Here is a 67864-nt window from a genome sequence, read left to right as displayed (position 1 = left end):
GAGAACACCATACCATACCATACCATCAGTTAAGACCTGTACAGAAATGATTGCAGAAGGGCACTGCCACTGTTTCAGCCCTCCCAGTCTTTCTGCACAACGTTTTTTCTCTTCTAAGTAGTGAAGCAAGGGAAGAAAAATTCACCTCAATAAGAACAAAATAATTCACAGTGGTGGCTGCTGTATCTCAAGTCTCACTCCCTATAGGCACCAATCCTCCCTGAGGTCTACATACACTACAATGAATTCAAGAGGTGGTAAGGCTGGACTGTATGCATACACAAAGGTCTCCATTTAAGAAAATACATAGATCTCCATTTTAGAGAAAATAACTTTACTGCCTGTGAATGTAGCTATGGTTATAAACTCAGAACAGATGCTAGGTGAACTGGGGCAGACCTGCATCTAACCTGAGACTAACATACATTTTCCCACACTGCTTTTTCCACCCAATTCCTTTCAGCTCCGGCAATGGTGGTCAGAGTAGAAATCCCACGGGAAACTGTTCCCATTAGCTCAGAGAGTTCCACAGCCAAGCTAAAACAAATCCCTAACATTTTTCCACGTCAGTCTTGCATTTCACACATAATCACAGAATGGCAGGGGTTGGAAGGGACCTCTAGAGATCATCTCGTCCAACCCCCCCGCTTGAGCAGGTACACCCAGAGCAGGGTATATCAAAGATGAGATTTTGTTCTTTATTTCGCACGCATAGACAAAAAGACAGAGGAGTAAGAAACTTATTCCACGTGTCACAGTGTGGCAGCAATCATTTTTAGTTTCACACCCTAGGAGGAGAGGATACATCTTCATGAACAGAGTTTTTATCGTGCAGAAATTTTGTATCAGAGAAAACCATGTGATCTCCCCACTCTCTCTGCAAGAAAGCTCCTGGGCACACAGAACTTACCTGTTACATTCACTCTAATAAAGTATGCCACAGCAGTTAGGACAGTTATTCTTTATTTTGGCCCTGCATTAACAGTGGCCACTGTCTGAGTGGTTGACTCTCTGAATTTTCAGAAGCAGAGAGGACGTAACTTCAGCCTTGGGGTCTGAGTTTCATGAGAGGTGCAAACTTTCCATCTCCTTTCCAAACCCAGTCTCATTTTGCTGCTTTGCTTTTTTATACCAGTGAACCTCCATTTGCAACGGCTGATCCTGTCGACATCTGATGAGACACTTCAAATTCACGGTCTCTCCTTCTTCCAGGTATTTCATGGTAGATGCATAAGTGATTTCCAGCATACTGTGTTCTGTGATGGAAGAGAGCAGGCATTAACTGAACTGACCTTTGTGCCAGGCCAGCTCCCCCTTCCCTCACCATACCTCTCCATTTGTTTATGCACCTTGAAAGCAGGGGTTATCTTATGCTCCAGATGTGCACAGAGCACCCAGGGTAACAGGTACCACAAGAAAAACAATACTTTTTCCCTCATGTGAGGGTGAAAAAAAAAAACACTGTTTCCTGTTGTAGAACTTGCAGCAAAGGCATTTTGCAAACAGAATATTCTCTATAAGCTTTGCTGTTTTCATAAAAATGGAAGATAAGAGCATCCTTTCTTCAAAAAAGAAAGCAAAAGCATCAGGAGAGAGGGATATTTGGAGGGGTTGTTTGGGTTTTTCTCTTCAACTGAAAGGTTTCTGCTTTCACCAAATATTGAATTGGTGGATATGGAAAGATAATATAAAAATACTGATTGGCTCAAGATACTGCTCTTTTGGGATGAGATTTCACCTCCTAGCTCCCTGGGCAAAATTTAGCCTGGACTAAACAGAAGGCTGAAAAAACATCATGCAGAGCATGCCCCGCTGGAAGCTTACTGCAATACTTTCTTTCCCATTACCCAAGCAGCATTTCTCAGCCACACCAAGTAACTCCTACACATGATTTAAAATTTGCCAACAGCATGCTTTTCCTTGCCAGGGCTCCTCCTTACCTGATACTGGCATTGACAGAGCTGCCGTTTAGAACACCAGAATGGGGCTGCTGCCTCCAGCCCTAGCGAGGAACTCTGCAATCAGGGTCATTTTTTGCACTAAGAAAATGAAAAAGGAAAAAAAAAAATCATAGGCAGTTATCTGTGAGTTCTCCTCATGGTACAGAAGAGAACTAGTATCATTTAGCCTGGTACTGCAAGCCTGTCCTGCCACTTACAGAGCAGTCAAAAGTACACAGACCTTCTCCTGAAGCAATGAGCTTGTAAATGACAAAGTAACCCTCTGCATTTAAATAAGACAGAGACTTAAAAGTGCATATCTCCTTTAAAAAAAACAACCACCCACAAACCAACAAGGCAACAGATACCACAAACCAGAACACCCGCACACACGTACTATCTGTAAACTCAAGTCGCAGGCAACAGGCGTATTGAGGCTCAGAGGGCACTAGCTAAAACCGCTGAAAGCTAGGACTGCAATCACATAATTATTGCTGCAGTCTACAGTGAATTGGACAACTGTCAACAAATTCCTAAAAGCTAGCAAAATTCCTTTGTAATTGTTTCTCCTCCTCAAGAGGGCACCTGCATCAAATTATTTGGCTAGCACAGCCAAGAGCCTGGCTCCCAGCAGACTGTCTCAGGCCATTAAAATGAATGTACAGAACAACAGGCAGGAGAGCTGCTTTCTTTACCATATAATATAGATTTCCCTTTCCCCTAGAAAAACAAGGCTGTCTTTTAGAAATGCCTCTAAGTGCCAGACCAGCAGGTGGAGCTTGGCATGCTGCTAGTAAGGAGAAAAGCAAGAGAGGTTTGCTTGGCCTCCATTTTTCAAATGGGTAGGTGCCTTGAAAGATTCTGAGGTTAAGTAAATAACCAAAAACTCAAAAGCTTTGGTTTTGTTTTCTTGGGGTTTGGTTTTTCCCCCCTCACCTACCACCTTAGACCAAGACATGAAAGAAAGCCGTGGCAGGACTTCTGGTCGTTCCACATCATCCAGTGCTTGTGTGAGTTAAATGAGTTCTTCTGGGTATGCTCTGATTTTCTTGTTGGTATGGCAAGGCAGCAAAACGGTGGGAGTGAAAATGACAACCAAGCATTTATCTGCACTTTTCTATACTGCAAAGGAATTCCTGTGTAGGCTGTACTTGCAAAAAAGTTGAATGTTTGGTTGGTTTCTGTGTTATTTTACCTAAAATATCTATTCTTCACTTATCTTTCTGCTCTTTACTGGCTTTCTAAAAGGGACCCCCATACACTTTCTGGTGTCAAGCTTTCAGTTATGGGTCAGCTACCCAGGACCAGGAGATTTTATTGGCTTTTACCAGCTAAGGCCAGCTTAGCTAACATTTCCTCTCTCAGATGACCCAGTAATTTTTGGACACTTAAAAGACTAGAAGAAGTTCTGGTTCTACTTGCTGAGTAAATCTGAATAGGTGCCTATTTGTTTTAAGGCAAGTGAGATTTCCTCAGATGTCTCAGTGTTAGTAAATCCATCAGATTCAACACAATGGTCAACAAATTTTCATTACAAGATTGCAAGGCAAGGATGCATCAGGGCTAGGAAAAAAATAGATCACAAGTTCACTGGACCTGTTGAAATGCATCTGCAGGTCCTGAGGGAAGCAGCAGATGAAGTTGCTAAGCCACCATCCATTAGGAGAAGTCGTGGCAGTCTGGTGAAGTTCCCACTGACAGGAAAACAGGAAACACAAACCCCATTTTTAAAAAGGGAAAAAAGGAAGACCCAGGAAACTACAGGTCAGTCAGTCTCACCTCTGTGCCCAGCAAGATCATGGAACAGATCCTCCTGGAAACTGTGCTAAGGAACATGGAAAATAAGGAGGTGATTGGTGACAGCCAACATGGCTTCACTAAGGGCAAATCACGTGTAACAAATTTGGTGGTCTTCTACAATGTTGTTACAGCTTTGCTGAATGAGGGAAGAGCAACTAATCTCATCTGCCTGGACTTGTGCAAAGCATTTGACGTTGTACCCACAACAACCTTGTCTCTAAATTGGAGAGACATGGATCTGGCAGACAGACCATTTGGTGGGTAAGGAATTGGCTGCATGGTCACACTCAGAGTTGCTCAAATGTCCAAGCAGGGACCAGTGACGACTGGCATTCCTTAGGGGTCAGTATTGGAACCAGCGCTGTTTAACTTCTTTATCAGTGACATGGACAGTGGGACTGAGGACACTCTTAGCAAGTTTGCCAATGACACCAAGCTGTGTGGTGCAGTCAACACACTGGAGAGAAGGGATGCCATCCAGAGGGACCTTGACAGGCTTGAGAGGTGGGCCCATGTGAACTTAATGAAGTTCGACAAGGCCAAGTGCAAGGTCCTACACGCAATCCCAAACACAAATACAGGATGGGTGGAGAATGGATTGAGAGCAGCCCCGAGAAGGACTTTGGGGTGCTGGTTGATAAGAAGCTCAAAATGACGCAGCAATGTGCACCTGAAGCCAGAAAGCCAGCCATATCCTGAGCTGCATCAAAAGAAGCATGACCAGCAGCTCAAGGGAGATGATTCACCCACTCTACTCACTCTCATGAGACCCCACCTGGAGTGCTGCGTTGAGCTCTGGGATCCCCAGCATAAGGACATGGAGCTGTTGGAGTGAGTGCAGAAGAGAGCCATGAAGATGATCCGAGGGCTGGAGCACCTTTCCTGTGAAGACAGGCTGAGAGCGTTGGGGTTGTTCAGCCTGGAGAAGGCTCGGGGAGACCTTATAGCAGCCTTCCAGTACCTGAAAGGGCCTACAAGGAAGCTGGAGAGGGACTTTTATAAGGGCATGTAGTGATAGGACATGGGGTAATGGCTTTAAACTGAAAGAAGGTAGATTTAGACTAGATATAAGGAAGAAATTCTTCACTATGAGGGTGGTGAGACACTGGAACAAATTGCCCAGAGAAGCTGTGGATGCCCCATCCCTGGAAGTGTCCAAGGCCAGGTTGGATGGGGCTTTGAGCAACCCGGTCTAGTGGAAGGTGTCCCTGCCCATGGCAGGGGTGGTCCCTTCCAACCCAAACCATTCTATGATTCTATATTTTTACCCTACTTTGTTTACCTAAAAAAAAAAAAAGACAACATGGGAGAAATACATACCCTAAAAAAATATGTCCTAAGGCTGCTTTGGACTATCACCGTCATGTATACATACCCATGATAATGAAATAAAAATTTCAAATAAGGCAAATTACACGATTTGTCTTAGAGGTATGCTAATCATATTCAGATAGCAGGAGAGAAAGTAGAGTTCAGTTTCACCTAAATTATCTGTTACAAAAGAAACACAGCATAGTCATAAGGAAAAACATATACAGAAGATAAAGTCAGATTAAGCAATTCACAACAACTGATCTGTAACTAGATAACACCATATTCCATATTTGCAACAGACATTCTAAAAATGCATTTCAGAGGACCTATCAAGTTTTCCTAGAACCAGGTCCTGACAGCTCTAGCTTTCAGCTCTGTAAATGAGATGGTGGGAAACCCTGGTCCTCATCAAATCTGTGAAAAAGGATGTATCCTCTAGGTGCTCCGGAACTGCTCTTTCATCACTTTGGACACAAGTGCACCAGGAAGAGGCATGACACAGCTGTGCACCAGACGCTCTAGATTTCTAATAGTCCTGCTTGTAATCTGTACTAGATACTTGTCTTTGCCCTGATCATGCAGCAGGACTGCATTTTGGATGCATTGGCCTACAGCTCAATGATGACCAAAAGGCACCCTCTTACCCTCCCACTTTACCTCAGTTTAAGACCTCATTTGCTGGGTTTACTTTTGTAGAATACCACTTCATCATTAATACATCTTATACATCATCTCTTATAAATGACAAATGGGCTGTCATTTCTACTTTCTTATATCTAGAAAAAAATAAAAAACCCAAAACATTAAACCCCAAGAGTTCTATACTGAATTAAAACATAAGGCTTTTTTCCTTAGTGATCATTTTTATTAATCATGCTGCAAAGCAATTTAGAACTAATTTTGAAGTGAACACGAAGAGCTTACAAATTCTGTACCTCAAGATGTATGTATTCTGTAACTGTAAAGAGAACCGGTCCAGACACCATTAGTGAAAAGATGCACCTTCTTTTTTCAATTTTTAAAAAAATCAAAATAATAAAATCAATGTCATACAAATAACGTAAAAGCAAGCAAACCTTGAGAAATCAATGCTTATCTAAGGTGATTAGATATGTAACTTCACAGTATCACAGTGAATCGACAGCTTAACATAGTCCAGTGATCAAACCCTCAAACTAATATTACAGATTATCACCACTCGCAAAATTAACCCTAGGAAAACTTAAGACAATGACATCCTTCAGTTTCAATTCCCTTACTAAACATAAATGCCTACCTGATTTAAGTGTTCATTAGCTACTTATTCCTTACACCCTACTGTCACTAAACATAACTACAGAGGGTTCTTATTCCATCATCCTTTTCTTCAAAAGGACACAATGGGCTTTAAAGAAGGTATGACAGTTAAATCACATAACAGCACCTTAAAAAACAACCATTAACACAAGAGAACCTGACTCAGTGACAAGTTGTGGTTTAAGTTTAGGAAATCATTAAAGGACTCTGTTGGGAATCTCTCCTGTGCACAGCCAAATGAAAACCAAGAGATAACAGTATAACTTCCCCCTGCAAAGGCAAAACAAAACCACAAGACAGGAGAATAAACTACTTCTGGTTAACTTCTTGGGATCTTGTCATTGGCTATGTGGACTTAAATAGTGGGGAGCTTACTGCCATACACATGAGTTTCATTCAGGGTTATGCTGGCTTCCCCAGTGACGTTGATCTTTAAATTCTCCCTCCTCTGGATGAACTGCCCAAGAAAACAGCTTAATGTAACTTCAGCTACATCTGTGCATAACAGAATTTTTCTTTTTCCTTCTCTGATCTTTACTTCTTGAGAAGGCATGTCCTGCTTGCTCCAGCTCTGAACCCAGTTCAGCATTTCAGGATCACTTAGTTTTTTAGGCCCGGATATAGTCATGTCACTCAAGATGATCTTCAAGACAGGCAATAAGCTAAGATGTAGGTGGGTATTTCCTAGAAAGTTTGAGTGTAATCTTCCAGCTGAAATCAGGGATAAAAGTTCTGCTGCCACCAAAACCAGTTTTACTCTTACAGCCAAGCCAACCTTTTTTCCATATATGCATTTCATGGAGAGTTAGTCTGTCCTTAGTATTTAGGCATGGATTTCTGGTAGGATCTGTTGCTTGTTTGGAGGGGATTTTAAACAAATAAAAGTAAGCTCATAAGCAATTCTGCTGGCTTTTACACCATATTAAAATAATTTATTTTTATACCAATTTTTTTTCCCCTCTTATTAAAGTAATCTTGGGTCCAAATAGTGTCTAGAGTTATATTCCTCCCAAAGCTTATAATAACTGTCTTCAATAGTTGCACAGGAAAAGGGCTGCATTCTGCATTTCTGCAGTGCCGTGCATAGCAGTAGCCATTTCCTTTTTGTGACAACAGATAAGAAGCCTTTCAAAGCCACAAAGTGACAAGAACTAATAAAGAGCAGGCATTATCCACCCACCCCACCATTTCTATTAACAGTTCTATAAGCATCGTATAAGCCTCATCAGAGCAGAATACAATAGTTCCCCCAACACAAAAGCAAATATACAGTGACCAAGAAGATGGAACTTCTACAAGGAGTTTGTATTTCTCCTTCCCTTCAAAGCTACATTTCAGACTTCCCATTATCATCACTGATGTCAGAAAGAGAGGTAAATGAACGCTATTCCAATTTAAATCCTTCTTGTAGCAAATCTGAAGCAGAAGTTGGTTCCTTGGCATACAGAAGAGAGTCAAAATAGTTCTGGATTCCATGAAGGAACATCATTTGTATTTGCTGAGGCTAATGCACCTAACCCCTCCAGACATCAGTTCAGCCTGAACTTAGGGTAATGAAAGGTCAGAATACTATGTTTACTGACAAAGCAAAATTAAATACTCAAGAATATAAAGGTTAATACAGCGATTAGGGACATTTCCTGGATGGCTTACAGACTTGGGGGAGGAGGGATGGGACAAAATTGGACACAGGCAGCAGGAAAAGGAAGTGAAGACGGGAAGAGAAAGATATTCATGCTTGCTGCTGTCAAAGCCTTCGGCCTGGACACTTCCTGCCTCACAGAGCTGTATTTTTGGAGGGGAGTATATGCTTTCTGTAGTGACTGTATCTCTTCCTCATGCGCCTTGAAGAAAACGGTGAAGTAGGCATAGTACTTATTATTTATACATTTCAAAACCTTAAGAGAAAAGGAACACAGTCTACTGTCCAATTCAGGAATCCATCTCCAGAGGGCAAGAAATGCATATGCAACTGAGATCTAAGTAACTCATTCTGTTCTTTCCTAATTTAGAAAAAAAAAATGTTTTATAAGGGTGCATACCCTAAGAAAAAGAAAGCTCCATGTGCTGAATAGAAAAAGCCAGACTAGCAGATTTATAACGTTATTTATGTCTCAGCATCTTGCATGTCCAAAGACTACTGAATGGTACAGCAATTAGAAGGCCAAACTGAAGAAATACATGTCCAGAAAACACCCAACAAAAGGAGCTAGAGAGAAAAGTCTTCTCACGTGTTACGACTGCCAGAGGGAAGACAAGAATTCCAAAGACATTGCCACTTGAGCAGCATTAATCAAACCAACTTCATTTGCTGTCATCCAAACACTCCTGCAGACAAGCCTGATTGCTGTCTGTGCATATGAATATACATGCATACAGCTATTCACTATGAACAAACCACATAGCTCCACCAAAAAGTCTACTTTAGTGAGCTCACGTAATTCCTCATTTTTAAGACCTTAGAATTTTTTCTTCAACAGAAATTTCCAGTTTTTAGCACTGATTTCAGCCTGACATGACCAAAAGAAGTTGCACAGACACACCTCACAGTTAACCCTGTAAAAAATTCTACATCTAAAAGCCCAAGTTCATGATCAATACAAAATATTTGATGAATAGTGAAAAAAGAAAGCATTGTTTATAGTTTATATTCTCCAGTAAAAAGGTTGTTAGAGAAGACAATTCAATATTTAAAGCACAAAGAGCAAAGCCGGGGGGAAGAGGACTACCTCTATAATTCCTTGCTGACAGGTCCAGTGCATAACAGAATACCTTTCTTTGCTGCGGAGAGAGGGACAACAAATGATTTTTTTTTTTTTCCTCCCCCATTTTTTGGGAAGACATAAACCCAAAACACTAGAAGGGATATTCTCCCCTCCCTCTGCAAGCCTGCAAACCGGCAAGATTGCAATGTCGTTCCTGTTTGCTTCCCCTTTTTTCCCCCCAGACTCTCTTTACCATATCAGGAGCGTGTGGTCACCAGAAGAGAAAGAATTAATTACCACTTGGCTATGTTCAGGATGACTGATGAATATTCATTTGGTAGCTCAAATGGACTTTGCCTCATGATTAAGGAGGACTTCAGTGAACCAAATATTCCTATTACCGAATCACATGGTGTTTTATACAATACTTGCCAAACTGGAATGGAAAAACCATCACTGGCAAAATAAGGGGCAAAGGGAAAGGGCTGTACTGATTTTGAACAGCTTAAATACAAGAACAAATAAATTATTCCTTCGTATTACTCTATTGAAGGAGACCTTAAAACAGTCCAAGGGTCTGATGCACAATCCCTGTCAGACTTAGCTGTGGAAGGAAAGACTTAGCTGAAGAGGCTGCTGCCCCCTTGGATGGGAGCTGCAACTTTTTCAGGGAACATATCTCCACCTGACAGAGGTTGCAAATCACAGCCTTCAGTCAACACAGTTCATGGCCTTGCATATTAATATAAATTGAAAGTTATGTTGCCTCTTGTTAATACATGGGTTTGCAGTGGCTTAGACCGGGCATACCACCTTTCTGAAGCTGAGCGGCAGGGGCATCATTTTCTGCAGGGAGAAGGGGGCAGCTTTACAATTGTCCCAGCTGGAGTCAGCAGAGGATACAAATAAGCCTATATTCTCCCAACATGCTGCATTTGAAAATGAATTTTCATTAACTAGTTTGTTACAAATCCAATAGAAGAATGGCGCTGCAAGGAGACTAGTGAACTCGTGTCAGCAAGTATACAGTAAGCAATAGGTAAGCAAGCACTATTAAAAATTGATGTAATGAGGATTTCTAAAGGGATGTACATGCTCCCAGGCAAGGAAGTTCAGCTGAGACTGGCAGAGTCAACATCATAAAGATTTAAGAGAGGGAATATTTTTACAGCAAAATATCCACATGAACTTTTTGTCAATAGAGCAATGCTGGCAGTGATAGATATCATTTGAGCACAACTTGGTTTTCAGAATTAAACATATGAATTACATTAATTCAAATTTAGGGTTGGACTGCTTGTACAACTGTGTTAATAACAAAAGGCACCTTTTAGTCGACTGACCTTTGTAACTGTACACTTTTATTATAAACATTAAAGATCTACTTCACCATTCTTGCATTAACAGCTGTTTTCTACTCTTCCATCCAGTGGAACAGCCAAGAAAGTGGTTTCTTCACTATCTCTTAACACCACCTCTTAACTCACAATTTAAAAAAACAAACCAAAACTGCTTATAAAAAAAGAGAAGTGATCCAAAGGCTAGCTACATTTTTTCCCTTTTTTTTAAATAAAAACCAAACAAAATAAACATTCAGACATAGATCGGTATAAACTCTTTGGATGTGAGTAAGTTAAATAAGGGCCATCATCCTGGCACCAACAGGCACACACTTTCCTCATTATCTGTGCCCAAAACAGGGCTAGAAAAGTGGCCTGGGCCACACACTTACTGGCAAAGAGCAAGACTTTAGTAAATACCACTTACTGAAACTACACCCTGGCACAATACCAGCTGCACCAGGTTTGGCTCTCTCCACTCTGCATCACTCCACCCAGCACTGAGAGGCTCTGGAACACGCCACATGTACCCCCAGTGTCAGGCTACTAGAACATGAGCAGCACAGCTCTCATCATATTTCAAATGATAAGCACGAAAAATACCATTACTTTTACTGTCACCGCTGCCCATTTGCCAGCAGAGGACACATTCACTCTTCCTTGAAGTTAGGCAGCTCTTCAGGCTGTTATGAAGAATATGTGGACAAGGATGCTGAGGCACCTTTGTTACTGCTACATGCTCAAGTCTACTTCTTTGAAAGCCTTCCAGAGGATCAAAATAAGGTGCCTGACACAGACAATACCAAAACATCTCCACAGCCATTGTTTTATTCCAGGTGGCCTGCTGGAAGCACTAGGAAGTGAGAAGCTTTTGCTTTGGGGGAAGGAGGCTAGACTTACCAAAAGCTGGGAATTTATTAAAGTCACAGATCCTAGCAAGTACCAAAGTTAAGAACACAGCTGCTTCTCCCCATTTACCAATGTGCTGAGGAAACCATGTGATCACTTACAACTACTAGAAAATGCTTATTTCTGATAATTTTTGGTAACAGAGGTAAGTATCACAGAATTTCTTCTAACCAAAGGAAGCTTTGGCAAAAAGAATGATTGAAAATATTTTGTAAATGTTGACCCACAGGAGAATGCAATGAGGATGGAACAAAGGTCCTTATATTGCTACAACCAGGCTATAGATGAAAAGGGACATACCTGAGAAAGCAGACCCCCACTAAGTCTAGTCCCTGTGCTAACACAACCATATGACCTAAGTCACTGTGGCCAACTCCTGCAATATAAGAATACTGTGAATTCAGAGGTGTTCCAAGGTTTTATCACTTTTCCTGTAATATTAAAAGGCAAAACCTGTCTCTGTTTTTTCTTCCAGTTTGGTTCCTCATTTTCATAGCTGTATGAATATGCTTGAGAATACTCTTCCAAAAGGCTCAAGAACCAGAAGAAGAGATATTGCAAGCTGCTTTTACTCTGGTCCAGTCTTAAATAATTTTCATTCTACTGGTGGAAGGACAGAATTTCTGAATTTTTAGCCTCAAGGGCTTGTCAGCATTGGATGCATTAGTACACCTTCTCCATACAATTTACACCTCAGCCCCACAGATGCAAAGGTCAGCTCTAAGACATGCAGGGTCCCATTCTTGAGCACACATGGAGATATATGTGCCCTTGCACCTAGTCATCAGCATCGCATTCAACCTCCTGTCTTGGCCTTAGGGCTAACTACCAGCCTCAACTTAAAGAGCCTTCCCCTTGCCATTTGTATTTACTAACATTTCATAATTCACCACACCAGAAGCTTAAGTAGCCTGTTGTCTGCTAGGCCTTTCTCCCTCAACTTTCTTTTCAAAGCCTTTTGAAACAACTGCACAGCCTCCACCTCCTTCCCATTTGGAACATGACCATGCTTTCCCTTCTAAAAAACACAGAAGGTTTCTATGTTTCACTAACATTTTGCATTTGTTTAGCACCTTATTCTTGAAAAAAATCTTGTCCAGACCCAAAATGTCCTCAAGCGACTATCACAGTGGCACTACAATAAAAGAAATATACCTTGCTTCAAATACTGTGCTGTTTCCTTGTGTGCTGACCCGAGATCCTTGTACGTGTTCCCATCTGCACTGTGCTTAGCTGCAAACTATGAGCCACTGATTCCCTTTCCCTATGTCCCTCCTCATCCAGTCTTTGTCTGAAGGATTGTAAGCAGAGGACAGGGCAGGGTCCGACTTCTCTGGTGCTTACAACACTGGAGATCACTTACTTCAGTTTTTAGATTGTATGTTATACAAAGAGGAACAACTAGTCACAACAGGCTTGCAAATCCACTTACAGTAAGTGGATTACAGTAAGGCTTTTATAACATTGATGACTGTTCTACTGCAGCACATTTAGGTTATGCTTATTTCTACTACCTTTCTTTTGAATTAAAACAGTTGGAGCAGACAGCCAAGGAAAACACAGGTATTAATTCTAATAATCCAATTCCACAGTAAGTTAATGAGGGAAATAAGAAATTTTAAAGCTTTCTAAAACTGAATGAGATTTTTTTTAACAAGAACTTCACACAGTCAATTCATTAAGTGCCTTGGTAAACCAAGATCTCAACTTTAGGATCTTCCCTCCTCATTAGAAACACTATCAGTTCAGTCCATATCTATAAGCATATCATCCACTGGTCATAAGCATGTGCAGAAGATATACCCTTGGAGTAGGTTGACCCCAAGCAACAGCCGAACACCCACCCTGACTCCCTCTCACTCTTCTCCTGCAGATGGGGAAAAAATAAAAGGCAGGCAAGAAGATTTGTGGATTGAGATAATGACAGTTTGATAGGGAAAGGAAACCTGTACATGCAAGGAAAGAAAAACAGGAATTAATTCACTACTTCCCATCAGCAGGCAGATCTTTAGCTACTTCATGGGAAGGAGGAACTCAACATGCACAACAGTTGCTTGGGAAGACCGTCATAACCACAAACATCTGCCCTTCCTCCTCTTTTCACTGAGCTTTTAATGCTGAGCACAACATCAAATGGTATGGAATATCCCTTTAGTCAGTTGGGGTCAGCTGTCTTAGCTCTGTCCCCTCCCAGCCTGCTCTCTTAGGAGGACATGGGGGAGAGAAAGCAAACACTGTTCAACAATATTAAAAAAAAAGTAGTGGTGTGTTATCAACACTCTTAGCCACAAATGCAAAACGCAGCACCATGCAGGCTGCCATGAAGAAAGTTAACTCCATCCCAGCCAGACCCAGTACAATCTTAACCCCTTAATTTTGTATCATTCACATCATGCTCAGGTCACAAATTATCAAGTATCCTCTGTCCCAGTCATACATTGCTTAATTTCTACATCCTACCTCATCAAGCCTTTTCATTCTATTTCTTATTCCTGAAATCCCTTCTTACCAACACTTACAACTTATACTACATACTTAAACCATTTTTACATCCAACAGTCAGGTTTATACATCCTCATTAACCACTATACCTTGTCCCTTGACATATATACAGGTATCCCCCTAGTCCATGCTCCCCCTCCCCAAAATGTCCATAAGAACAGTGGATGACTTTGGCCCTATCTGTCAAGGGGGTAACTCAGGCCAGAAGCAGCGTGGCGCTCAGCAATCCAACAAGACCGCTTGGGCTGGGTCAGCGCTGCACTCACATGGTTCCTTGTAAGGCCCATTCTCCATTGCTTCAGGTGATCCTGCTGTATTACTTCCTATATCATACAAGTCAAATTATGGATTATATTCCCCCAGGGATAAATCTCCTTGAGGTACACAACAGATTTCTACTTTCTGCGCTATCCACCAAATGCACCTGGGTCCTTGAGCAAAGACAATCCCACAAATGGGCTTTCCTTTTCCCAAGGCAGAGAAACCCACGCTGCCTTCCCCAGACACTTACCTATATGTACTACAGGGACCTCATCTCCTCTCACAAAGTATGTAGGGGCTTTGTCTGGGCACAACCAGGGCAGTTAGTAGATCATCTGGTGTTAACCACCCAAGAGGCTTCTGCTAAATTTAGGTCCCACTGCTTCCGTTCCCCAGCACCTCATGCTCTCAGCATAGTCTTTAACAGTCCATTGTATCATCCAGTCTTTCCAGAGGCTTGTGGGTGGTAGGTACATGACGCACCAAATCAGTGCCATGTTTCTTGGCCCAGGAGTGTATGAAGTTATTTCAGAAATGAGTTGCACTGACTTGCTTCTTTCTGGGGTACTGTGACACAGAACTTGACTTTCAAGGACCAGAATGGCATTTCAAGCAATAGCATCGTTTACAGGGTATGTCTCCAGTCACCCAGGAGACACTTCCACCATGGTAAACACATAGCACTTGCCTTGGCAGGTTCAGAGCAGCAGTCCAGTATATCCAGTTTGCCAGGCCTCACCGTATTGATATCCCAGCCACCTCCCTCCCTCTATTCCAGGGAGACTTTACTCACTTGATTGCAGTGCATATTTCACAAGCATGATGGCCTCAACAGTCAGGGCCACCCCTCGATTATGAGCCCATTGTTTCATTGTATTTCTCCCAGTTACTGTCCTTACCTTGGATTCTTCAAGCTTTTTCATCCTATTTTCACCCCTTGTACTGTAGAGGAGGGGAGTGAGAGCACCTTGGTGGGCATCTGGCTGCTGGCCAAGGCTAACCCATCACAGTCTTTTTTTTTTTTTTTTGGCATCCAGCATGGGCCACACAGATTCAAACTGGTAACATCTTGATCTGCAGTCAAATGCTGCTCGCCCAGGCCAAACCACCACAATCCAAACCTGTTCCCTTTAAGACATTTCTTATAGCTAGAGAAGGCTTTTGCCCAGAGCAAAGATCAGGCTTGCCTCCGATGACCTCCTTGACTGAGTTTTTGAGTATAATTATCGGTAGAACAAAATTCAAAGCTGCTGAGAAGTGCATGTGATTATCACTTCTGCAGACAAAGACAAGGCTGCTTATCGAGGTGTTGAACATATTCAGTGAAACTTGGTTAAATAAATCATCTTTTAAATCAACCTTTGCCCAATCAAAGTCCAGCCTTACTTATAGGTACAGCCACAGGAGGGACAGCAAAAAAGAATTCCTGTGAAGGCTGCTCCACACAGACATACAGGTAAGAAATTCCTTTTATTGCTAATCCCTTTTCCCTTAGAAAACTCCTTTTTACGATCTCAATAATTTTGCATGTAAAGCTTTCATGGATTAAAAGGAATGGTATCCAATGCACTGTAACCTTCCCTCTAAATACGAAGAGAGAATCTTTCCTATAAAAGCCCATTGTTTCTTCAGCTTTGTGTACCACGCGTTTTGCATGTTAACTTCAGGAATTAGTACAGATTCCCAATGTTTGTCAAGAAAAATGGCTTTAAGTTGTAGTTGCGAACAATGCACTCTGATGTGTTCCAAACAATGTCCAAATAATAGGGCAGTCCATCCCTGTATGGAGTTAGTCCCAGTGCAACTACACAGTCACTCAGAAAAGCACAAGGCACCTGACCAAGGGGAACAAGTAAATCATGATCTGCAGGCTTCCTATCCCTGCATGCTGAAATTCCCCATATTCTTTACCTTAATTGACACCTGTGCCAAGCCCCCACCACACATCCATGTTGTTCTATATGCTGCCCAACTAACCTCAACAATGTACTTTCAGCTTCAATAGCAAACTGTAGCATGGGTAGCCACAGAGGTAGTTCTGCAGTAGGCTGCTATCATGGAAGGAACTGACTGCCAGCTAGTTCTAAAAAAAGGAAAAAGGAAAGAAGGCCAGTCCCCACATACATTAGCCACATAGATGATAGAAAGAGAAGAAAAAAACATGGAGTTGCAAAAAAAAATCTTTACATGCAAACAGATGAATTTTTTTAGTATTTATTAGGCTGTGATAAATGGCTAATCTCTGCAACACAACTTTGGCCTTTTGACAGACTTCTGTCAGTAGAGAGAGGAAGAAAAAAAAAGATCTTTCCAGTATAATACAAATCAAGTTTGGTAATTACCTGGAGTTTCCAACTGGAAGAAGTTGTCTTCATTCATCTTGTTCCCCTATCATCGTGGATCTTTGGTAGGAGTTCCTAAGACAACTACTTTTGGAGTTGTTCCCTGGTCACAATTATTGCTTCCTGCTAATGATACACATTACCCAAACCAGTTTCATTACCTCAAAGAATAGAAGAGTTTAGGATGGAAGGGACTTTGGGAGGTTGCCTGGTCCAATGCCCCATACAAAACATGCTTAACTTTGATCAGGTTGCTCAGGGCCCTGTCCAGGTAAAGTATCTTCAAGGACAGAGATTCCACAGCCCCTCTCTGCGCACCTGTTCTGGTATCTGGCAGCCCCCAAGATGAAAAGCTGTTCTTACAGCTGTCTAATTGGAATTTCCCTTGCTGCAGCCTGTGTCTGTTGCTGCTCATTCTACCACTGTTAACTTCCAAGAAGAGACTGGCTCTGTGTTCTCTACACAATCCGGTTAGGCAGTTGAAGACATGAATAAGATACTCCCTTTACTTTCTCTTCCCGAGACTGAACCAACCCAGCGCTCTCAGCCTCCTTAAACATTACGTGCTCCAAAATCTAAATCATCTCAGTGGACTAGCTCCAATATGTCAATTACTCGGGGAGCTCAAAACTGAAGACAGTACTCACATGCGGTCCCACAAGTGCCAAAGAGAGTGGAAAATCCCTTCCATTGACCTGCTGGCTACATTATGATACTACCCAGTATACAGTTGACCTTCACCACAAAGGTACACCACTAACTCACGTTCATCTTGGACACCTGAGTGGTGCCCAACAAAGCTGCCTTCTGGCCAACCAGCAGTCAGCCTGTATTGTTGTGCATGGTCTAGATAGATATTTCACACACACACACACACACACACACTTTTCTTTGTTGAACTTCATGAGGTCCCTGTCAATCCACTTCTCTAGCCTGCTAAGGTCCCTCTAAATAGCAACCCTAACCTCTAGCCTATTGACTGCTCCCCCTCAATTTGGTATCATCTGTCAGCTTATTGAGGATGTCTCACTGTCCTTATCATAAATTAACAGAATGAATTATAATTATTTTAATATTAATATGATTAATAAATGAATCATAAATAAAGATGTTAAACAGTATCAGCCCCACTACCAACTCTGAAGAATACCACTAATAACCAGCCAACAGCTGGATTACATACCACTGATCAAAGCCCTCTGAACCTAGTGGCCCAGCCAATTTTCTGCATCATCTGGTAGCCTGCTTCTCCAGTACGTATATCACCATAGCAGCTACACTGGCTGTACTAGAGACTGTATCAAAGTCACTGCAAAAATTAAGGTGAACAGCATCCACTGCTCTCTGCCTGTCACAGAGCCAGCATACTCATCATGTAAAGTTATCAGGTTCGTGAGGTATCATAAAAATCAGTAAATCCATACTGTCTGATCCCAAACCCCTTCCTGCCCTTGGCACAGGTTCTAGGAAGATTTGCTTGAAAACCTCCAGAGGACAAAGATCACTGCCTAACAGCAATCTGGTAGCAATCCCCAGCATCAAGTATACCCTTTAACCACCTGACCTCAAATTATCTGGGGAAGTAACACAGCACCCTGGAGACCCTGACAGGAAATTCTGCTCCAGTTGTCACAAATTCATTGAGAAATCATTTTAATCAAACTACTACTGTTACGTTAGCAGCCTGTCATTTCTAAACCAAATTTAATTTCTTTCTCACACAACATCACATTTTTATTTTGATTACATCTCATGTCATTGTTAAAGTCAGAGTTGGAGTCAAAGTTTCAGTCAGGCAGCAGACTGAGGCTTTATGGTCATTTCAGGATTCATGTGAGAATTGCAAGATAAGCACACTGTCCCAACTCCTCCATTTTGTTCCAGACAGACCAGGTAGTATTACGTTACCTCTCCTGCAAACGATTACCTGATGGCACATTCAGATTGTTAGTAGGTATATGCCTGAATATTCTGCACTTTTGTTAGACCTCATAATACTTGCATTCATATCTTATCCATGTCTCGCATATAATGATATACCAAAGTGAAATAGCTCTGTTAGCTCCTCTTCATATCAGAATCACAGTGTTTAATTAGGATTCAGCAGCAGAGGAAAACATGGACAGCTCCAAGAACTTTGACTCTACCAGTAACTTCTAAAGGACACAGAAATAAAGCAGGTGCACCATTTTGTATGAAAATTGAGATGTAGAGATATCGAATCCAGCTAGAAGAAAAAAAAAGCTTTGTAAGTGGAGACAGTGGTCTTCCTAGTTCCTTTATAGTCCTTGCTTTCCACCCTCCAATGCAAACCTTGTACTCATTAACAATAACATTCCAGTTATAATGTCTTTTCCTGAAACTTAATTTTGTTTAGCTAAAATAACAGAACAGGAAATCCTGGTTAGGACAATGAGGTCCTTCCTTGATCCCACCTGTTGGTCCATCTGCACAGGTTGCCCAGAAAAGTTGTAGAGTCTCCATCCTTGGAGATATTCAAAAGGCTGAGAGAGCTGGGACTGTTCAGCCAGGAGAAGCAAAGGCTCAGGGGAAACTTATCAATGTATAAAAATATCTGAAGGGAGGATGCAAAGAAGATGAAGCCAGGCTCTCTTCAGTGGTGCCCACTGACAGGACAAGAGGCACTGGGCACAACTAAAACACAGGAAGCTCCATCTGAATGTAAGGACACTTTTTTACTATGAGAATGACTGAGCACTGGCACAGGTTTCCCAGACAGGTAACGGAGCCTCCCTCCTTGGAGATACTCAAAAGCTGTCTGGACTTGGTCCTGGGGAGCTGGCTCTAGGTGACGCTGCTTGAGCTGGGAAGTTGGACCACATGAGGCCCAACTCCAGAATTCCCTGCCAACCTCGACCATTCTGCAGTTCTGTGAAATCCCATTTTGTCACATAGCTTTTCTATAAAATTGCAGTATTTTTGTGCTGCTGTTATTTTTCCTCTGTAAGAATTACTTCTGGTATTAAATCCTCACCTCTACTTTCACTGTGTCATCACAGAAGACAACTTCTTTCTTCCAGTTCTGCATCTTGCTTAACTTCATTTGAGACAGGGAGAAAAGAAAAGCAAGGAGGGAAAGGGAAAAGGGATTGGTTCTTTCTCCCTAGCCTTGTTAACTAGCTTCAACTAAGCATAAAGAAGGGAAACCAAAACTGAAGAATGCTGAAGCAAACTGTCTCCATAAGTATTTAAAGGGAACATATCTAGGTAAGCTTACTGGTTTTACTCACACATCTTTTCCATCCCGTCTGGTAGAGATGACTTCTGTTCTCCAGCCCCGAGAATGTAAAGTGACCAAAAAGCCCCAAAAGAGCTACGGATTCTACCTGCGTATTGAGAAAGACACAGCAGGGCATCTCATCCGGAACGTGGAAAAGAACAGCCCAGCTGAAAAGGCTGGCTTGAAGGATGGAGACAGAGTCCTCAGGGTTAATGGTGTGTTTGTAGACAAGGAGGAACATGCACAGGTACATCTCTGTTTAGTCTGGGATCCACACCACTCCCCCTTACCCAGACCCACTGCCACTATGCAAAGCTTTCTCTTCCAGTTTTGATGGTATCTTCTGCTAGGAAATCCAAGAGCAGTCAACTGCTGATTATCTCCCTGCATCATTCATTACCCACCATGGGTATTAAGTATCTTTGAGGTGCCTCCATAGTGCATAAGCAGAGGGATGAGACAAGAAAAACAGCAGACAGCGCAACCCTTCCTGGGGAGTGCTTTTAGGTCAATCCCTCTAGTACCTGTTTGCCATTTCACCTTGTCCACTGCAGGTGGTGGAGATTGTCAAAAGCAGTGGGAATTCCGTTGTACTTCTTGTTCTGGATGATGCATCTTATCAAAAGGCAAAAAAGGAGGGAGTGAACTTGGAAGAGCTGAGTCAAAAGGTGTCAACAGGACAGCAGCAGGAGCAGCAGTCCCCACCACCCACAGCAAATGGAGTTTCACAACCCCGGCTCTGCTACCTAGTGAAGGAAGAGAAAGGCTATGGCTTCTCTCTGAAAACCACAGAAGGTGAGAGCCTGGGGAGAAGAAAGGGAGCATGTGCGTGGGTGCAGCTGCAGGGACAGAGACAACTACAGTTAACATGTGGGGGCCAACAGGGACATACAAACTGCTCTTGCTAACAGAAAGAAAGTGAGAAGCAGTAAGATGAGCCCAGATCTATCTCTAGTCCATTTCAGTATAGCACATGCAGTGCATGGTTTTCAGAGAACCACATTTCTTATGGGGTGGAGAAAAGATGGGGGAAAAAAGGGTAAAAAGGATATGCTATTTTCTGCTTGTTATTTAAGCCCACTTACCAAAACCAAATTTGCAGTCCATGCTCAAATACCAGATATACACTCAATATGCTATATAAAGTCCTGTTCCATTCTTCCATATCACCTCAGGTAACAGCACACAACATTCTGGACAGCTGTCAAACACTTTTCCTCATTTGTACATTATTTCATTTAGAAAGCAAGGGATTTTGATCCTCTTCGAAAGGCACATGCCTTTCTTCCAAGGCCAGACACAGAATAGGGAAGTCTTCTGGAAAGCATCACCTCTAAAGAAGGTGTTTTGGAATGCAATATAACTGAAAGACCAAATATGGAAGCTGTCCAAACACAGGACATTATGACATATATAAAACAACAATAAAAGCAGCTCCTTACTTCAAACTGGGGGGTGTGTGGGTGTGGGTGGGTGTGTGTGTGTGGGTGTGTGTGTGCACGCCTCAGGGCAGGAATCAAATCGTTCTCAGCTATCTTAATCAGCCCCTTTGGCACTCTTGGTTGTTGAAAAATAAAAGATTGTTTGAGCTGCAGATAGTAAACAAATGCTTCCCTCCCCAACAGAAGTGATTTTTCAGGACAGAATAAGAGATAGAGGTGTGTCTATGTGGAAGGTTTGTGGTGTCACTGTAATCTGCACGTAAGAAGAGACCAAGAGTCTCTAAGGACATCAGTGCTGAGTTTCCTTAACCATTAAATTCAGGCATATTTCAGTGACTTATCCTGTGTAATGAGTTCTCATTTATTTTAGGACAGAAGGGGTTGTTCATAGTAGAGCTTTCATCACAAGGAGCAGCTGCAAAGGCTGGTGTCCAAAATAACGATCGCCTAATTGAAATCAATGGAAAAAATGTGGAAAATTACACACATGAGGAAGTGGTGGAAGAGGTATTTGTTTGTATACTGATTCATCTTCTGTTCTGGCCCACTTTCACAGCAACCTATCAAGGTTACTGAGGAGGCAGGTCTGACTGATTTGAATGCTTCACAGTAAATCTTGGAAGCTACTATTCGTGTATCATCAACAAGGCAGAGTACCCCTCTGCTTTGGCTCTGCTGTCAAGTAGCCTCTTAAAATGACTCTGAATGAATACTACCATCAAGACAGGCCAAAGAATTTTAAATAACAGAAGTATAGTGCTGCCAGAAACCCTATGAAATAAATCATACTCTGTTCCTAGAAGTACTGGAAATACTCCTCATGGTGAGAGGGCAAGTCATCAAATGTGGTTTCCAGGGCAGGAAGAGGGGGAACTCTCTGGTGATACAGTTAGCATGGAACAGGGAAAATTCATTATTTTTAGACAGTAGTTCCTTTCTCCTGTTAAGAAGTCCAAAACTAATGAAAGTTACTGTGCAAGTAATTTCACTACCTGGCCTCAGCTGCAAAGAACATTGCTAATGAGGCTTCCAGCTTTCCACTATTGGCACTGCTAAAACGCAGCTGGAGCTGAAGAGATTTCAGAGCCATGACACAGGCAGCACATGCTCTGGCATTCCAGCCTCACAATTTACTGCACACTACTAACTATGGAACTGTGCAACACCTGCGTTTTGCTGAGCTGCCATAACATCAGCACCGGAGTGACACTGGTTAAGACGAGTAAAGACAACACCCATTAGACTAGAAAAGAATAAGAGAAGGATGGACTTGGAGAGGCTGAACAGACAAAAAACACCTCCAAAACTTCAGAATCAGTAATAGAGTGAGATGAAAGAGGACCAAGAGTGACAGAAACTTGACTCTTGTCACTGTAATCTAGAATAGTGGTATAGATGGCATGATATGTCTATGTTGTAGAGTTCCACATCTAGATAAGCCAAGCACTGAGGCTTACTGGATTCTACTGGCACTGTATGCCACCCTCATGGCACGCTAGAGCTAATTCCAGAGAAGTCAGGAACACAGTATGAAATACAGAAAACTTCCTCACATATGCACTGGATCTTTCATGCCCAAGACCTCGTCATGGTCCAAATTTCTGACAGCGGGAGGGAGGGGGGAGGGGATCAACTTACAGTAGCATGACCTACACCATATGGCTCATTCATCAACAGCACCCACCCACCATTAAATATCAGTACACCGTCTACCAAAGTATCTACCACTCCCACATGTTGTTGAAGGGGTGACATATGAGACTGTACATGTACTATTACAGGTAAAGAAGTCTGAAAATCATGTTATGTTTCTGCTTTCAAATGAAGAAACAGACCGCTATTACACAAGCAAGAAGATGGTGCTGAGCAAAGAGAATGCCAACCTAAGATTGCTTCCCCTCAAACCACGACTTAGTGAGATCCACAAAGGAGAAAATGGTTATGGCTTTTATCTACGGATGGAACAAAATACGGGTGGTGAGAACTAAGTTAACACACAGACCATGATATTTGCTATACAATTTCTTCCTCTACAAAGTTTGCAGACCTCATTCTCTTTGGCTTCTTACTGGTCATCTAGGAAAAGTCTTCTACAGAAGTGTTACAGAAGTGCTACAGAAGTGCTAGATCAGGGAGATGATCTCAACCCAAAGTGCAATTCTGACAATTAGCCTTTGCCATGCATTTTTGTGTCTTTAAACTTACCAAGCATACACCTTCACGTCAATCTCTTTTCATTTCTGATCCTAGATCATGTAATCAAGGATGTCGATTCTGGGAGCCCAGCAGCCAAGGCAGGTCTCAAAGACAATGACATCTTGGTAGCTGTCAATGGCGAGCAAGTGGATGGTCTGGATCATGAAAGCGTAGTGGGTAAAATTAAACAGTCTGAGGCAAAAACCACACTGTTGGTAGTGGATAAGGAGACTGATGCCATGTATAAACTGGTAAGAAAATGCAAACTACTGCTAAGAATTTATAATTTATCATTATGAAGAGACATATGCAGCAATGAAACAGACAGTCTGCTCTGACAGACACTTCTTTGACTTGCAGGGAATGTCTAAGATGCATCCATATTTCAGCAACTCCCCTTGCACAGCCAGTCTCTAAACAGCCAAATTTTTGGCCTCTTCCATGTTTTTATAGGCACTATTGGAACAACTCAAAGTTTAAACACACCACAAGAAAGGTTAGAAGTTTAAGAATACAAATTCAGAGCTACGCAGCTATGTAACCATTTATGAACAAATAACAAAATTTCCTTCTCACATAGATCACTGTAGTTTTCCACTCAGCAGAAATTAATAGCAAAGAGTTCTTCATTGCAGCTCAAGTGTCAGTCTTTATAAAAGTTTCAAACAAAACAAGTTGAGCATGAAAGCCTAATACAGGCTTCACAACAGAAGTTTTTATGTCAACAAAGTTTTATTTGTCACTTCTTTTCAGGCTCAAATTTCCCCCTTCTCTTACTACTACAAAGCACAAGATCCAACTCCAGCGAAAATGGAGGAAAGAGTGGAGTTGCACACTGAGCAGAAAGCTAACCACAAGCCAAAAGTCTGCAAGATGGTGAAAGGGCCTAGTGGATTTGGCTTCAGCTTAAACATGATCAAGAACAAGCCTGGACTGTTCATCAGTGAGGTACTAATGTAGAATGAGGAACAAGGAAAAGCTCAGGTAGTCTGTTGGACAGCCTCCTCCCTTCCATCTTGCAAAAACATTCAAGAAAAGCCACAAAAGACAAGCCTCTTCTCCCGCACTCTCAGATAAAGAGCTGTAACTGTTAAAGTCAGACTAACATTGTAGGACCAAGATAAAAAATAAGCACCAGAAAACATTCCTCCTTCTGCTAGACATTTACAGGGAAGGGGAATCCAGCTTTTGCCTCATTTTTGCTTTTATTCATGCTGACATGCTAAAATTAGTATTTTAAATAGATGTTTTTCACTTTAGAACATCCTAAACATAAGAAAGAAACCTCCGCCCCCTCGACCCTCTTTCTCTGAATTCCACAGCTGGCAAAAGTCAAACCTCTACTGTTTCAAATTACGTCTATGCCTTCAGCTTTCTTAAGAGGAGGGGTTCTGCACATTACTAAGGAATCTGTGAAACACAGTATCGTTAACTTTAAAGTTACTGGAGAGGGACCTGCAAATAGTAAGAAACCTGGGTTTCCACCTGTCTTCATGAGTCTACCATGCCACATTTCTATTCTACCATGCTGAAGTCCAGCAAAATCAAGATGCATCTTAAATCTCGAACTGATGGGTTCCACGTTTATTATGGCTAGGCCTATTGCCTCTCCCAATTCATTCTGGCCCCACAAATCTCCCCTTCTCCATGCTTATTTTGCCATCTTTTAAGCAAAGCAGTAACACAATAGTCTAGCTAACCATCAGTTGTGAATGCATCTTTAAGTTTTATGCTAATATCACAGTTTAAACTTGCCTTTGCAGGTACAAAACTGCGGGCCAGCTGACACAGCAGGTGTAGAAAATAATGACTTTTTGGTGGAAGTGAACGGGTTGAATGTGATGAATGAATCCTATGACAAAGTGGTGGCAAGAATCCAAGATAGTGGCGACAGACTAACACTACTGGTGTGCAGCAAAGATGCTTACAAATACTTCCAGAGCCAGAACATTCCCATCACAGCCTCTATGGCAGATCCAGTCCGTGACACTTCCGAACTTCCTGCTAATACAGAAAACCATCTGACAGATCCAGAGAGAAACTCACCTGAACCAAGAGAAAGGGTGAGTAATACTGCATTAAGTAGATGTTGAAGGATCATCTAGGGGATAGGAAGAGAATTTTTTCAGCTAGTATGTATTCCTAAGCTAGAATTTTTACTTGAGCCTGGATTTTTACAAGTCAGTCTATGTTATTAAAAGGAAACCTGTGGTCTGATTACTACAAACAATTCTTCCCTTTCCCCACACATAATACAGATGAGTATCTTTAATGCAACATTAAATGACAGAAATGATGCTCATACAAGAGATTTTATGGAGCAAAATAATCCAAATACGGTAATCCTTAACGAAGATGGGAAACAGGCAATACAATCCTAAAAGTGCAGGGAAAGTAGTGCTTAAATACATCAAAAAGCATAAACCACTTTTGGGGAAATCAGGTGAAATATTTTGAAACAGATCATTTTGTAGAAGGAAGAGCAACTGATAGGTTATGATGACATTTTGTAGGAAATATGCTAATTTGAAATTATTCACTTCATGCCATTGAAAAGAAGCATGAAGAAGTCAGAAAAGCAGGAAGGTATTTCTTCTTGAAACAGCCATTTTGAACCCTCTGTGTGGTCAGCCTTAAATATTTAAATGCTTCTTTTCTGATCACGCAAAAGTGACAGACAAGGAAAAATAAGACTAATACTGTCTCCTATTCATTTTTCTTCATTAGCCTTGTCTGCAAATGTCCAGCTACAAGTTTTTTCATAAGTTTCTTCGTCACTAAGCTGCATTTTGCAGATCTGAAGGTAGCACCACTTGTGTGCAAATTCAGCAGGTATGGGAATTAAATAATAGGAAACCTCTATAGAACAAACTTCTCTCTAAATGTACTTAACCAAAAAGCGCTTCAACAACAAAAATCACATTTGTTGATTCATTCTGCCATCCAGACAAGTACATGATTAGTGCAGATGAAAACAGCAGTCCTTCGTAACACAGCAGACTATCAAGCATGTTTACAAACTAAAAATAATCAGAACATATTTGTTACTCCTCTGCAGGCAAGCTCATCAGCCTCTTCACAATCAGCTGCCTCTACAAGAGCAGACAGTGACAACAACGATGACACAAAGTTGTGAGGAGACAAACTATGCCAAGAACAAAAAAACCACCAACCTTCCAAATCCTCTTTCTTCAGTCATTCTTTGCTACTATACCTCCCAGAGCTCAACTATTCCTTGGATTGCCATACCTGTAAAGGACTGTAATCTCTTGCTGAAATGCAGCTCTCCAGAACAAACACTTCAGTGTAACACTTGCATTCATTTAACACATTGCAATTGTACTTCATTGTCTTTCCGCCTTGTAAAGTGGGCAGTTAGTCACTTACTTCTGTAAAGGCTTAAATAACTAAAAGTACATAATTAAGTATACTGCAGCAGAATGCAGAAATATTTTATAGATTTGTAAGCATCTTAGCCTTTTAAGAATAAGCTCTTAATAAAGAGCAACTGATTTCTCCCTATCTCCCAGGAGAGGCATTCTCCTAATCAAAGTTCATCAACTCAATCTCTGTGGCGACTCTTCTGTTATACTTACAGCAGTACGACTGCTGTGAAATGGCATACGCCAATGTACTCTGTGCATTACGCTCCTTTCTCCTGCTAATATTGTAAAAATGTCTTTCAAACATTAAGCTAACTTCATAATTCATAACTCAAGGCGTTTAAGCACTATTCTCTCTCCTCTGCAAACAGTTGTGGATCATGGTCGTTTGAATAGCCTACATAATTCAGTCACACAGGTTGTCTAATTCCAAGTCAAAACCACACTGTCTTGAATGTGACAGAAATGGCTCTATAATACTGCTGCTGTATACTTCGCCTCCTTGCTGTACACCAAAGGAAAGACAGAAATAAGTTGTTTAGAGTGGCTATTTCCCACCCCCTCCCAGGTCTTACTCGTACCACCTATGATTTACATTCCAGAACAATTTTAAAACAAAGCCTACGAGGGTGGCTATGGGAAGCTACAAGTTTAAGTCACACAGAAAAGGTTTACTTTTATGCCTTGAATTGCATCAAGAAGGGGAAATGGGCTACTGTAGAACACATGGGTTGTGGGGAACACCAAATTTACAGCATATAAAGTAAACAAATTTGTAACATACAAGGTAAATGAGGCATAGCTGTGGTCTTTGACTTTACACCGACCTCTAGCGAAGAATCATCCAAAACCTCAGTTCCATTTATGCAGGGAGAAAAAACATAACACTTGGCAATAGAAAGCTAATCTCCATCTCCTAGGTATAGTAGGTACCAGTGATACACACTAGCATACATTCCATACAGAAATGGAGTGAAATTCTCTCCACTTCACCTCTGCCAGGCAGCAAATCCTAGCCACCTTCTAGCTCACTTCCAGCCAAATCTTTGAGGCTGACAAAAAACAACTGTGATGCTTGCACGAGATATTACAAAAGCTTATTTAATTCCACAGACTCAAACATTCAACTCCAGAACTGCTGTCCTCTGAATCCCAATCATAAGTTGATTGATTTTCAAAAGAAAAATCACATTTCCTTGGTGCCTTCTATGAAGATCTTCTTCCAACAGTAAGAGGTTTTACCTCAACCTACTATGCAAGTTCCGATGCCCCCAGATATTGGTGTACCAAGGACTGCCATTATTCCTTGGCAATGAACTATCTCACATTCAATAAGTGCATCCCCTTTCCTTCAAGCTGTGGCACCTTAACAAAATGAGCCACAGAGCTTGATGATGACATGTGTGGAAGTTCAAAGAGCCAGTTACACTGCTGGAACATACAGAATAGTCCTGGCTCTCCCAAGTTTTTCAGTCCACAGGAGTTGCAGCAGTGCAGTTGAAAGGACAGAGAGCAGCACGTGACTGCAGTCCTCACTTAGAGGGCCATATGCTTTTCTGGGGCTTGTTTGTGGGCTAAATAAAGAAAGAGGATACTGGACAGTGCACTAACAAGGAATATCACATCAAACCAACGATGATAGAAGTTGAACTGGAGCTCTCCCAGGACTTCTGTAATAATAGTGCGATACTCTAGAGGCATACTCATCCGGATCAGGAGCACTGAGGACACAAAGTACATACCCTGTAAATTAAAAAAGAGGGAGTAGTTTCACAGTTGGCTATGTGGCTAACATGGGTCAGCACACAAAGATTTTATGATGTGTATATGTACACACACACAAATACGTATGCATGCATAAATGCATATGGGCGTGCCCATGGTTCCACATACTCACCATTATCTGTGCTAAAAGCAGAACAATAACATTGGAGGACTTGCTGCTGGAAATGGCATAGAAGAACTAGGGGGTAAAAAAAAAGAAAAAAGCACAGGAAATAAGCAGGCAGATAAGTCTGACATGCCTTAGGACAGCATGAAAGGTACAAACCATTCAATACCTTTTCATTTAAAAAAAAAAACCAATAAACAGCATACTTTCTCAGGGGGTGCTTGTACCCTACTTTCAGAAATCTGCAGTCTTAGTCTTAAACATGAATCTCCCTAAGCCAGTGACGCCATGTGGTGAAAGTCATATAACAATACATATCGAAGTTTTAAGCTTAGGTACCAAAAGCCAGGTCAAGACAGTGAGTCACATGTCTCTTGAGTTAATGCCTTTCCAGTCCTACCAGGAGCTCAAATTAAGCAATCTAAATTCTTTTAATCAACACCTCATCAACCTTACTAATAAGCTCTGGCTACAGCATCATTTTGAACCCTTGCTCACATCTAACATCTCATTTAACATCTACATCTCTTCCCAACAGTTAACAACAATAGAGACTGAGTGAGAAAATATACTGCAGAAGGTATTTTTCCCTCCCTTCCTCCCTCTGCAAGTATTTATAATCGGATATTTAAAACAAACGTGTATTGAAAGTTTATACAGCATTTGTCCCATCTAAAGTTAAAGATCTGATAACAGCTTCCCTGATCCAAAACCACATAAGAGTCCCGGCTCTTACCTTTGTGAGTGTAATTAACAATCCTCTGATAGAGGTAACAATGATTATTCCAACAAGAATAAAGGAAATGTGCTGAGACCAGAACTTCACCTGTATCAACAAGAAGAATACAGTTAAATCTCTAACGCAAACCCCATTTACAACGCATTGTATAGCTGCCAATTCTTCAGGGCCTTTTTATTTCCTAATTGTACAGATATCCACTGTAGACAGGTTTACATAACAGACATTTTCACAAATATATTTTTACTCCAAACACACAAGATAAACAGATTTAGCTTATTCCAATCACAAAGACCCCCATATTCAGAGGGATATATTTAAAAAGTGTAAATGACAGAACATCTATGTGCACAGGCAAACATCATTACTCCATAGCGAAATGTATTAATCTAAGCAAGCTGACTAACATATTTCCATTTGCCCAAAACAAACAAGCAAATCATTGCCTCTTTGGCAAGACCACATTACTATCCCAGCATAAAAATCAGTGTGAAAGCAAATTCATGGTGCACCTTCCCTTCTTCCTCAGTAAGTCAGAAGTCAATGAGATTCTCAGGGCTCTATCGCTCTCTCCCTGTCAGCAATATGATTTTATCTAGATAAGACAGGAATTGCTGAAAAGGCTGTTAAGAGTTAATAAAGTCTTACATCAAACTGAATTCCCAGATAATTTACAGTGATTTCAATTCCTCTTGTGACCGGATCAGTCTTCCCCACACGGTCAAATACAATGTTGATGGTTGCCTGCAAGAGAAAGATGGATTTACATTTAAACAAGAAAACAAAAACACACCTCACTGTTACACAAGATACATGCCTGACTGTTACTTTGTATCATCAACGGGCAGGGGGCAACGGGATTGCCTAAGAAAGTGCAAAATGCACACATGTAAGAATTGCTTGTCTAATGCTCTATCCGAAAAGGCAGATCCAGAGCTTTATTTCAACCAAGGGCCAGTTTGTTTCAGGATTTCCAGAAACAGGCTTATAAGGTAACTGGAGCATTACTTCATGAACCACATGTGTAGAATACTTTATGCAGGGGGTGACATTTGCATATGTCCACATAAAATGCATTAAACATTTACATACCATGAAGATTTTCCAGACACAATAGATGGAGAAAAAATAACCCAAAAAATTGAAGTATTTTCCCTGGAAAGTTTTTGAGTATTCTATTCTCTCCTGGAAATACAAAAGGAGGGAGGGGGAATAGAACACAAACAAAAATATATCATTTCTACAATCACCCACAACACGAAATTTTAATGGAGCACCAACAGTAGCAAACATAGCTACTCTACCTCTATACCTCTTAATTCAAATGTTTCTGAATTCAAAAGTTTTAATTCAAAAGTTTCTGAATGGCTTTAGGGACATGGAGCATACTCCAGTATGCATCTGGACCCCAAATTAAAGAAACAGATCCTCACTCCACCACATCACAACATTTCAATGTTTACCTGCTGAACAGCTTTCAATTTCTCATAAGTTCTCTTTCAAACTACTCCAGCCTCCCAACACCCATCCAGGCGGTTACTTTGCTGTGTACCTTTGTTGCATGCAAGTCTGCAGTTTCCAGAAAAAGCTGCCGACTCAGCTCTTCTAGGGCATCCACTTCTTGCTGGATAAGGGACAGATCTGGCAAACCAGCATAGTCAAGGCTAGAATACATCACAAATTCCTAATTAAAAACAAAAAATTCCCCACCTTTAGCCCAAGGGCCACATTTAATGGTTTGACCACTTTTTTGATCCGATGAGCTTTTTGATTCGGTCTTAATGCTCCTTGTTAATACTGCACCCCAAGAAATCTCAAGCATACATATATAGCACACTACTCCATTTTAAGAAGGTACGCAGTATTTAGGCAGTCATGCAACAAGCTCTTTATTCCTCTGCCTGGGAAACATATTGCAGAATAGAACCAGAGCTCTCAAAGATTGCTGCTCCACTTTGGTCAGTGCCCCTTGTCAATGAAGTGCACCATCATATGTCACTCTCACATTTTCTTAAACAAAACTGTTGAGTAACTGCTCCAAGAGATAGTGATTATTATGAAGAGTCTAGTCTAATAGCCAAATTCTGGTTTTAACAGCTAGTGGGAAAGGAGAGGAAGAAGAATCCTCAGCCTTAAATATGCAAACTGCACACTTCAGGTGGTCTGGCAGAAACTGTTGGCGGGCAACTGTAAGTTAGAGAAATACAGACCCTTGTAACTCCCAACAGGTTCCTTCTACCCTTTCACACAGGCAGAACAACTTCTGCTCACCTGTTCCTATCCACCTTTGTCACACTGGTATAGCACCAGTGCCTAGCCTATATCAAAAGAACAATTTTTGTCACTAAGTTGCTTCCTGCCCTTTTTCCTCGCAGCCTTACAACGTGGCCAGAAAGCCAACTGTAGGCTAGGCAATTGTTCCAGCACCTCAGCCAACCCTGTTGGTTTGCTCAAGTACGTCAAAGGTTTTCCATCCTGGAGGGGCGTATTTCAAGTTATCAGGAAAATATGCATGCAGGTCAGTCATACAAGCAGAGGATACATCAGAATAGAAAGTTGCCTCCCGTGTCAGTGATGTGATGGGGTAGACATCTGCAGTGTGACACCGTAAGTGTGCACATCTGTCCTACGACCTGCTGTACACCCCAACCACGGTGATACAACAGCATGTTTATAGTGCAGGGCAGCAGCATATGACTCCTGACTGTGTCACAGTAAAACCATGTGTCCAATCCCTGGGCGAAAGGTCAGGGAACACAGTGTTAGAGAGCAAACTTCCCAGGAGACATTAAGCCTTTTGCTCAGACTGCTCAAACATGTTGAAACACAAACACTTTGTAACCAGCCCAACTAACACTCTCCTTTCAAAACAGAAGAAAGCTGGAGCCACCTCCCAAGGCAGGCGCCAGTGTGCTGATGAAGGATACTTTCACTGCCTGCAACAGATGTTGTAACACTTTTTATCATTCCCCAGAAGCCGCTGGGTTTGTTATGAACTTCTCCTCTCTGGAACATTGTCCTATGAGCCACTGCTATCCTGTGAAAAAACAGAAAACACAAGTCCTTACAAATAAAGTATTTTTATAAAAAAATCAAAACAAAAAAAACCCCAAAACACAGTTCCTGAGAAGAGAGTGTTAAACTGAATTCACTGCAAACAGATGCCCTGCCATTTTTTCCCCCCAAGCACTGATCTTGCTTCACAACATTATCTTGATTAGCTCTGGAGTAGAGCCCAGATCTAATCAAGTGAGATTCAGTGAGACACTTCAAGACCTCCATTCAGGATCCTGCTTCAATCCTTAAAGGGATTTAAACCCCCTTAAAAATAAAAATTGCAATAGATTCCTCAATCATATGATTAGTCACTTGCCCTTCCTCAAACATATGACTCTCCTATCTCAAGTTCAGAAACTCGAAGACTCCTCATGCTCCTCTCTCCCCTTGAACACCTCTTCTTTATCACTGAACCTTCTCCTCCTCCTCCACACAACTGTGAGCACTGGATGGTATGCAGCAGCACTCTCTGATATGTTGTCACTCACTACTGGGCTGCATGACAAGCTGTTATAAAGCAGAAGCACATAAATCCATTATTGGGCTGAACCACTGGATGCTTCAGGCGATCTGAACGTGGCTCCTAAAGTTAATTCCAACACTACAGCAGCAGCTGCATATTGTCCCTCACACTCCCATGTGCACTGCAGCATAATCCCCACGAGCAGTCCTGGCTTCTGGCCTCATTCCCTCACATTTCTCCCCATTGAAATTTGCGAGCCAGTGATCCACTCCTAAGCTGAAAACTATTCATAGGATTGCCAGGGCAATCCATGATTCGACAGTGTTTAGGCCCTTTCTTGTAGCTGCAGCCATTATTGCTACATTTGGCACTGAGCCCTCTTCAAGGTTGTTGATAAGCAGTGTAATTAAAAAAAAAAATCACTACTCCTTCACATTCAGCAAAAGAAACACTCTTGGGGCACCCCACATAACATACATAAAAGCACATACGGCCACTAACTACAAATAACAGAAATCTCAGAATGATTCAATTAATCCTGATAGCTGCCAAATATAAGAATTGCATTTTTAATCCTTGCTTTCTTCCCAGTACCTGCTTCACACATTCCATCTGAAACGAACCACAGCAATGCAGCAAAAGTGCAGTTATGTCAAGGTGAAGCACAAGGCTATAAGCATACAAAGGCAAACCTTTTCTTCTGAGATGTGACAGGGATCTCTGTACCCACACAGCAGTTACGAGTTCTCACACCTCACAGAAAGCATCCACAGGCAAAAGCCACACACTTTGCCTGTGTAGATATGTGATATATCTACATCACACAGGCTGATTTGACTCTTAACATGAAGCAAAATAAAGCAATGGTATCACAGAATCTAGGCATTTCAAACCTGAGGCTTAGCAATGTCATACCTGCAAGGATGACTATAAAGAACCTGCCAACCTTAGAGGCGAGCTTCCATAAGGCTTTACTTGATTTCACTCAGAAAGCAGAGAACAATAATTCATGTGCAAAAAGCATCAGGGAAAACACCTTTCAACAACTATCTCCTACTGACAAGGAAGCCAGTATCAATAAGCAGTGGGATGAGAAGAAATATCAGTATCAGCAAAGAAAACAAAAGAAGCTTTATGTTCTATTGCCTTATAACCCTTGTGTGCACTGAGAAGTTCTGAGTTATGAGTAGTACTGAAAACGTGGCCAGCAAGTAACTGACAGTTTATGGAACTATGGTGTTTACCCTACGTTGTAAAATACCGCTATTTCCGCTTGTTCTGCCAAGCAATTAGATTTGTATCCTTCCAAACGCAATCCAAACTTTTTAAGTTCTGCTATATATGAGCAAAGAGTCCAATTACAGAATCCACTGCTTTCTTTTTAGACACAAATACATGAACTTTAGTATAATTCCCAAGTGATTAACACACTTTACTTGGCTCTTCATAATGGCTAGAAAGCTGCTATATTCAGAAGATTTTCTGGCCACAAGAAGGCAAGAAAGTACTAGTCATTTACAAGTCCCAGACATCCTTACTTTTACCCCAACGTCACCCTCCCTGGACCAGAGGTCCAAAACCACTGTAGACAACAAACGAGCAGAGTCAGAAGCAGCACTACACAATATATTTTAACTCCAATGCCAGTATTTTAGTAGGCTCCTAGTCAATTGAACCAATTAAACCTGAGCAATTAAATTTTCTCACTACTTACCGCCTCACACATGACCATAAATACTGAGTTAACATTTGTTCACCACCCAACATTTTCAAAGTGGAAGACAAAAAGTTATGCTTTAACTGCACTTTCATATCCTAATACTGATCAGCAGATATGCACACTGGTGACATGCGATTCAGCTATGTTAGACTACCCAAAACCTCCCTTGTCATAAATTAAAAGGTAGCATTAAAATATCAGTGTGCCAAAAGTAGAGTCTGGGGGACTGCTGTGAGGATTCAGCGTCAGACAGTCAAACTTTTGAAGTGACTATGGTATATTTATTCCACACAACTACTAAGGCATGTAATACATCATTTGTAACAGCACACAAAAATCTTTTCAGTGTAAATGAGATTACATTGTTTCTGAAAGTAGCTTTTTTCCTTGGGGTACACAGAATAAGCTGAACCAACAAAAGCAGAGTTCTGATGACACACTTGTACACTAACACTACATTCTCAGAGATGTTTTGCAATTCTGTAAAACTTAACTAATGTAAACCTTGTCATTTGCAAGGATGTAGCTGTGTCCACACCAGCTCACTAGCCTGCTTCAGCTTTCATCAGGAAGCACCAGATCCACAGAGAAGGAGACTACTCAATATGTATGAACCAATTGCTGTACTGAAACCGTCAGAGCACACCAGCTGTGGTGGCTTAAGGGTCCCTTACTCATCGGGAGAGAAAGGTGCCCATCTTACAGACTAGTCAAGCTGCCATCAGAGAATTACAATTTTTGTTGGAAGCCTAATCTGTGCCACTACAATAAGAAAGGGTTCAATTCAGTGCACATGTCTGGGGAAAAAAAAAACCCAAAGTTGTGCATCAGGCCAGAATGAAACACCATACAGCTCAATGCAATCAGCCACCTGTTTCACGGGAACATGTAGCACTGACAGGACCTGTAATTTTGGTAATTTCAAGAACTGCCTTATACCATATTGACTACTACTGCCTTCTCACCTTTTTTTCTTGCTAACAATCATATCCATAGTCTGAAGGAGTCGTCGCTCCAAAGCCAGAATATCTGCATCTGTCACATTCCTGCAAAACGAAGACACCCAGTTAGACCTGCTATCCCATTTCACAGGAAATATGCACATGCCCATGAAACAAAGAACAGAGAAGCCTGTACGAGCAGAATATGCTTCAGCAACGGAAACAGTTCTAGCATGTAGACATGGCAACAGCTAGGTTCAGGAAAAAAGTTATGAAAAGCCTCAAGTCATTGCCACAGGAAAAGCAGAAGAATAATTTCAAAAAGGTGGACAAAATATTTCACAAGGCTGCAGTTACCTGAGAAAGTAGGACATGTAAGTGTATGGACAGTTGACAGCCCCAAATCCTGACAGCAAAGCCATAAGTGTCACTCCAATCACACCCACACGGCTGATGAGCTGTTCTATAGACAGGATTCCTAAGAGAAGAAAAACATGGCATTAGTAACCTTGCTCTCTTTGCTGTGCTCCACAGTTGGTGCCTTCACAATATAACACACAGAACTGCTGAATGAATCCAGCTGCCTTCCCACTGCAATGACCAGAGGTAATATGAAGTACAAACAGAGGCTACGAAAAAAAAAAAGAAAGTCTCCCTCAGAAAGCACTTTATCATGCTTAAAAAAAACAGGATTGGGAAACTCTAGCAGTGAAGAAGCTTGAGACAGATCTAGAGAGGATTAACAGTCAACATTTTGTTTCTAAATTAAACATTAGTAAGTGCACTTTGCTGAGGTGGGAACACAGATCACCCACCAGATCCTATAAAGGAGGCATCTTCCACAAAGCCACTGCTGCAATAACCAGGATCAGAGTTACCAAAACAGTTAGTCCTGGCAAACTGGCCCAAAAAGTGTCTGGACCATAGAGGGGATGCCCTATCCTCTCAATTGTCATTAGAAGCAACCCCTCCAGATCAAATGCTATTTGTTCTTGTAGGACAGTGGAGTTATGACAGCATGGAAAGCTTATGCTGCTCCTGGCTCTTCAGTATTGATCTTGTAGACACACACACATCATTGAGGTGACCAACACTAAGGCATTCCACCTGAGCACCAAGTGGGCTCTAAAACGTATATGACATAATACAGCACGAACACTAAGCCTGTGCTGTAACCAACACCAAGCACTGAAGCTGCATTTGTTTTTCTCAGCCATCAAACACAGACCTCAACCCGTCTTCTCAGGATACAGTGCCATGTACTACTAAACATAACTCACTTTTTAGGGAGCTAGTTACAGAGCAGCTGCCACACACAGCACATTTGGAGCTTACATGATTGCAAAGCTGAGATGGCCAAGCGCCAAGCCACATTTCATGCTTCAGAGAAGGGGAATATATGATGAAAACAAGGCAAAAAGACTTCACAAAAGGAGACTGAGACACCCAGTCATGTGCAGCTGCATAGAGATTTACACCAGCTACAGAATGTGCTACAATACACTGGCCTTTTGCCCCACACACTGACAGACAGCAGCAGTTAAAACAGAGGTGCCTTCAAAATGACATGACATTTCACTGGTTAAAGCAATGTTACCCCATAACACTCACGGCAACTCTTGTGATCAGGTCAGATACAATGAATGCTTTATAAACTCAGATGAAGATAAGAGTTTTATTAGAATACTAGTATGTAACTGAGTAGAACATAGCCTTCCTTTACTATGAGCTCCCAAACTCAGGTCTATTGAACAAACTGCAGACCAGCTAGGGCTCCTGACTCAGAGCCTGCATGATGGCGCATTCCCCAGCTGCAGCACACCACTATGCAGGTCAGCAGGCTGGGGCACACCAAGAAAGACACCACAGGCAATATACTGCAGCATGAGGGGCTCATTAAGTATGGCCTCCTGTCACACGTCACTACACAACAGGATCCTACCTGCCTGAATTGGGCCACCACCACACAAAAGCCCTGCAGCAGCCTTGTCAGTACATGCAGCGCAGCAGGAGAAAAAAACCCTAGAAATCCTTTGCTCTAACCTTGTCTCTACATCTGGGAGGACAAGGCACTGTACAACTGTTAAGTGGAGGTATCATCCTGTAAAGCAGAAGTTAAAAATAGAAAACGCCCCGCTACCAGTTCTGGAAATCTGCAGTTGTTTTGCAGCTTCACCGAACCTTTTCAGACATCTGAAGAGGATTATCTAAACCCCACGGCTAAGTACCCATTGGGTTATTATATTCTGCCAACTCAAGCACCTTCTGCAACTCAAAGTGGATACTTGTTTTTCTTGGCAATGAAACACTGAGCAAAGGGATCTGCTCTATATACTAGCTGTTGTATTTCAGTGGCAAATGACAATTACAAAACACAGATACGCACTTTCTCTTAGGAAAGTTTTAGGCTCACAGATGGAAGGGTGAGCTGACCCTACAGCAGTTGGTATCCTTCATTTCTTCTCTTACAGATTAGTACAAAGTAGCCTCTTAGAGAACAGAAAGATTAAGCTGACAGTTATCTATGCAGGCAGACATATTCACCAATTTGAGTGAAACTGACTGAATTTTACCTGTTGAGAACAATATACAAACAATATTCCAGTGCAGGGGATAAGGACAACATAAGTTACACAGGAAACCCAGGTGACAAATAATTTGGTTCTACAGTGTTGTAAATCCTTTGGCACATTTACGTGCCTGAAGGATTCAGTACAGTTAGGCACATGCTAACAAGCTCTGTTGGACCCAAACTAGCCCAAGTGTACACAGTATCTTCACACTATAAATACTCTTGGTTCCATGACTGCAATGCAGAGATACCCAAGCTAATTCTGCACATAAATAGCTCTGGCATCAGCAGGACTTAACAACTGACATTCTAGTACCACGCAACTGCACTGCCTCTGGGCTCAGGCAGTATACGAAGCTGTACCTTCTGGCAGCACACACACTGCCAGACATGTTACTGGCTACAGTCTATACAGCTCTGGTGTTTAGGCACCCTGCCATGTTTTGTCAACTGGATAGCCACCTATGCTAAAATGATCTGATTTCAGTCACAAGAAACAATAACCTGACTGAAAAAGTCAGATGAAGGATTGATTATCAATTCTCTGCTTAAATTAATTAGTCTCCACAAGACAAGAAACAAGTGAATAAAAATTATGATCAAGTTTCTGTGGAGATGAAGTTTTTGCGCCCTCAAGTAGTACACTGTGTTCTAACAAACCCTAGGTTCAGTTAGGACTCATTCACTTCCCTAAAGTTTTGCTGTGGTACTAAAAGAAAACTAATGCAAATAAACCAGATGTATCCATGCATTTCTGTCAGCCTGACAACCGTCAGATCGCAGATATCAAACAGAGCAGACCCTCTGTTACAATAGCTACTTTCTACAGTCCCAACTGTAGAGCTCAGATAACATAATAACAGCTCCAAGATAAAAGTGAGATAAAGCCTATTTATAGGAGGGAAGGAATGAGCAAGAGTATGAAACTCACCATGTTTTGGGCTGAGGATAGGAAATGGATCCCCCAACTTCCAGAAGAAATACATGAACGTCAACCAGAGGACACAAGCAAAAAGCAGTTTCTGTCTGTGCACTAAGGGAGAGGAAAAAACAGTATTTTATACATATTATTTCTTTAGGGCTTTTTCTAGCTTGCAAAATTGCTACATTGGCCCAAATGCTGCTTTGAGCACAGGTGGCCAAAACAGGTATCAACTGACAGAGCTACAGCTAGCAGTATGCACCCCTTCACTTCCTACAGTACAAGCTACTTGAGCCACCACCATTTGCAAGAGCTAACACAGCAACACAACACTCTGGCTTTCCCCTATGGGTGCATAGAGGGCTGTGCTACAAACAGGGATCACTCAGCTGCATCTTTCGTGTGTGACCCTGAATGTGAAACTTGGAAACTTCATCTTCATGCTAACACTACACATTTAATACCCAGAACCTACATGCCTAAGCTTAATACAAAAAAGCAATTAATATCAACAGCTCATGGGTAAATGTCCATTAGTGCATGGAAGAGGCCTCACCCAGGCAAGAGTAAGCAAAAAAAGCAAAAGTAATTTATTGAGCTTCTCTGCCTCATTTCTTTTAACCCCTAGCAGGACAACACAGCCTTGCCAAGGGTTCCAGGATTTGACTGCAAGCTTAAAATTTTAAATGAACAAATTCCACTAACATTACTCTAAAGTGCTCAACTTTGTTGAAATCCATAAAGAAAAGCTACATTTGTTAAGGTCACATCAAGTATCTCAATAAACAGTTCATGCTAAAGCATTAAGTTCCAAAGAGAAGTTACCTAGCCAGAAAAAAAGACAGAGGAGGGAAGGAGCTATGGGGATAGTGACCAACATATCTCCCTCTCAGAAAAGTTATTTCTCAACTCTACGTGCAGTCTCAAGTTAGCAGCCCCACTGCCATAAACCAAGTACTCACATAATCTGATATTGCTCACAACAAAGTAACCAATGTAGAAGGGTACCATGAAGACTAGGATGAGCAAAATGACACACAGGTTCAGCTTCCAGTGAAAATATCGAGAGCTAAAATAAAGCCAAAATACCGATTAGCACACTATCATAATACAACAAATTTCTCAAAGACAATCTCACATCAATGCAATCCTTTCAACTACATCAAACATTGGACAATATTGGCCTAGCATATGGACCTTACTGTTTGAGCTGGGGAGGAAGGGTTGTTTTTTGGGGGGTTTTGTTTTGGGGTTTTGTTTTTAATACAAAGCTCAAGAATGTGTATTTCAAAATTAACAACTATCCAGAAAAACACATTGAGCTATTTTATCAAATATCGTATTTTCTATGGTAACTACTGCTGGTTGCAGCATGATTAGTTTGATTTATTCCTTATCTAATTGAGCAGTAAATCAAAACTAAGTATAAGCAGTAATTAATTTTGTAGTGAGTGGCTGAGTCAAGAAAGGGCTAATTCAAATTAAAAAGGTTAAAAATATTTAATGTTCATAATTCAACGTGTTTTGCTTCAAAGTGAGTTGTCTCATGTGCAAGACACTGCAAAGCAAGAATTTAAAAATACGCATAAAAATCAAAATGATCAATACACCTCTGACCAAAGGAGATTTGTTAAACACAGATGAGATTCGTCTTGGCTGAACTGACTTTTCACTTAGCTTGAATAGAAAAATACATGTCCTGTTCCCAACATTAACTCATCTCTTCTTTATCCCTCAGGGAAGGAGAAATTATGAGGATCCCTGATACTTTTTCCTAGTTAATTCAGAAACAAACATTTTCCTCTATATTGACGTCCAGCCCTTTACTGAAGCTGATAAAAGCATTCTCCTCAGTGACCTCTCTGGCTGCAAGCTCTACAGATTAATAACATACAGTCAGAACTAACATTACCTTTTAGCAGTTTTGAACTTCTTGCCTTTCAACTCCTTTGACTGCTCTCTTATACTAGTATGATGAGAGAGAGAATAAATAGGAAACCCACGTAGCCTCTACGTGTTACTGTTCTATCTTCTCTTTCCTACTGACTTCTGAAGTAGACAGTTTTTAACATCCCCTTTATGTAGAAGTCCTCTCCCTGTGTCAAGTGAGGGTGTGCCTTTGATTCACAAATACCGTATTATTACAGAAGTAGCTTTCACTCCATAATTAGCTTCACATCTTATTCGCTGCTCTGACTACCACAGAAAAAAAACTAGTGCTTATAGTTTCTATAGTCCTTAACATCTGAAAAGCACTCTTCACGATCTGAAGCTTCACAACACTCCCATAAAAGAAACCATTTCTTTTAACTTCACAAATGGAGAAAGTCAAAGACTAAAGCCTTGACCCAAGAACCTAGACCACAGTAATAGCAACTGCATGGAAAATCAGGAGATTATGCCTTTTAGTCTCGCATTTGGTCAAACAAACAAATCCTGCTGTTCAGACACCTTTATTGAGCTTTTGACAATTTTCTCACACAATATCTCCAACCCAAGACTAATCCATTCTTTTAGAAGCCTGAACACAAGGCAGGCTAGTCCTTAAGTGAGCTTCCAGACTCACCTGCTGTTCAGCACCCCCAAAATCTCAAAGATGATGAGTTCAAACATGGTGCAAGAGAAGGCAAAAGTCACAGAGAAGATCACCTGGACCACATACTGTCGCACCTGCAATGGAGAAAACAAGCCAGAGGCATCAGCCATTTCCATTCCCAGAACGCACGCTGGTATCCCTCAGGTAACAAAAAACAAATCACAAGTACAACGGCACACAACTGAGCCTCTTGCTTCAAGACACCTTGCCCTTTATCTAAACAGGAAGAAACCAACAGCCTGTCAGGAATAGAGGGCAAACTCATCAGGTGCTCAGGATTACACTGATTGCAGCTATTGGCACTTCTAACAGAGATGCCTACAAAGAAGGAATGTCAAGTATGCGATGCCCTATATCAACTTTAATGATAGACCCTTGCTAACAGAGCTCTTCAGTCTTAACCTCAGATTTAAAAGTAAGATCCATACAAAAAAACTTTTCAGGTCTGAAGCTGGCTCTCACTTAAGACATCTCTGACCTAGACTACATTCTGTCATATCACTCTAGGGATAAGAGGCTGCTCTGTCTCATCCAATCCTCACAAACAATTCAGCCACAATGAACACACCTCACTAAGTTTACAGTTACCACTGAATTTGATTTTGTCTCAAATATTTTACAATTACATAAGGCAGGCTTAATCAAGCAAAAGGCAAAATAGTTTCTTATTTCCCCTGCACCTCCTCTTTTTTTCATTTATTTAACAGTAGCCAATATGGAAGCTTTCACTGGCCCCAAGAGAACCCATTTCCTCAGATATCTAGGAGTCTTTAAGACAGAAGCACAAGAGGAAATGGAAAAGAAAGCAACTGTAGAGACAATTAAAAATAAGATAAAAGGACTTAAAGAGGAAAAAGGCCAGATGCAGTTTTCAAAATATTTCTATATCTGGGAGTAATTTTAAAGATATAGAATTGTAATGAAAGGTGCCTTCTCACCTCATAATCCTTGAAGAGCTTACGCATGAAGAATAGCCACCCAAATCCAAAGAACAGCACCTGCAGAAGAGATAAAGTACTTTACATTTGTATAAGGCAACTGGCAAAATACAGAGCTGCTTCACTGCTGACTGTAGAGAAAAGAAATGGAAGGAAAAGAGCTGGGTCAAAGCACCCAAGATCCACAAGAGATTAAAACTTGCCATGGTACCATGGAGAGAAGAATACTTTAAACATTCAAGTGAGCAGATACTGAGGGCTATGGCTTTATGGAAGATCCAGTCAAGTCAGCCCATTTCTGTATTCCCAAGTTCTCAGCATTCCTCAGTTGCTTCTTGTTTCACGCTTCTAATCTACAGAATTAGAGCTTATAGTTCTTACAGAAAACACAGTAACATAGGCAAAAGTAAACACTTTAACGTCCACAACATAGAAGTATTCTAGGGATGAGCAAATTTTATTAAAAAATCAGCTGTTTCTTTCAGACTAGAAGTGCATTTGATTTTTCTGGAGAGGTCTTAATACTAAATCTAGTTATACTTTGACACACTATGAGAGAAAGGTGTTAAAAGCATCTCTAAGATAAGGAAAAGACACTGTTGAACACCTCAAACCATGACCTGGAATTGCAGGAAAGCCACATAGAAAATATAGGTGAAGCAGGACAAGCCAATAACACTTCACATTTCAATGGCCCAGAGCCATTTACAAAATTTAGTTAAGTTTCAACACACACCTGAGTGTGTGATTGGTAACAGATGGCAAAACTTGCTTGAGGAGGACTTCAGACTTTAAAGTAATTGATAGCAAAATGAAAAAGGTAATATATTCCACAAGCCTCCTATCTACAGGTCATAAGTCAAAGACGTATGATAAGCAAGTGATATTTACATAAAGTAATTCCACATTTAACAGTGTAAAGAAGCAAAAAAGAGAAAAACTCTTCAAAAAGAAATAAGTAAATAAAGAGATGAGGAAATAATCAAGTACAATAACAACAGAGGAAGTTATATATAAAGATTAGATTTCCCTTGTGTTAGGGACTGTACAAAAGCATCGAAAGACATTATCTTAAGAGTTCGCACTCTAAAACACTGCAGATGAATGTGACATATAAGTCAGAAAATTCTTGAGCGTTTGACAAGTACATGCAGCAATTTAAATATCTAACTTGATACTTTTGAAGATGATGGGAGGATGCAAAGCTGCCATCACAAATGAAAGAAAAACAATTAGATAAGTTAGATCTTGGAATGCAAAGCAAATGACAGGAGGAAAAATCAAAGCATTATTGAGTAGGAGGATATTATACCTCTAATGGCCAAATGCTGTCCTGAAAACTACAGAGTTGTGCATGAAAGTCTAATAAGATAACCAACTGCTGTTTGAAAGGGGAAAGGTCCTCTTTCCTCAGCTCATCCCTCCTCATTACAGAACTAAAATTTCACACCAGCTCGGAAGCTTATTAGATCTCTCTGTGATCCAGTTAGAACTTATTTAAAGCAAATACTGGAAGGAGTGCAAATAAGAGGATAACTGTTCAGCCAAGTGGAAGTGATGAGGGAGCAGAACCATCCCCCTTGGGCAGAAGCAGACAGTTGGACCATCTCAGTTGCCAGAGAGGCCGACAGGAAGAAAGGGCATCTAGATGCTTACTGAGGAGAGAGCAGGGTAGCAAGGAGGAGAGGAAGGTCAAAGAGAATGCAATGACAAGATAAATTACTAGCAAAAAGAAGTTAATGAAGAAGGAGGGGGTGTTTCCTCCCACAAAACAATAAGACAATTTCAAGTATGTTAAGACCACAACCTGCTTCGCAATGATAAAGAGAGGATGACATGAAAAGGTTTAAAGGGCTCCTAGGTGAATTCAGCTGGTGTAAAACAAAGACTAGTTAAAAGGTGACTTTGATGGCAGCAGAAAGAAAGAGCTGAAGGAAGTGCTGAATCACAGATGGATCAGTGGAGATGGAAGCATTTAAGATAAAATAGCGAGGTCTTTTTAAGATTCCTTAAAGCATATAATGGAAAATCTTCCGAAGTTGTAAATAAGCAAACTCCTCCGTACCAAAGCAGGGGTAGAAGACACAAACGTCTTCTCGAAGAACATCAGAAACAAAATAAGTCCTACATAGAGAACAGCAAAGTGAGTTTTCCTGTCTGTTCCAAAACAGAAAATTTAAGTTTATAGACATGCCGCGGTATTACAAGAAAAGCTCCATTCCCTACAACCTCATTTACTGAACTTTTTTATGCATAACAACGACTTGGCAATTGCACGAGAGCAACGGTCACGGCGACACGTAAGGAAGCAGTCCAAAGGCGCATACACCTTATCTTCTCCCGCAGCAGAGGCTTGGACGATAGGAAACGGCGGGCGGCCCTAACGAGGCGAACTAGTAACCCAGCGCCCCTCAACTCGCAGCGACGAGGGTTTTTTTCCCCACCTCGCTGCACTCAGGCGCGGAGTCCTGAGCCCCCTCCGCTCAGCAGGCGAGCCCCGGGGGGCCCGGGCAGCGGGGGCAGCGCCGGCAGGAAGGCGGCATACCGCTGCCATTGACGCTGCTCCACGCCCTCCCCCCGCCGCCGCCGCCGCCGCCCCGGGGGTCCCCGCACGCCCCGCGCGTTGACAGGCTACGCACGCGCGCCGGCAGGCACCGCCCCCACGCGCTCCCAACGGCCGCTTCCCGCGGGGGCGGTACGGGGCGGGCCGCGGCGGGAGCCACTTCGCCCCCCACTCACCCCTCCCGGGCCGGGGGGACACACCGCGCCGCGCAGCCGCAGGGTACCTGGGAGGTGACCATGATACTGGAATCGATGAGGAAGCTCATGGCGGCCGCCCGCACGCCACCACTTCCGGCCCCGCGCTCGCACCGGCTGTTGCAGCGCGCAGGCGCGCGAGCTCCTTCCTCAGCCCGGCGCAACGCCCTCCCCGCGGCGGAGGGCGGGGCCGAGCTGGCCGAGGGGCGCGGCTTATCCTACTAAGCCCCGCCTCGTCGCCGAAGCCCCGCCCCTCAGGGGCCGGAGTAGGCAGCTGGCGGGACGGGCGGTCCGTCTGTCCAGCCGCCGGCCGTGGGGACGGGGTCTCACTCCACCGGGGGAAACATGAGTGGGCTCAGTGGTTGGGATGGGACCTGCTGCCGGCCAGGGGAAGGAAGGAGGTGGCCGGCTGGGGGTGCAGACACCATTCCATCATTTTACCACCACTTTGGCTCCTGTGCAAGGGCTGTGCAGCAGCGGGACACGCCACACCACGCCACAACTGGTCCAGGGAGAACGATCTCCCACGTGGGGCCCTTTCCGTTCTCCCTCTGCGCCCAGAACAGGGCTGGGGATGGCTGTCAGGCCTTGCAATTTTAATATATTGAGGAACGAGGCCAGAAGGGAAGTAAAACTTCAAACAGGGAATTTCCTGATGCCTGTTGGTGTGAGATCCACTCCTTCATGTTGTAGTCATGTCCCCACTTGAACTTCTCGGCATCTATATTTTTTTTCCTCTTAAAAACACACCTAACATTTGCCACCCAAAACTCTGTATATTTGGAATAATAAATCATACAGGAAGAAAAATAATTAAGTATGGTGATTTGGGAGTTTAAAAAAGCACGGAGCCCTTGCTGATTGAAAATCAGGAACCTTTATTCATTACAACTCATTTCACTAGGAAAACAAAGCTACGTTCTCTTGTGCTGAGTCACCAGATTAGTCCCAGTCTCTCTGATTGCTTGGCTTTATGTCTTGCTGTCAGTTGTCTTGGTTTGAAATTTGTCTCGTTGTCCACAGCATTGCAAAGAGAAAGAAACATTCAACTTCCATGGGGAAATGAACTGAGGGAGCAGATTACTGTAGCTGATCTAAGGCCTCTTTTTTTTTTTTACAGCTTCTGGTGTTGCTGCCAGTTAATGCAGAGCTGAGATCTGAGTTTCCCTGTTCTTCCTTTCTGCATCTGCTACTTAGACAATGATCTTTCCTAAAGGTGAGATTCCTGAGCTTGGAGGGATTTGTGGGTCTTTTGTTCCCTATAGGTAGGTTGTGGGGCAAGGTTAGTTGTTGGTTGTTTTTTTGAAGACAGAAGTTAACAGGAAATCCTTTTAAAAATAAATTGTACAAAGCCAAATTCTGCTCTGTTTATACCTTGGCAACTCTGCTTACTTCAACACAAGGTTAAAAAACAAGGCAGAGTTTGGTCATAGGTCTTTAAACTTTCTTCTTTGCATGTGTTTATAAATAGGTTTGAAACATGCCTCTACTTAGCTGTAAATTACTCATCCCCAAGCCTTGGGACAAACTCACAGGGAAGAAGATAATCCCTTCTGGAAAAACTCATATCCACCCTCAAGTCCCAGGACTTCGCCTTCAGGGAAGACAAAAAGTGTAGAAAGAAAATGGGAAGTTTATTCCATGTTGTTCCTCCTTAGATAGCTGCTGATATGCATGTGTGAGGAGAAGGGTCCACGGCACTTCACAGATACAAAGGCAACTTCCCAGTCGTGAGAGGCTGACAGTTTCACTAAACAGAATATAGATGGAGGTGGCCAGGGAGGAGAGCCAGCGCACAAGGAAGAAGGGCTGGTCAGTACATTGGCAGGTTTCCGCTCAGTTCCATATTTTATTCTTCTGCATATTAAGGTGTAAAGGTAGCTATTTTATGTTCGGTTTGTAGAGGGAACTAAAGTCAAGCCTTTCAAGTAAAGTGGAAAGGTGGAGCATATTGAATTTAAACAGTTTGTTGGCCAAGTGTATATTTAGAGATAGCACAGGTTTCCAGAAGGCGCTACAGGGCATATTCCTGACAAATAGGCTTAGCTGGCAGCCAGCCAGCCACTTTCTTTTCTCTTCTCTCCAGAGCTTTTCATTAACAGGAGCCCTGAAGCTGGGAGTAATCCAGCATCATTCTGATTCTGCATTTCTTTTGAACTTATTTGTGGCAAGTTCAGGAGGATGATGTTCACTGGCAGTAGATTAATTCCTTTATAGGGTTTTCTATGACTTTTCTTTAAAATAACATATGTACTGGGAAACTTACCTGAATATTTTTGTCCCAGCAATTCTTCATATACTTAGGTAGAAGAATTGGGGGGAAAAAAAGCTTTGCCCATGCTAGTTCTGGTTCTCATTTCTACCAGGTAAATAAAAGAACCAGCACATAAAAGTTCAGTTAAATTATTTTGGAGTTGCTGACCTTCTTAAAATCCAGAAATACCAGATTTGGTAGCATGCTGGGTTTAATTCATGTCTCAAGTTGGCTTGCCTCATCCTTACAGTGAGGCCAACGAGCTCACAGGTTTCTTCGCTTCGGCCTCTGCCTGCAGCCTGCCCCTCAGCTGGTGTGCTGCGCCACTGCCTGGGACTCCCTGCTGCCCTCCTGCACGGCCTCTGCCCTGCAGATACCTGTAACCCAGGATTTTTTGGTATGCTCATTAGTAACTGGGTTTCGTTATCCCTGTCATCCTTCAATCCATCTCTGCCCTGAGCTTCATGGAAACACCATAGGAGCCAACTTTTCTGTTAATATTTCACCATAAATTCTTTGCTGTGTTGACTTAAAGTTTTTTGGTAGGCTGCTCCATGATTTTTCGAAGCAATATAGCCTTTCCTCCTTGGAAACCAATAAATGGCCTGTTTTGCTTTTACTATGCCAGGCTGGATCTAGCAAGGCGGAGGCCAACAGTCTTTGTTTTTTTCAAAATGTTCTGTCAGTAGCTCTGCAATCACCATTTCTATTCAGTTCTGCTTCATCCCAGATCAGCAGGCTTTCAAATACACAGGTTTTTGTTGACAGAACATTAAAATGCAGTCCTCTGCACTTTCAGATGGATTTAAAGGCACACTTGACACTGAAATTAAAGGGAGCTAAGCCCCTTATATTTCCATGATTTTCTCGGTTGACAAGCATACATTTTATTTTTTAATTTGTGAAGCCTTTTCCAAACCAGTTACAGAACACATGGTTCTGCCCTCAAGCAGCTTTTGTAGCTACCGAACACCAGTTGACTGTGTTTGTGCATCAGCCTCTGCTGTGGTGCCCAGTTAGTTTGTGTTGCCTTCTGGGACAGGCTAAGCAAGCCCTACCGGAACACCCCGGAGAGGCAGAAAGTGCCCTACAACTCTTGTTCCACCACACAGTGGCTGCACTGAGCTTTCAACCTCCCATGAGATGGATAGTTTGGGCTGGAAGGGGCCAGCTGGTCCAACCTTCAGCTCATCGCAGAGTCAGACAAGGGTGGTCAACATTTTTCCCAGTCAGGCTTCAACCCCCAAGGACGGAGATCTCACCATGTCCCTGGGCACCTGCTTTAGTGCTGAACCACTCTCCAGTTGAACCACTTTTTTCCTTGTCAGGATTTTTTTAGTCAAAATTTTCCTTGCGGCTCCTTGTGATTGTTGCCTCTGATCTTTTGCTCTGCACGACTGTCAAGAGTCTGTCTCCATCTTCCCTCTAGCTCCCCATTAGGTACCTGAAGACAGCAGTTAGGACTCCTCACCCATTTAACCCTCTCCTCTCTAGGCTGAAAAAAACCTTCAGTGTCTGTACATCAAGCTGCCGAGAAAAAAACTTGAGTTGTTGACAGAGACACAAGTCTTGCCTGTTCTACGGAAATAGGTGCATGCCAAGTTAGCTGCAAGGAAAGGATTGTGTGCCAGGCTACGTCTTGGCAAGGCAACACACATTTATTTGCCATGGTTACTACTCAACTGTAGAAGCACATTTGGTGTTGGCAAAGAGCCTTTCCTGAGCCACCTTAAAAGGTGTAGCACACAGAGAGCCTAAGAAATGGTAGTGTCATTCTGTTGGGGAAAAAAAATATTCCAATACTTAGACAAGTCCCCTGATGTTGGTACGTTTCTCTGTCCCTGGCCCTCAGGAAACCTGGCACTGTATAACATTTTATCACAACTGCCTCGGGTTTATAGGAAGGCTTTAGTCTAGTTCTCATGGATGTTCCTGTCTTTACTAAACAAAACTATGCCTAGGCTAGGATTACTTTCAGTTGTCAGCCTGAAAAGCCATTTTCTATACAAAACAGCAAACTGCCGCTTTTTTTCCAGCATTGTGTGACACAGCCACTCTTTAAATGTAAAACTGCACAGTCAGTGAGTTACTGAGTGGCAGGAGAGATTGGACTTCCCTCCCCCAGTAAGTAGATTTCATGCCCACACAGACCTAGAGAGCAGAGATCCCCCAAATCTTTCCCCTCCTACAGGAGGAGGAATCTGTACCTCATTGTGTTTCAGTGCTAAGAGATCATTGGTATCTGTCTCACTTAGAGGAAAAAAAATCAGTATAGCATGATAATTTATGGGTTTGCATTCATGAAGGGTGGCTTTTTTTCTGTTCCCTAGAGACTGGAAAATTGTATTTTTTTTTTACTTGGATTTTGCGCTCAGTGGTTTAAAACAGAAGCCCAACAATACTGTGCATTATACAACCCCCTCACACATGCCTTGCAAGGCCCTTAAAATTGTTAGAGCTCCACGAATCTGCACCCCCCTCTTGTAACTGTCTTATTGAAGCACAAATGCTGCCCCAGCATGGATACTGGGACTGGAGGAAAGGGGTCCATGTAACCACACTGTCACTGGTGCTTCATAAAGCCAGGCCGAGGCTAAGGTGGGAGAAGGGGGCGGGGGTGTGGATCAAGAAAGTCTTTTTTACTCATGGCAAGTCCACATCTGTGTTGATATTGTCAGTGCAATGCAGCCTTCACATTTTCAAACTACGGCCCTTCTGGTCGAGGAGTCATATATCAACCAAGTGAGCAGTTTTGCCAGGAAATAACAAGGATACCGTGCATTTCAGCAGTGCTTTTCATCAGATCATTCCTACTTACTTTACAAACAGAATTAAGGAAGCCTCACAACATCCCTGTGAGGTAGGTGGAAATTCTTACACCCATTTTGCAGGTGGAGAAAACAGGCACTGAGAGGTAAAGTGATTATCACAGCAAGTCAGAAGCAGAGCTGGAAATAAATCTAAGATTATTATCCTAGGTCCACTGCTCTAGACACTAGGGGACACCAACTCCCACATGCTATTATAAGCTAAGACACTACCTTTCTCTTCTACTTTCACCTCCTTTGGTGATTTTGACACTTGCATCTTATGCTCCTTGCAGAGAGCCATGTGATCAGTTAGTAATTTAGTTGCACAGGGAGCCAGGGGGGTGCACACACCATTAAATGATCCAGGCATGGCTCTAATTGTCCAGTGACTTCCCCCTTCCCAAGAAGATAATTTTCCCTGTTCTTTACATCGAGATCTTTGGTTTGCTTAATTATTTTTTGAGTAGAATCATATACTGAATCCACAGCTCTGAGGCTGTTTTGCAACTTCACTAGGAATTTCTTGAATAAACGATTAAATTTGTCTCATTGAGAGGGAATAAAACACATTTATATGCTATCACATCCAGAAATAGCAATAATCCTTTGCTCATCTGTAGGGCCTTCCATCCAAGGACCTCCCATTCTATTACTAACACAATATATCAAGCCTCACATCGTCTTTGTGAGGTAGAAGATGATTCCTAAGTGTACAAGAAGGAAGAATGACTTGCTGACAGTCCCACAGTGATTTCATTGCAGAGATGAGGCTGAATGCCAGAAGACCGGACTGTTAGTTCCCTGCCCAGTTTGCCGAGAAGTGCTGTCTTGATGCCGCGGCTGGTACTTGGTGGCAACAGATCCGCTAGCAGCCTGGCAGGATACTTGAAAACTGGCTCGAAAAAATAATCAACAAGCAGTTGACTGGATGCAGGAGGAAAACACTGGCTTGTGTCATTGTGCTGTTGTGACCCGGAGGAAGAAACAAGCTTTCCTGCAGCAGTTGTGAAAGAACTACAGAGTGTCCATTGAGTGCGCTGCATAAAGTGCATTTTACTGAGGCACTCCAGTGAAAAAGAATGACATACTCAACATCTGAAGATCCAAGACTGGACCGTCTGGCAGCCATATTGTGAACTATATACCTTTGCTGAATAAGCACTCTTCTTAAGTAGTCCGGTGATCTAATTGAAGGTATGCATGTCAGAGGCCAAGAACAGGGATGGTTATTAAAATATTTTGTATGTAAAAGGACTTGTCAAGTAATTAGAATTAAGCAAGGGTGGGCGTGATTCATCTAGTCCATCGGTATCTGGAAGTGTCAGGTGCTCTGAAGAAGGCAGAAAATACCTTATACTGAACCGTTACAGATATATTTTTTTACCTACAGGAAAGTGTGTTTCCAACCCCCTTTAATGAGTGGTCTGGTTTAGAACCATTATATCTGCTTAGAATTATTAAAACCCTCTTATATCATTCTGTGAAGAAAGTGAAAAGTAATAGATCCCATCTCATATAAGTATGGTGATTTTGCTGTTCATCTAAATCTTTGCCCTTGCTTGAATTGTAGTAGAGTATTGGGCACAGTGGACCTTTTCCTGCTGAAAAACATTCTCTTTCCTCAGTTGCCTTTTGTTTGTGTTAACTGGTCTCCTGCTTCTGTATTAAGAGAGTGGATAAATGGTAGCCTCCAGATTCTCTCTCTGCATGTTCCTTCGCATATGTTGTTTTGTCATGTTCCTTCCTAAAACTGAGAAGGTACCTTCCAGTCTTCCTTCACAAGGAAGCACAATCGAACAGCCTTTGTCAAGGGAGCAAAGATTTTGACCTCAGGCTGCAAACCCTGGCAAAAAAAAATGGGATAAATGGGCCCAAGAGGAGCAAAAGGATTAAAAGTATTAAAAAAAAAAAAACCAACACCAAAAAACAAACAACATGGCACCGCTATGGTGCTGAAGAATCCCAATGCACCCTACAAACTTTCTACATATGTACAGCTTACTTCACTCAGCAGTGAAGTCCAGCCACCTTTATGCTCGTATGGGGCAGCTGTATAACAAGGCACGGGAACTCCACCAAACAGGTTAGATCAGCGAGTGACAGAACTGACTGTACTGGTGGCTGCCTGGACTGGGGCCTGGGGCAGCAGGGTTGGAGGTGTGAGCCCAAGCCTGCCCAAAGCTCTCTCAGACACCCATTTGACTTCAATGGGCTTTGAGTCAGCCCTGCTACAATGGGAGACTGCAGGGGGTCTTTTCTAGCTAATGGTGGGATGAGTTTTATGCATTATGCCAAAGACCTTTTTTTTCCTGACCTGGATTAGAGCCTGCCCTGGGAACAATAGGATGGGCTGCAGCCCAGCAGAAAGAATTTGCTGAGCTGGCAGGGTCTGAGGTTTGCAGAGCAGAGCAGATGAGAGTGCATACCTGCACTTTTCTGGCATGAGGCTCAGTTTTGGGGGGACATAGCTGTTAACCTGAAGCTTTTGAGCGCATTGCTGCGCTGACCCAGCCAAAAGGTGCTGCTGTAGTCCTAAAATTAAAAATCCACAGACATTTAAACATTTGCAAGCGCACGCTTTTCTGCCTTTTGTAACAAAAAAGATTTTGCTGAGGCTCTGAGAGTTCCGTAAGAACCTGTTGGCACTAAAGGTCTAAATCGTCTTTTGAAAGGCCTTGTTTTACTTGAGACTTCGGTATTTAATAGAGAAGTCGACCACTGGATGGCTCCTGTCTGTCAAATTAAAACCAAAGAATGTCAAAAGACTATTATCATGTGGGACTTTTCAAACTTGAACAGCCAGTTTTGTATATCAAGGTTTAAATAGTCACATAGTCACCCAGACCCCTGGTTTAGGTTCAGAGGTGCCTTCAGGACTCTGTACCTGATATTTGCTGAGTGCCTGTAAGTCCAGGAGCTCCAGGAACTGAGCACATGTCAGGATCATGCCGTGAGGGCTTATATTTGGTTTCGTGCTCTGGGGGCTGTAGCTGTTTCCTCCTTTCACAGAAGCCTTCCCACGCTTGCTTTGCTAAATGGAGTTTCAGATCTTTAAGTCACAAGTAAAAAATATCACTTGAATTTATTCTTTCCAGTGCTCTGAAATAGGCTCGGGGCTGGATGACCCTCTTGGGAACAAATAATCCAGCTGTGGGCATCTGCTAAATCCTAGTTGAGAGCTACTGTTAACCTCAATGTGTCAATGTCACTTGAAAAGCAGAAATATTTTTGACGAAGGGGAAATATTTTTACCTAACTCAGATTTGCATTCACAGAGAGATTGGAGACATTTTGGCCTTTCTTTCCTGAATAGAGAGGGGAAATAGTGCTTTGCTTACTGTTTTAGTGTGGTGATGCTAAGCACAGAATTAACTTTGTGAATTAAATAACTGCAATTCCCTGCCAACAGCGAAGGGGAGATCTGTTCAACATGCCATAGGTGGAAACAGAAACAGAAGTAGTAGATACAGTTGTTAATCAGTCTCCCCCCTCACTGGCTGAAGGGACAGATCCTCCCCATGTTCCTAGAGAAATGTAGAATACAAAACTTCCAGTAAATACGTTCACAGTGGTGACATTTGGGTTTCGCTGCCACGTTAGGTTTTAAAAGACATCAGTTATGAGTACAGTGTAGATATTACTGTAAGGAGTGAGATGGCATGTGGAAACAAGGGAAATGTTCCTTTTCAAATGGACATACAGGGCGAATAAGGCACAGTTACCATGATAGTACCTTTCCAGTTGAGAATCTCAAGAGGAAATAATATTCAAATGGTCATTTTAGCACTTTACTTAAAAATATCTTTTGATTCTTTCTCTATCTCTCCTTTTCTTGTCAACCTTTTCTTTTTCATGTGCTCCCCCATATCCTGCACCTTCATACAGTCAAATCATCTGACCTGGCCCGGCTGCTGGCTTTACTTAGCCTGCTGAGAGGTCTCATATCAGTGGCGAGTTCAGCAGGTGCTGATGGCCCTTCCGCTTCATCGCTCACCACCTCCTCTGCTTTCTTCACCCCTGGCTCTTCCTGAAGTCCCAGCTGCTCCTCTTCTCGTTCCTCCTCCTCCTCTGCTCTTACCTTCTCCTCTTCCGGTTCCTTCGCTTGTGCATATGATGGTAACCTCTCGTCAAACACCCTGGAGATATCTTCCAATGGTCCCATCCCAATCTTCTCCTCGAACTCATTGAAGGTTGATGGAAGGGGACTGGGCTCAGCCCCCACTTCTGTGAGAGGGAAGTAGTGGGGCACTGGCTTCTCTTCTTCCAGCAGCTTGTAGCCTTTGGCCTTCGGGATGGAGGGGACTGTGATGGCATGGAGAGGCTTCTCCGGGACCTCCCCAAGCTGTTCCTCTGCTGGTCTTCTCAGAGCCCTCCGGATCCTTTTCAGAATCAAGTGACTGATCTCCACCAGGTTGAGAAAGAGGGACACAGAAGCCACCACCAGCATGAACATAATAAAGATGGTCTTCTCTGTGGGCCTGGAGACAAAACAGTCCACAAGATTGGGACAGGGCCACCGCCCACAGCGGTAGAGGGGGAGAATTCGGAAGCCATACAAGAAATACTGACCTACTATGAATCCCACCTCAAAGAGGGTTTTGAAAATTATGTGGAAGATGTAGGTTCTCAGGAGGGTACCCTCCAGGCGAAACTTCTTGGTTGCATTAGGGTTGTTGCCTTTGTTTTGATTTGGAGCCAGGGGCAGCTTCTCTTCATCCACCTCAGCTTGCTGACGCCTCTCAGCTTCCTCTCTCGCTCTCCTCTTCTCCTCCATACGGACGTGGTGCACCGCATGCCCAAAGTACATCAGCGAAGGCGTGGATACGAAAATGATCTGCAGGACCCAGAGCCGGATGTGGGAGATGGGGAAGGCCTCATCATAGCAGACATTCTCGCAACCAGGTTGCTGGGTGTTGCACACAAAGTCTGACTGTTCATCTCCCCACACTAGCTCGGCAGCTGTTCCCAGGATCAGGATGCGGAAAATGAAGAGCACTGTGAGCCAAACTCTCCCGATGACAGTAGACTGCTCATTCACCTGCTCTAAAATGTTCCCCAAGAAACTCCAGTCACCCATTTCTTACTGTCTAAGGAAAGAAAAAAGAAAGAGAATGACCACAAATTACAGCAAATTTAAAAGATTTCAGGTTTTCCCGCTGATGCCTGTTGTTGCTTTCAACTAGTATTTCCCTAATATGCTTTCAGAACAGAAAGAAGCTTGCTTGCTTGCTTGCTTATTTGTCCAATCACAGTGATTTATTAGCAGAAGAAGGGCTGGGATGCCAGAGCAAACTGCTTGCTAAATTCTTTCTTCCCTGGCTCTAAGTGGTCTATTACTTTTCACCCAGGGAGTGTATTTAACTCCTTTTCCAGGTAGGAGTCTTCTGTGGTGCCTTGTAAGCTCAGTTGCATGAGCCTGCTTAGATTTTGCACACGTACAAACTCTTGCCAGCAGTACAGAAATACAGATTCATCAGCATGCAGCTGCAGTGGTTAAAAAAGCAAGTGAAGCTTTCAAGCACCCAAGCTCTTCTGCAGCAGAACCACACATGGGTCAAACAGATCTCGAATTGGTGCCCATCTCACACCTACAGGAGCCTGAATTCTCTATAGGTTGCATATATTAATTCTACATTACAAATTGTTCTGTTAGGTAAGAAGAGCAATTACAACACCATTACTATGTTAGTAATACTGTATAAGCTTAATAACTACCATATATACTAGTTTTGCTGCATAGCATGTATTATATACAATATAATTATTCAGTGTTTTTGGCTCTATTCATTGCATCCTCTTCTGAAGTCAGTTGCCACACTGACATTGGAATCAACCTGGAGAAAAACACAAAGGTCTATAATTGGGACCTAAAATACTAATTTCTCTCTCTGAAATGTGAGTGCTGCTATCTCAGGCTAACACAGAGCTGGAAGCCAGCTACAGATACCCTATTGGAAAGCTAAGAAAGTAGTCCATTTTCAAGTAATGCAAGTCAAATGTTACATCTGTCTCTATTTTTGCATGATAAGAAATTATTCCTAGGCCAGGACTTCATCCTCCATGTCCTACACTTCCACTATACAATTTTAGGCAAGGAAAAATCTGTGAATGAGGGAAATAAAGAGGAAACTAGTTTGGGGTGGGCTAATTTAACACATCACAGGAGTCTGAAGTCTCTGAGGAATGCAGAATATTACAGTGATCCAGAAAGACCAACTTATGGAAACAGGGAACATTATTCATAAAATAGCTGTTCACAGGATCTAGAAGTTCACCTCTGAGATACTACCTCCATCTATAGCTTCCTAAATGCAGACACATGTACACAGGTGCTGGGAAAAAGAAGGTACAGTCAACAGCATGGAAATCTGAGTATCTAAACTTCCTTCCTCCTTCAGACACCACTGAGATATATTTGTAATGCCATATGTTACGACACACCAACGCACACCAGTCTGTTTCAACTACTGTGTGTACGTATTCACACATAGACAAACACACAAAATATTGAGAGTTCTATGGCTCTGGGGAATATCACAAATTTGCAACCATAAAAAGTCCTTCTGATGTTATTTTTCCTCAAACAGGATGGACTCATTTTCCTTGCCTTCAAACCTTGTAAAATTTTAACCCCAGACACCCATGTTAGAAAACAAAGAACAGAATGCAGTCCTTCAGCTTGCACAAACACCTTGCATGCGTAAGCGGCAAGCATATAATTTAATCACCGAAGAAAATTGCTACTTTCTCAGTCATTAAAGTTGTGTAAAAGAGTGTGTTAATGTCAGCACTTACATTAACAAGTCTAGCAGAAGATTATGCTGTTTACATACATTATCTAAACTGACTTAAACATTCTCTTTCTGCAAATTCACAGAGCAAAGTACACCCGACAGTTACCAATCATGGGCAACTCTGTAAAAAACACGACTATACACAATATAAACTTCATTGTCCCTCCATCCCTCTCTTTCTTCGTGAGTCACACTGATATCCACAACTACCATTTACACATTTCCATTGCAGCATGAAAGAGCAACATTCGAGATGTGATAAACCTTATCATACGGAAAACTCACTGTACAAGAGAAGGAAAAATGCTTCCCGCCTAACTCCATTAAATGTCTTGCTTGCGGCTTGCTACATTTGGCTGAACTCTTCCTGAGATCACTTCCGAACTAGTCATGTTTTTTCAAAAATCTGACATGACCACCCTCTTAATTTTTTCTGCGAGTGAAGTGGTTCGAGGTGGCTCAACCAGTTCGACTGCAAGTAACAATTTTGGGTGGACTGAAGGTGAGTGGTACAGCCAGTTCAAATCTATAGGACTCCACCTGCAAGCCGTCAGCCCCTCGAGTCTCGAAAAAGGTGCAAGCGATTAATTTAGGCAGTCACTTTTTTCCTTAAATTGCCTGTCATGAGGAAAAGAGCAGGAGACTGCCTAAGCCCACTCAGAGAGTCAACAGGCTCGTGTTCTTAACTCACATGGGCTTGTTGCGAACCCCCACCCTGCACTTCCAGACATTGCAACCTGAGCATGCAACCAGCGAAAAAGACTGTCTAGATTAAGGATGTTGAGCAAGCAACTTGCCGCTGTGAAAGGCTCCACCGAAGAAATGTGTCCCCCTCCTCTCTTGGCACTCTGCAGGGAAGAGTGAACTTTTGTCTCTCTTCTTCCCTACCCTAAAAGTCCCAATCTTGTCGCACGACTGAGCAGATATGACTGAATTGGCTCTGATGGTGGGTTTTAGTTGCCCTGCAATATTTAAGCTCCGAGCCAGATGGCTTTATGAAGTGAGTGACAGTTAGTGACATGAGGAACAATAGGGAGAAAAAAATAAAGAGAGGCAGAGACACAGAGAGGAGAATCCACTGAACGTGAAAAAGCAGAGCGGGGAGAGGAGCAGGCGACAGGCAGTGAAAACCTAATACATGCATAAATGAGAGTTTGCACAGTTAAGCAGGGGCCAAAGCATCTCTGCAATTCTGCCATGGTTCAGCACAGCTCTGCGTATGTCCACACTCACTGGTCTTTAGGTGTTGTGGTGTGACAGGTGAAAAGGGAGTGCCAACACCTCTGATGGTGGTAGAACTAATTGAATTAAGTTATTACCCTACATCCAGTTCTGACAGCCAAGTCGCACTGCTTATTTCCAGTACAGGCAGTCAGTGAGGTACTGGACCTGTACTTGGCATTGCCAGATACTTCGGACTGCTCTGTAACATCTTTTGCCAGGAAAAAGAAGCAGTATGGGAAAACTAGATCATCAGTCAATATTGATTGAAATTGAGAAATACCAATTTTACAACCTCACCATTCAGTGTCTTAGTTCTGCTTAGTTTTTCCTCCAAATGCATCTTGCACATGCACACGCATCAGAAATGTCTAAAACAAACTGTTTTGTTAAGGAGCATAGCCAAATTCCAGCAGCCCAGCAAACAGGAACATTACCCCAGGCGCACTCACCTACCCCCAGCCATCTGCAAAACTGCTAGAGAGCCCGCAGAAGACAAAAATCACAGGTTCAATAATGCACCCACAAGTACAACTAACTGCCCTGTGAGTTTTGATTATGAGCCAAAGGATGTGACTTTATTCTCAGGTGCTATTTTTGTAGTCTTTGTGTATGAATTGCTCAGGATGTCCTCTTGGTGCTCAGCTCTGAAGAAAAAGAGGATTACTGGAAGCAAGATTTGCTGAGCAGTGGTACAGATACCAGGCTCATAAAGTGGTGAAGGGGCAAGTAGCTCTCTTGTCTCTTTATGCAGACTCAACACTAAATTTAATTCCCCAGAATGGTACTGGGAGATGCTCTGTCTCTAGAAGAGCTGTGATTTGAATGAGATTTTACAGTAGGAGGGCTGCAAAATTTTTTCTCTTCAAACCAATGGTTTCAGGCCTCTCTTCAGTGTTTCTGGGCATTTGTGCCCATGTAAGTTCAGAGCCTCATTTCAGCAGTTGTCTTCCCAAATGGCTTTTAAGCTGAGTTGCACAGATCCAAAGTCCAAAGCACAAGTGGAGGCAGAGATGATGTTTTTTCCAACCGGATTTCCATAGAGCTAAAGGGTAAGTGAAAGATGGAAAATAATCACACTTTGCAAGAGAGATCAGTTTGGAGATACAAAAGAAAAATCAATATCTATGCATGCAGTTGGAATGAAGGTCATCTTCTGAGCACCTTAATAAATCACTCTCTTAATAGAGAAAGTTGTAAAGGTCTATACACGACATTTTTCACCCTATGCAACGTAAAGCATGAGAATAGTCCTCCTGGAGAGAGGACACACAGAGGAGATGATACAAGTCCCAAGAACATGAAGAGAATAAGAACAGGCACAGTTTGAACAACACGAGGAAAAAGGTTGGTAAGGAATAGTAAGGAATACCTTTGCTGTTTTGTTTTCCTATCTGCTACTGAGATAAACTAGGATTAATACATGATGACTGGTCATCACTACCACCTTCATCCCCTCTCTGGGAAGCTGTAAGAAAGGGAGGATTAAATAATACCACCAGCAGCTAACACCTTCAAAGAGTGCCTGCAAGCTGCTGCATCACAGAGGCCAGATGGTTCAGATGTTAAACTGCCCATCCCTTTTCAGATTGAAACTGTCTTTTTGGAAAACTCAGCTCTGGCTGAATATGTATATCCCTTTCTGGGCCTTATCTCTTTGGTAAAATGAGCCAAAACCCAAATCTGGGATGTAACTACATGGCTGTAGTCCATCTCTAAATTACATCCAGCTACTGCCAGAGACATTTCCCATTAACCTTCTATCTGCCACTTGCAAACACTATCCAAATATTGAACACTATGTGGCAAGTTGCAGAACATCTTGCAAGATGCAGCTGATGCAGACATTATATTCAAATCTCTGATCATTGGGTATACCTTACCTTCATCTGAATGATCAGGGTGACTTTCTTTGCTATCACTAGGGTGCAGATTCTCTAACATGGGGCATGCTGAGTTTGCTGGACATTTCTGGCTTAGGGAAAACTACACAGTCCCTTCAACTGGATGCCTTTTAAAAAGGCACCACTGAGCTCTGGGCCAGATTCTCCAGCTCACTAGGGCCTCCTCCCCTGAAGAAAGTGGCCACAGAAAATGGCCTAAATGAACATGAAGGTGGCTAATGAGGAGTTCCTCTTGTACTGGGGCTACTTAGGGAAGTGGTTGTTTGAGATGGGGATGAAGAGGAGACAGCAGAGTAGGAGAAGAGCAAGAAGGGGACTTGATTCTCTCAGCCAGGGTAAGGCTGGAAGTCAGGGCTGCCTTTGTAATGTGAAGAAATGGCTGCAAAAGAAGGGAGTAGAGACCATAAGGTCTAGAAGGCTGGACCTCACACGCAGCATGTGACATTTGTTGAGTCTGCAAAAGAACTGCAGCACTGACAGTGCCAGACTGATAATGGCCAACACTTCCAATGTGTGTACCTGGCCCAGCATTTACACTCTCATTAGGCAGCCTGTAGAACGCCAGAGTACTACCATCTCCAAAAACCAGTGCTAGAAATAGTAGCAGCTAATGAGAGTAACACTGTTACTCACAGCGACTTTCTCTTGCCTTCGGGACTTTTCTTGCCTTCAAAGAACCATGGACATCTCCTGCACTTTAAAGATATTCCTTTCTTTGGGAAGAAGTTTGCTTCATTGCTGACTTCTCATCCTTTAGCTGCTTTGAGGCTGGTGACTGAGCTCCCATCTCTGGCACCACTGAGACTGTAAAGTCTCCACTGCAACTCAGTCTTTTGCTCAGAGACTACGAGGTCACTTGGGGAATGTGGGATTTTTCATTCCAAACGGATTTCCAACACAGACATGATGTCAGGACAAGGCAGGGCCATGCTATTGAACAGCTCTGTTCATGCATGATAGCAGATTGTGCAATTATATAGTGCACAACCCTGGATAACGATACCTCTCCCTCAAACAAAGTTATCTTCTCCTGATCTGCTTAGCTAGAAAGTGGCACATGCTTCCTGTTCTTCTGCTGAACACACAAACCTTTTTCTCATGGCTGAAGCTGAACACTAGATATATCCAGCCTCCCTACAAGAAGCTGGGAGCTCTACTAATGCTCTTGTTTGCTAGATGCTACCCAGCTTAGCAGACACCCACTTTCTAGTAACATGTCTCTTCGTCCATCCTAGAGCCAAAGCAGTCCACCGGTCTGATCAATAAAACCAGAGTCTCCCAGATTCCATCTTCTCTCTGCCACCTACCGCTCTCAGAAGTCATTTAAATGTAGCTAGCCCTTGGCAAATCTTTAGGGAGAACTTACTATGTCCCTGCAAGACTGGTAAATGTCACTGTCCACAGTTTAAGGGCAGAGCTCTGAGATTTTTCCAGGCCTCTCTTCAGAGGCCTCAGGGCACTGGGGGATATAAATTGCAGGGGAATACATTTTGCTAGGGACCTGCAAACAAACCATAAAGAAAAGAGAGGGAGGAAGATGTAAAGCATCAAGAAGGAGGGAAATTGGGAAGTGTGTAAATAAACAGGAAGGTTTGGGCAAGAACACAGAAGAGGTGAAGGGAGGGTTGGATTGTGCTGAGCCTCGAGTGGAGGATAAATGCTTACGAGAAACATGTTTTTAATTTAAAGGATGGAACAAAACGAGACAATGAATAAAGATAAGCAGGGCAAAAGTGGAGTGTCTTTCAATATCTATTTAACTTAAATGCAGTTCTTCTCTGAAAATTACTGTTATAAGAGGATCTGGGGAATTACAGGCCAGTCAGCCTAACCATGATACCTAGAGAGATACTGGAACCAATTATGAAACAATCAATTTGTAAGTAGCTAAAGGACAATAAGGTGATAAGAAACAATCAGCAGGGAATTTTGAAGAACAAATACTGTCAAAGCAGCCTAATTTCCTTCTTTGACTAAGAGGCCTGGTAGATGAGGAGGAAATGGTAGATATAAAATACCCTGACTTCAGTGAGCATTTAGAAAATATCTAGATTGCAGGCTCCCAGAGCCGCAAGCAGACAGAGTCATGAGGCAGAGGCCGCACAGGTTGAAGTACCATAATCAAGGGTAATTATCAGGGCTTCACTTTTCCAGCTGGGAGGATGATATCCCTCAAGTTCTGCCTCCAGGGCTGCTCAGTATTTCCCTGTGTGTTTTTAACAACAGACTGGAGGACAAAACCGAAAGGATGGCAGCTGGGCTGGGGGGGTTGGGGCGGGGTGCAACAGTCCCTCCTGAAGGCAGGGGAGCTGGGGGATCAGAATTTGAAAGGGACACGAGGCACTGGAGAACTGGGCTGCCCTCTGCAGAGGTGACTGTAGCTGAACCAAGGTAAAAGGCAGGGAAGGTGACTACACAGCAAATGCGCTGGGCCAAACTAGATCGTAACAATTTTGGCAGCAGTGCAGCAAAGAAAGAGCTGGGGTGGGACCGAATATGAGCCTGTTAAGTGAGATTCCCGCAGAAAAAGACAAATCTCATTCTGTGATGTTTTAAGGGGAGTTTTGTGTATAAGGCAAAGGAAGCAATTATTTTGTGCATTTACTGAATACTGCTGAGCTCTCAGCAGGAACAGTGTGTCCGGTTCCAGGCACTACATTTTACAGGAGATGTAGACAAATTGGAGAGAGTCCAAAAAAGAACAACAAAAAGATAAGAGATGCGAAAAAAACATGACTTATAAGGAATGGATAAAATAACTGAGTTTGTTTTCCCTAGAAAAAGAACAACAGGAGGGAAGGCATGATGACAGTCTTCCAGCACATAAACATTTGTTATAACGGGTGGAGAGACTAAGCAGTTGTCCTCTACATTCACCAGAAGTAGAAGAAGAAATAATCAGCTTAATTTGCAATAAAAATGATATAGCTAAACATTAGAAAAACACTTTGCAACAGTAAGAATAGCAAAGCACTGCAGCACGCGGCTTGGGGAGGCTGTAGAATCACAGGAGGTTTTTATGAAGAGGTAAACAAACATCTGTTAAGAGTAATTTTACCTCATAAGGAGGGAGAGGGAGGCTTTCTGAGGTCTTTGGCCGTACAGTTCTATGTAGGGCCAGAGACCTAGAAAAATCTCAGAGAAATATTTTCAGTTCAAACAAAATGGTATCTTGCCACCGACCCTGAAAACTCAGCCTGGACATCCCAGGTTACTGAGCTGGGGAGACACCAGCTGAGGTCTGGGAGCAGGTTAGATGTGGCAGCAAAGTGTTCCACTTGAGCTATTTATCTCCTTTCTGGAGTGGGGCTAATTAGCAGGGACAGTGTGAAGCACACTGGTGTTATGCTGCTTCCCATGCTGGTGCTAGCTCACCTTGAGCTACCAGTGGTACCTCCACACCACCCTGCAAGGAGGGCTGCTTTTGGGGACGCTTTGGGAGGGTCACTGCTTTGTTCTTTGACTTCAGTGATGGCTCTGAATATTTACATTTTTGTAAAAATATTTCTGAATATTCTGAATATTTTAAATTTAAAGGTGTTTGCTCACCCCAACTACATTTCAACTAATTTGTGCTCTTACTATAACAACTGTAAGATTAAATGCCATAGCTCATTTAGAGGGTTTCGTCTGGACATTGGTGCTAAACACAAAAAACTGGTGCGAGCGACCCATGGCACTTCCAGTAAGAACCTCTTTTCTCACTCAGTTCAGTGCTGATTGTATCTGAGGGCAGGAGGAATAAGAGCCACCCACCTTGTCCCAGTACAGTTGCTGGAGTAGCATCAGCAATCAGCAAAGCAAGAACAGGGAGCAGCCTCTGCCAAGCAGTCTCTTGGGCTCCTGCAGCTTGAACCACTAGCGGGCGGTATTTTCTCATTCATGCACCGTGCAGCACCGGGGGAGACGGACGGATGCTACGGATGAGAAAGGAGAAGGCACAGTCTGCCTTTTACACAGTAGCTAAACCTTGCCTTTCTCTTCCCTCATTTCTTGTACTTTTTCTGCAAGATACAAAACTAAGGCAAGCAAACACAGGAAAGTTGCGGTGGTGCAGTAATACCTATTGTGAATATGATTTTTAATAGCACTTTTACAATCATTAAATAGATGGAGTTAAACTGACATAAAGGTCACTTTTATGCCATTGATTTTACCTATAGACTCGGTATAAACTTTGTTGGCAAAGCACTCTTTTTGCTAGTATAATCTGTATTTTCACTTGAGTCTGCAGCCTTTATCCAGCAAATACTTCTCATGTATACCAGATGACCTCTGTGATTCCCCCTTTAATAACAGCATGGTTAATAATAAAAACTGCACTAAACTGTAAGAAAGTGTAAGGCAAAGGAGATGAACTCGCACTTGTCAAGGGTAGGTGCTATGGTACTGCAGCAGCAGCACAAACAGGGCTAGGAAAAGAATACTCTTATAGAACTGTGATTTCATGGGTTGGCATGAATTCACTTAAAACTTGACCAGGCTATTCCTAGAAACACAGACCTTTACAACAGAGTCCTGGTTAGAAATTCCGAGTTCTCATGCCAGCACAGATGCTATTTCTGAAGAGGTGCACTGGGAGAGGGCCCAGAGCTTGCAGGCGAGGTGTAGCACGTGTATATACAAAACACCTTTCCTAGGTCCCCATATACCCTCCTCTTACCTGTCCCTTTCTCTGCCCCCTGCCTAGAACCTACCACCTGGTCAGACATGCAGGTGGAGCACATCTGCTGGAGGACATCACTGAGAAGATCTGAGAATACAAGCAAGGTGCATACTTAGGCGGTCCATGAATTCAAATTTCTCTCTGCATATATTCTAGATTATGGCTCTTCCACTGCTATTGAGATCCTCCTCACAGAAATGGATTAACTGCTATCGGGAGCTGTGAGGTATCAGACCAGTTAGGGAACATGTTGCTTACAGCCAATCTGGACTATGTGAAGTGGATCCAGGGAATGCAGTGACAAGCACCTGATAATACTTCTGGTAATAATTAATTGCTCCAGGCCTGCCAGTAAAAGAGGGCCTAATAATATCTCCCAGCCTCTTGAGGTGATGCCTGTATGTTTGTTGTATCAGGACTTTTTGTGCAATCTCTTAACATCCTCAGGCACAAGGAGCTGGAAAGGACAAAGTTTCTGAAAGTCCTGAACAAGTGGGTATGTCTGGAAACATCCCATGTTACTTCACTCTCTGTGAGGTTTGTTGCCTTCCAGTTTCTGCTGGGGGCTCATTCCCTACTGTCTCATCCCTTCTGGGCTCTACTAACACCACCAAAGCTTGCCTCGCTGAGTGGTAGGCTCAGGGCTCTCAGGAGCATTGTCACCACCCACTCTCCACCTTTATCTCCCTGCCTTCATTTCCACACCGTGGAATGACGCAGTGGAGGTGCACTGTACGTACAGGGTGTGGAGGTGCACCTGGGAGAGCTCAGAAGCAGGACAGCAGAGCGGTGGGGATGGCAAAACAGGCCATTATCTCTATTCTCCCGGTCCTGAGATGCGTGTACCTGCTGTGCACTTCGGCTGACCTCAGCTTCCCATTTCCCACAGCAGAGCATGTTCCCAGCCTCTCTGGGGAGGACATCCGTGTGGACTGTTCCTGTTTCCCTGCCCTTTCAGTCATTTGCCTTCCTGAGCCTGATATGATTGTTTCTTTGGGCATGGTATAAAGATGCCAGCAAGGAACGGAAGCCTCTCATGCCTCAGCAATTTATTAAGAAAAGGAGGTTATTGAACTTGGAAGCTGTTGAGCCAGTCGTTCTCTTTTCCTGATCAAGAAGATAACCCGTCCATAGATAAATCATCCATCCAAAGGTCTTCAGCATTCCCTGAGACAACCTGGTCTCAAACTAATAAACAACCGGATGGAGGGAGGCAGGGATTATCTATGTACAGGCCTGCCAGAAAACATAGGTGGAAGGGCTTCCAGTTTGGAGAGACCTGTTTTGTTTGGGGTTTTGGTTTTTGGGTTGTGGTTTTTTTCATTATTTCCAGCAAACTTCAATCCCTTGAAGTCCTGTTACTGCTCAATCGATGATATTCTTAACAGCAATATGGTTTAAAGCATTATCAGGATCCTTGTAGGAGAAGCATTAAGACTCTCTGGGGGTCCCCCGTCCTGGGTCAGACCTGGCAAAACTTTCAGCAGCTACTTCTGTGGCAAGTCTCACCTTGGCATAGCAACTGTCGGTTACTCTTCTATATGTCCTGCACTATGAGGCCCAGTTCTTGTCTGATTGATAAACACCATCATAGTGAACGCAGTTATTACTACAGATAGTTCCTCAGAAAAATACAGACATGTATTTTAATGGCCTGTGTCTCTCCAGTCCCTGAAACTCTTGAAGTGAGAACACGAACTCTAATGCTTCTCTTGGCCACCCTGCTTTGGCCCAGGATGCAGCAGGTCTGGTGGGTTTGTAATCCCTCTGCTGCATATCAGCTCCTCTGACCAGCGCTGGGTGTATTTGGCTGCAGCCCTGTCTCTTCCTTTCAAAAGCGTGCCCTCCTTTACGGAAGCACAATGTAGAAGTCAATTCCATTCTAATACATCCTCTCTAGCTGTATACAGTTGTGGCATCCCTTTCCTTTTTATATTCATCAAGGCTTTGCCTGCCCAGGAGACTGCAGCTGTAAGGCACTGGAAAAGATGCTGGGATGGTTTGTACAACTGAGTGTCAAAATCAGTGGCTGTTGCCCTAAGAAAGGCTGAGTGGGCAGAAGTGGGGTGAAAAGAAAAAGTATTACCTGCTTGCTTGTTTGTGATTTTTGAATCATAATTTCCCAGTTAACAATATTCAATATTTGTGAGCCAGTAACTGGAATACGGGAGCACGGCTTATTCAAGCACTAACCAAAGAAAAAATAAACAGAAGTTATTGCTTAGTTTAACACATGCTGATGTGGCTGACTCAAAAAGAACCTTGGGGATTGTTAAACATTCTAAACAACTTCCTCATTTTGCAAATCTTAAATCCAAAATGAACAAAACCTGTATTTCACCTCATCTGGATGGGTAAAGTAATGGTAGAAATGAGAACCTGTTAGCAGGTTTACTGATCCCCAGTTAACTGCTCTGTTACATGAAAGCAGAAGAAGGTCCAAAGTGGTAATGTAATGCTTTGGAAGACATGATGCTTTAAAAAGTCCTGTTTCCCAGCCCTGAGTAGGATTTTGGTCTAAATCAACACAAAGAAATTATTTTAATAAGAAAATACAAATAATAATTGAGAACGACTGAGAAATTTTTTACTAGGCACTAAAATTACACAACTGCCCAGTAAAGAAAGAATAGTGTAATTGAAAAAATACAACCAGATTTAAAAGGGCAATGGGCGTGGCTTTAAGTACGTAAAACACATATAACATAGTAAGAGAGGAGAAGCTGAATATAAATTGGAAGACAGGAATTATTAAAAAATATTTGATGGAAATGAGATGGGAAAAAAAGACTGACAAAGCTGTTTTTTTAAAAAGTAGATTAAGAACAAAATGAGTCCTAATCATGGTATTGATCTGTTATCAGATGGAAATGTTAGATTATTCAATAATAACGCAGACAAGCAAAATGAAATCAATAAATACTTCTATCCTACTGCTGGGAACAAAG

General features: G+C 42.5%; 3 protein-coding genes across 7 annotated transcripts; 1 reads left to right on the top strand and 2 right to left on the bottom strand.

Moving 5' to 3' along the window:
* Nucleotides 1-15430: 15430 nt before the first annotated feature.
* PDZK1 (PDZ domain containing 1) lies at nt 15431-26615 on the top strand. 2 transcript variants are annotated; one of them, XM_009504232.2, is made up of 9 exons: nt 15431-15523; nt 19686-19897; nt 20205-20445; nt 21463-21599; nt 22874-23069; nt 23343-23539; nt 24042-24236; nt 25052-25351; nt 26347-26615. In XM_009504232.2, the coding sequence occupies exons 2-9, from the start codon at nt 19688-19690 to the stop codon at nt 26422-26424; spliced, it is 1554 nt and encodes a 517-aa protein (XP_009502527.2). In that variant the 5' UTR covers nt 15431-15523; nt 19686-19687; the 3' UTR covers nt 26425-26615. The 2 variants fall into 2 exon arrangements, with proteins under 2 accessions (XP_009502527.2, XP_064325539.1); XM_064469469.1 differs by lacking the exon at nt 15431-15523 and having other exon boundaries at nt 15986-19897.
* A 1141-nt stretch (nt 26616-27756) lies between these two features.
* On the bottom strand, nt 27757-45434 carry GPR89B (G protein-coupled receptor 89B). 4 transcript variants are annotated; one of them, XM_064469480.1, is made up of 14 exons: nt 45297-45434; nt 42511-42570; nt 41543-41646; nt 39939-40045; nt 38986-39087; nt 35840-35960; nt 35507-35587; nt 32229-32338; nt 30854-30942; nt 30394-30486; nt 29950-30045; nt 29299-29388; nt 28569-28634; nt 27757-28414 (listed from the first exon to the last, which is right to left on the bottom strand). In XM_064469480.1, exons 1-14 carry the CDS (start codon nt 45336-45338, stop codon nt 28208-28210), a joined length of 1368 nt encoding a protein of 455 aa, XP_064325550.1. In that variant the 5' UTR covers nt 45339-45434; the 3' UTR covers nt 27757-28207. The 4 variants fall into 4 exon arrangements, with proteins under 4 accessions (XP_064325550.1, XP_064325568.1, XP_064325575.1 ...); XM_064469498.1 differs by having other exon boundaries at nt 45250-45297; XM_064469505.1 differs by lacking the exon at nt 45297-45434 and adding an exon at nt 45274-45292.
* Nucleotides 45435-50309: 4875 nt separating this feature from the next.
* GJA8 (gap junction protein alpha 8) lies at nt 50310-55408 on the bottom strand. The gene has a single exon (XM_064469445.1). The coding sequence runs from the start codon at nt 55406-55408 to the stop codon at nt 54209-54211; it is 1200 nt and encodes a 399-aa protein (XP_064325515.1). The 3' UTR covers nt 50310-54208.
* Between the last annotated feature and the right edge of the window lie 12456 nt (nt 55409-67864).

This window comes from Phalacrocorax carbo, chromosome 1 (genome assembly GCF_963921805.1).
Source record: "Phalacrocorax carbo chromosome 1, bPhaCar2.1, whole genome shotgun sequence".
NCBI lineage: Eukaryota > Metazoa > Chordata > Aves > Suliformes > Phalacrocoracidae > Phalacrocorax > Phalacrocorax carbo.
This window is presented reverse-complemented; position numbering and strand designations above follow the sequence as displayed.

Bases quoted from the DNA above. Each gene is read 5' to 3' on its own strand.
- PDZK1 (XM_009504232.2), top strand. From the start codon at position 19,688: ATGACTTCTGTTCTCCAGCCCCGAGAATGTAAAGTGACCAAAAAGCCC. The intron at 19,898-20,204 runs GTACATCTCTGT...TGTCCACTGCAG, and splicing joins ACAAGGAGGAACATGCACAG to GTGGTGGAGATTGTCAAAAG. The intron at 23,070-23,342 runs GTGAGAACTAAG...TTCTGATCCTAG, and splicing joins GATGGAACAAAATACGGGTG to ATCATGTAATCAAGGATGTC.
- GPR89B (XM_064469480.1), bottom strand. From the start codon at position 45,338: ATGAGCTTCCTCATCGATTCCAGTATCATGGTCACCTCCCAG. The intron at 35,961-38,985 runs GTGAGTTTCATA...TTCTTCTCTTAG, and splicing joins TATCCTCAGCCCAAAACATG to GAATCCTGTCTATAGAACAG. The intron at 28,415-28,568 runs GTGAGTATGTGG...TTTAATTTACAG, and splicing joins TGCTTTTAGCACAGATAATG to GGTATGTACTTTGTGTCCTC.
- GJA8 (XM_064469445.1), bottom strand. From the start codon at position 55,408: ATGGGTGACTGGAGTTTCTTGGGGAACATTTTAGAGCAGGTGAATGAG.